Source organism: Carassius carassius, chromosome 18 (genome assembly GCF_963082965.1).
Source record: "Carassius carassius chromosome 18, fCarCar2.1, whole genome shotgun sequence".
In the NCBI taxonomy this organism is placed as follows: Eukaryota; Metazoa; Chordata; class Actinopteri; order Cypriniformes; family Cyprinidae; genus Carassius; species Carassius carassius.
In genome coordinates, this window is record NC_081772.1 from 482785 (window position 1) to 553369 (window position 70585).

Genomic DNA, 70585 nt, shown 5'->3' on the forward strand with positions numbered 1-70585 from the left:
GAAAGATCCTCAGTTCCTCTAGTCAAGAGCAAGAACTCACTCGTCCTGCCGCAGCTTTGCTCACAGGAGCCAGAAGACGGATGGCACACCGCTGTACTACAGTGGATGAAGATCTGACAGGGAGGAAGGAGGGTCAAGCCAGAATCTATAAAAGAGTGAAGTTAAAGGTTCTAGTAAAAGAGGCATACAGTTTCCTGCAGAGGAGCCAGTGATGTGGGATCCACAAACGTGAACATCTTCACAATAAAGCGCTTGTAGTGGGTTGGGAACTGAAGACCAGAAGATCCAGTCACTGGAACCAATGTGGTCAGGTAACGGTCATCCTGATAAGGGCATCTGAAAGGGAAAGAGGTTAGAAAAGCCCCAGACTAACTGGATAAACATTGTCATTACTCACCCATCAACCAGAAGGTCCCACTGGGGTAGACTGAGTGGATTGGGGGTGGAAGTTGCCCAGCAGTGTCCCAGCATCAGGACAATGTTGGGGTCCGTCCTCTCCATAATGTGCACCTCAACATACACAGGCTCCCGCAGGACTTTTGTGACGGGATAATCAGCGTCACTGTAGTAGGACGTGTAGGCCTCATCCCCTGAGGAACACCAGGGGTTAAACACTGCTGCAACCTGGAGTCTAAAGATACTAGGAACACATGGGACAAGACCATACCTTCTGCACACCCTTTGGTGACACACTGGCCATTGGCCAGTCTAAGCTCCACCCTGAGGGGTCCAGGGGCAGCTACTGGTGGAGGTGGAGGAACAGTGTTCACCTCCACAACCAGAGCTTCCACAGAAGTGCCGGAGTACCTACACTGGAAGAGAAGCCTGGACAGACAGTGAGCTTGTAGCATTTGTTGGAGACTACCAAATAAGAACAGCATAGATCACCTACTCAAAGTGGCTGTCCCTTGTGATAGAACCAAGTGGTCCAGTCCCCACTTCATACGAGGAGGTCATTCGGTTCTCATACACCACATAACCACTGTCCTCCTGCAAATAGCAACACTGTTGGCATCCAGTCCATCATAGGCCATGCAGAATAAAACCATAAGCATCTACTCACCATCACTCTTGTGCCACATGCAGTCACAGGGAACTGGTATACAGCAAAGGAAGGTGTGGACCCCACAGGACTGCAAGCTGGGTCATATCCTCCCAGTAAACTGACTGAATCCAGACTCAGTCGAGGCAGTGTAACATCTCTAGCCACCACCACCACAAACTGACCATCTCTTATACACTGGACAGTCACTGGAACAAGGTACAAGGGCAGGTTAATGTTGAGGATCAGTTTAACTGAGAGCAGAACCCTGACTCACTCTTACCTGCCTTCCCATAGTAACACTGCTGTCCACTAAAGCAGCAGTTGATAGCTTCACATTCAGCACTACTGATACCAGGTTGCCCACATTGGATCTGCTCAGAATCAGCTACAGCACATCTGTCCAAAGGCTCAGCCTTCGCTACTGGCTTCTGAAACTGAATCTTCTGAGGAAGCTGCTGATTAGTCTGTTGAACTGGCTGCTGAAGCCGCTGGTCAGTTTGCTGGAGCATCAGAACTTGAGGATTCTGGGGCAGTTTACTCCACTTACCCTTCTTTGGAAGAGCATGACAGAGAGCACACAGTGCTAATACCTGAACCAAACACCAACTTCCAGCCATTGTTCAACAACTAATCACACTACTGAGAAACTGCACATTGGTCTTTTTGTACTCTACAGATTTCAGCTAATTAGCTATAGTCCCTCCCTCTTCATTAACAATCATGATTCTCCAGACTTGCGCAACTGATGGGTGATGGTCATTGGATCTTAAAATTAAATTATTATCTTTTCCATTTTGGACCTTGCTGAATTCAAAATATCCTACTAATCTGGGGTGCTAACCTGTTAGCAACTTAGTTGGTTGGCAATGAGAAATTGCATTGCAACCAACAAAGTTACTAACTTAGTTAGCAACTACGGTTTTGGGAAACGCACCGATTGAAAAAAAAGACTGACTTTATTCTACAAGTTTCATTGCTTGGGGGAAATAAGCTTCCATTGAAGTATGTAAGTGAAGTTTATTGAAACCACTGGAGAATACAGAGTTAAAGAGAAACAGTCCTGACAGCTGTTTATTCAAGATCAGACCTCAGACTTTCTCTAGTAAAACATGACTGCTAAAGATAAACAGCAATCGGAGTTAACATTACTAATTCAGTTGACACTTAATGGACAAGACCCCAGCTGCAAACACCAAATTTTTTATGTTTATTTTTTCACAAAACTCATAAATACACCAACTTTTTTAACATATTCAGCAGTTGAAACTCATTATTAAACACAATTGAAATATTATGTAGATTCTTAGCACTATGGTCAAGATGCCTTGCATGATCTGTCTGTGATGGTGCAAGATCAAGCTAATTAAGCTATTATAGATCAGGACAGATGTAAACATAAATGCATATCAGATTAAGCTAGATTTGAAGTGTCCAGTTCATTTCTCGGTGGAGAAGGCCCTCTTCATGAGAGGCGGCTGGTTCTTTCCCGCCTCATAGACTGAATCCGGAAGCGGGGTGCTGAGACAACACCAGTCTGGGATGCGGCCCATCTGGTTGTAGTAATCTCTGGACACCGAGCGACTCCCTAAAATGTCCTGCAATGCTCCAAATATAGCACCTACATGGGAAGAAGAAACAAAACAACCTTGAGTGAATGGTTCAAGGTTCACTGGCAGAAAATTGTGATTGTTAAAGGAATTGTTCTCCCTAAATTGCTTTAACAAAATGTGAATGAGAGGTCAGGAATCTCAAGGCCTCACCTCCTAACCAGGCGGTGCAGTTGGGTTTGGCAGGTGGGCTGTGGATTCGGAAGCTCTTGGTAGCCAGAGCATCACGGTACTTGGGTTTCTCCACCAGCGAGCGGATCTCAGACAGGAGTCGGTGCAGGAACCCGGGCAGCATGGACGTACCTCCGATTATCACCAGGTTCTCCGACAGAACCTTACGAGTGTCGATGGGACACTGGTGAGGGACAAACACAGAAGGAACAAGGTGAATACACAAACTGTCTTAGGTGCAATTTAGATTTTTTAATGTTTGAATGAATCTAAAACAAGTGTTTATCACAGCTACTGTTTACATCTTTAGATTTCAAAATGTATTTATTTTCAAAAGTACTTGTCACTAAAAATACTTTCAGAATTTATCCTCACATCCAATAAAAAAAACGAAATCAGCTGATCTTTTGTACCTTCACCAGAGTGTCCAGCAGCAGCGTGGCGATGGATTTCTCCTCATTGTCCTGCTCGAACAACATCTCAGCCACAGAGTCTCTGGAAAACAGCAGAACATGTGGGTCAGATTAATAAACAATCCCATTCTGTAAGAGAACCGAATCTCAGTGCAAACATCTGACCTTGAGCTATTCCAGTTAGAAAAAAGCAGATCATCACGTCTGGTTTGAAGGATTTTACCTGATGGATCCTTTAACATGCAGAATCTTCTGTCCATCTAATGGATACTCCACATCTGGGGGAGGAGCCGGTCTCTGAAGGACCAATCAGAATCAAGAGTAAATACAAACTAATTCCAAATCCGATTTTACAGAGTTAAACTTAAGCGGGACTGCCAATGTTAATGTATTAAATATGTTATTGGTAAACGATCTTTACCAATAAAGAGGGGACATTTAACAAAAATCATCTGCAATCTTCAACAAGTATAAAATATCACAGATGAGCAGAACACACCATCGTTTGTGCAAAGTGTTACACACTGAACCGGAATCTGTTTATTTTAATCCTTCACAGTCGAACAGTTAACAACAACAAAAAAAAAAATATTATTTTTTTAAATGTTTTTGCTCACCAAGCCTGCATTTATTGGATGAAAAATACAAGAAAAATTATATTATATTTGAAAAAATATTACAATTCAAGATAACTGTTTTCCCTGTGAATATACATTAAAGTGTAATGTATTTCTGTGATGCTCCGCTGTATTTTCAGCATCATTCCTCCAGTCTTCAGTGTCACATGATCTTCAGAAATCATGAAAATATGATGATTTACTGCTCAATTATCAATGAATGTTGTGAATGTGTGTTTTTTCCCCCTAATATTTATAGCAGTGAAATATCCGAGTTGATGAGCCGCTTCAAGCGTGTTCTCTGACCTCAGCAGATCCGTCCAGGTTAAATCTGGCCTCCTGGATCTTCATGCCCCTCTGCAGGTCACTGACGAAACACGTCCGCACTAAACACAGACACAGTTAGTTGTCCAAGTCAACATGTCCCATTTTTCATTTTACAGACGAGTCAAGATATTTTCTGTCTTTATGACGTACCTTTGATATCCTCCACAACATCCTCTGCAATGGAGCCTGTGCCACAGACCAACAGATAATCAAACACTAAGCAGTGCATATGAGCCATAAAAGCCTGATGCATCAAGTATGATGTGATGGATGTGTGTAGTCTTACTGATGACGGTGGGCAGACTGAGTCCGGTGCCAGAGTCGGTGTCCAGTGTGCACTGCTCACTCAGCAGACTGTGAAGCTCCCTACAGAGGAACGAGAGCACTGAGAACACAAGTGCATGATCCTACACACTCGTTTCATGCAGTCCTCCACACACACTCACCTATGAATGGCTTTTCCTCCCATCGGTAGAGCTTCCCACGCAGACAGGATCGGAATGCCTTCATAGATCTAGTGCACTGTTAAAGTCACCTAACACTTCAAACCACAGATAATAGTGTGTGTACACACAACAAGTGCAGACAGGCACGCTTTATAATAATTCAGACCAGGAGTAGGAATTAAAGGAATAGGTCACCCAAAAATGAACATGTCCTCACACCCTCAGTTCATCTGAGATCAGGATGAGTTTGTTTCTTCATCAGGTTTGGAGAAATGTAGTATTGCATCACTTGCTCACTGCGAGTGAATGGGTGCCGTCAGAATGAGAGTCCAAACAGTCCATAATAACACTTCCTCCAATGAAAAAGTGCATCTGCTGTTGTCTCTCACAGATTAGTTTAAACGCTGCTTGATCTGTGCAGATTTCTCTCCTGATTCAGACCAGAACACTTTTTCACTGGAGGAAGTGTTATTATGGATTATAGACTCTATGTATTTGAGTTAAAATCATCTTAATGCTGGATGTGTTTCAGGTTTTGTCTTCTCCAGATGTTCACTGATGGACTGTGGATCATTGTGGTGTTTTTATCAGCACATTTACAGCAAATAGTCACGTCTGGGTGAACTATTCAATAGTTTAAGAGCTTATTTGCGGTCAAAGGATTCTGGTAACACCAGGGTCTCTGTATATCCACAGTCCATGACGAGAGCAGACTGGATGCCCAGAGTCATGACGGACATCAGATGACTCGGAGCAAACAGGACCGACGGCACCTGCAACACAAACGACGTTTAACACTGCGAGAGATTTATAAGTGTCTTTCAGCAGACACGACTGTTTGAGCGTTTATCTATTCACTGGAAGCATATCTAAATATCTGTCAGTCATTTTCAGTTAGGACTCGTTCATCTTCTTTATTATTTGCTTTAGATGAGCACTGAAAGCATGACTTCACCTCGTAGTGCTTAAAGAAGACTCTGGAGAGCGTCTCTCTGAAGTGTGAAGGACAGAGGATGGACTCAACGACCACCACGCGCCGGTCCCGAGGATTCACCAGCAGATGCCTGAAGGGAGGAAGAGCGTCATGAGTTCAGCTGCGGAGAGCAAACACAAACAGAAGAGAACAGCGTGTGTGTTACCGGAAGTACAGCAGGTGAACGAACTCCTTCAGGATGCTGTAGAGCTCCTCAGTGTTGATGTTGTACTGGACGACTCGAACCGCCTGAGACACACGCATTCAATAATGATTCTCACATTATATTCAGGTCGAGATTATTCAGTCAAAAGGGTTGCTGTGATAATATTATACTGCTGTTTAAACCATTTGTAAAACACAGATGCAGCAAATGATCATGTTAATTGTTTAACGTGATGATGATTCCCTCAGGAGTGTGAGAATGCTCCCAGACTGACCTCCGGAGATCCGGAGCGTTTGATCTCACTGGGAATGATGAATCTCGGCCCCGTCTCACCGGCAAAACCACATCTACACAAGAAACCAGAGCATCCTCCGTCAGCACAAACACAGCAATACTTCTGCTTCACATTATCATATAGAAGGGTTATATGTATAAAATAAATAATAATAATAATAATAATAATAAAAAAAAGTTTACATTCATCACATCTGAGCACTTAATACTGTAATATTACAATAATACGCCTACTTTTTATTTGTAAAACAAATCCTTTTGAGGACCATTTATATATATATATATATATATATATATATATATATATATTAAGAGAGATAGATAGATAGATAGATAGATAGATAGATAAAAATGTAACAATAAACAAATTTGTTTGATAAAATTTGAAACCAAAATTTGGTTTTAAGTCAAATAAATGTTATTAAAAAACATCTAAAAATATTTGACGGATAACATTAGTCAATAAAAATAATAGCTACAATGATAATAATAATAAGAATACCTTTTAAGGGACATTTAATAACTTTTTTATATTCCATCCTAGATTATGGAGTGAAATATGAAACATGGATCCGTGAGATTCAACACATTTTATAGAATTACTACCATGCTAGGAATCAATGGTGTCGGTAACGTTAAATGTTCAAATAACGGTATTTACACGCCACTGTGCTCCTAAACCCACGGTAACATGATGTTATTTTGTTCGTGTCATCGATTTAAAGACGAACTGATGAACGAGGATGATTAAATCGTGTATTTCTGAATAAATCTTCTTCATAACACGACTGTATTTATATTTAAGCTCACTCACTTTGTGTAGGCCGCTCCTAAATCAATCACCACGGCTGTCTTCTCGCCTCCGCTGCCCAGGCCTTCGAACAACGGCATTATATCGATAGAAATGACTAGAATTGTCAGAAAACAGAATTATTATTATTAATGTGTAAACACCGCGTCAGACGGAAGGGCGGCCGGGGTCCTTCGCGATGGGTGCCCCGCATCTGCCTGACTGAAACGGCTCCTCTGATCTGAGATCAGCTCCTCACGGTCTGTGAGAAAGCGCGGGGTTTGTGTAAAGCTGAACTCAGATCAGCGCCTGACTGAGACTCATCTAGACATCCTAATTTAATTCATATCATCTCATTTTCGTTATTTCTTTATTTCTTATTTTCCTGTTTTATTGATAAAGAGTTTTATCATTATAAGTGCATGTGTACTTCAAAATATAATAATAATAATAATTGGAAACCAAAGTTTGGTTTTGAGTCAAATAATTTTTAAATAATTTTATCATTAAAAAAGTTCTTCGTAGTCTTTAAATGATAATAACAATTATTAATAATACAATTATTAGTATTAATAATAATTACAATTAATAATAATAATAATAATAATAACAATTTGAAACCAAAATAAGTTTTTCCATTCAAATAATTTTTTCAAGAGTATTACATTAAAGCGACTTAATAAACAATAAAATCAATCCAAAACAACAAAAGAGCAATGATATATAAGTGCTATAACAAGTCTCAGTTAGCTTAAACGCAGTACACATAGCAAAGACTTTTTAAATAATATAATAAAAAATAAATAAATAAATAAATAGAAAAAGATTAGAGCAAGCTAGTGTTAGAGGTCTTTTTAAATAAAAAGAAAACAAATTTATATTCAAATTCTTATATTCTCATAAAAAATATATAAACATTAAAAATAACAATAGTCAATAATGATAACGACAAAACAACAATAATAATGATAATAACTTGAGACCAAAATTAGTTTTTAAGTCAAATAGTTATTAAGGAGTATTGTCATTTAAAATATATAAATCTACAAAAGAAAAACAATAGTCGTCAACAATAATAATAATAATTTGTAACCAAAATTTGGTTTTAAGAAATTTTTTAAGAGTGTATATATATATTTTTTTTAAGAGTGTGTATATATAACAATAGTCAATATTATTCATAACTATAATAATACTAATAATAATTATTTTTAAACAAAAATAAGGTTTTAAGTCAAATATTTTTAAAAGTATTATCATTAAAAAAAAAAAAAAAAAAAAAAAAAAAATATATATATATATATATATATATATATATATATATATATAAATAGCAATAGTGGTCAATAATAATAATAATAATAGTAATTTGAAGCCAAAGTTTGGTTATGAGTGTAAACAATTTGTAAATGTATTTGTAAATTAATTCAGAAAGTTTAATAATAATAAAAATATAATTACAAAACATAATTAATAAATAATCATAACAATAGTTCGTGCAGTGTATGCGGGGCGTGGCGCGCGGCTGGATCTGATCTGACGCAGACAGAGCTCAGAGCTGCTGCTGATGTTCACGCGCAGGTGAGGAGAGCCTCGTTTCTGTCCTTCTGTGTGTTTACCTCGTTATGAAGTGGAGCAGTCAGTTTCTGCATGCGGTCACGCGCAGGACTCGAGGGAATCTGCCCCACACACACGCACGCACACACACACACACACACACGCACGCACGCACGCACGCACACACACATTCTGACAGTGACGGTCCAGAAATCACGCGCGCGTCTGCAAGAATGTTGGTATGAAAGGATGCAAACAGAGCAATAATGCATGAACATGTCTGCATGAAAGAGTCGCGCGCATTTTCTCTGAGACGAGCTTAGTGCTATTTTTAGACACTGTGTGTGTGTGTGTGTGTGTGTGTGTGGCAAGTTACTGCTGCAGAACTGAAAGAGCAAGAAAATGCAGACTTTTACAGAATGATGGATAAACTAGCAGCACATAACATTCAAATATAGGCAAATCTAAGATATATTATTATTGTGCTCAAGGGTTTGACTGAGGCTACTTTTTACTGTTTTTAATGTTGTTATTGTTGTTAACAAGGAAAAACATCCCTTTTGACCCAAACCCCATTGGTTACTGTATAGTTAAATCATAGTAACCACAAATCAGCCTAACCATGCTTTAAACATGTTTTATAGTATTTGTAGTAAAACTGTGGTTATATAAAAATGGTAACACTTTACAATAATGTTCATTAGTTTCCATGAACTAAGCATGAACAACACTTCCACAGCATTTATTAATCTTAGTTCATTTGAACATTTACCAATGCATTATTAAAATCAACAGTTGTACTTGTTAACATTAGTTAATGCGCTGTGAAATAACATGAACAACTGTATTTTCATTAACTAACATTAACAAAGATTCATAAATACTGTGTTGTTTATTGTTTGAACTAACATTAAATAATGGAACCTTAAAGTGTTACCAACAAACATTACTGTAATAAAACCACAGTTAATTTTCTCTAGTTATGTATATTTGGGTACTTTCTTTCTTTAATTATTTTGCTTTTATAACTGTATACTACTGCTTTTAATGGACTGATATTTCCTAAAAAAAGAAGTCATTAAAAAACGATTGGCGATCCAATTGGAGTGAATCATTTTGTGAAGCGACGACTGACTCAGAGTTTTAGGATTCAAACCTACACCCTTGGTGTTAAAGTTGAATGTCCAAAAGCAATGCATGCCCCTCATGTCCATAATATAAAAATATAAACAATCTTTTATTTATATAAAGAGCAACATCTTGAGTTCATAGCACAGCGCTTGGGATTTTCTCTTCTTCAGGAAGTGTGCATTGGTGTTTCAGATCTGGTTTCAGCTGGACGGATCCACAATGTTCACCGCTGCAACTCTCCAAAGTCTCCTGTTGGTGGCGCTGTGTCTCGTAAGCTGGGCCGTCCCTCACGGGAGACACCCAGGAGACCTCCATGGAGAAGAGAAAGAGTCATCGTCATCTCTGATGGACAGATCACGGGCTTCAGACTCCTCCAGTCTCACGCTCCCCATCACTTCCTCACAAACATCTGCAGCGGACGGAAACGAGGACAGGACTGACGAGAGACAGAACACAGCTGGAGACGCTCATGTCCCTGTGTCTCTTCGGTCAGACTCAGACTTCAGCTCCAGACTGCTGGACGCTCCGGACACCTGGACAGAAGCCGATCATCTGCAGACAGGTGAGGGAACCATGTCCATCTTCACTCGGAGTCACTGAAGGTGTGTCCAAACTTTTGGATTTGTGTTCGACTGGATGAAGTCGAGTTAGTTTGTTTCAAAGCAGCTTCACAGAAGTAAACAGGAAAGTGTTCATGTTCCAAAATGCATCATGAAGCTGTGAAGCAGAAAACAACAGAGTCATTATCAGATCCGTTGTGTTCAGTAACAGTGTGGTAGAGTCTCTAAATCACAGTGAATGAAGCTGATGAGTCTGAGAGCGTCCCGCTCCACTTCGAGCCCTCAGCGGACGCCGCCGACAGCCTAATTACTTTCTATTCTGAGAGCTGGCTGCTAAAAGAGGCGACACACATTATTCATGCTCACACGTCCTGATGGTTTTGATCTTCTTGGCTCACGATGTCTGACATTAAGTCAACATGTGTCAAATATCAGTCGAGTCATTGTTTCAGACGCAGCGTTTAGAAAACATTCATGCATCAATAATACATCATGGATGATAAAAAGAAAATGCAGACGACTTCTCAAAGCTTTACTAGATCATTTATTTCTCTTCGCAAAATGAGCAGCAACCATTTTTGACTGAACTGCGTATTATAGTTCTTACAAATCAGTTCATTTCCCTATAAAAAAAAATATATATATATAAAATATATGAGAAAAACACACAGAAAAATTACTAAATCTTTACCTGTTACTGGGAATAAAAAAACATTTTATTTCAGTTACTGTTTATTCAGAATCAGCTTTTCATATTTTGATTTAGTTTAACTTGATGCACTAAAATAACTAAAACTGAAATAAAAACTTCTACAGACATATTTTTGTAAAAATGACAAAAACACAAAAAACGACTAAAACTTGGACAAAATAAATATAAAAGTTACATTTAATTCTAAATATTAACAAAAACGATATTTTTTATTTTTACACCTTCAGCAAATCTGAGCCCAGTCTGAGGTTTTTGTGACGTGTGTGAGATGACTGGGGTTTTCTGAGAACATGAGAAGTGATTCAGGTATTTTGACGGCTTGTGTCTGTCCTCTACTTCCTTCTCCAGAGGAAGTGAGCGTCTCGTCTCAGGCCACCATGTCCTCCGAAGACCTTCCTTTGATCTTTGAGCCGTTTGAAGACATCACAGCACCAAGAGCATCATCTGGACCGTCTGTCACCATGACGCCAGCGCCCGTAACCGTGGAGCGGATGGTGTCCATGGATACGGATCACACTTCCTCTGATGTCCGTCTCTCAGGAACGACAGAGCCAATCACAGAACCCCATCCGGAAGCAGAGCATCATGGGACGACACAACGTGAGAATATATAACAGAGCAGCAGTGATGACATACTTCTGGAGCTTCACTGATTCCCTCAAATAAAGCCCAATATGATTTTTCTATTGGCTTTTGTATTATTGCAGAAAGAAAGCTCAGTGACCAGTAAGAGTTTGAGTCATCCTAACAGTCTTCACAAATTAAAGAAACAGTTAATCTGAAAATTACAATCTGCTGTAAATGTGTTCACCCTCAGTTTGTTTCTTCATCAGGTTTGTAGAAATGTAGCACTGCATCAGTGTCTCATCAATGGATGCTCAGCAGTGAATGGGTGCCGTCAGAATGAGAGTCTGATAAAAACATCACAATAATCCACAGCACAGCATCCATAATAACACTTCCTCCAGTGAAAAAGTGCATCTGCTGTTGTTGTTTAGAGCTGTTTAAACGCTGCTTGATCTGTGCAGATTTCTCTCCTGATTCAGACCAGAACACTTTTTCACTGGAGGAAGTGTTATTATGGATTATAGACTCTATGTATTTGAGTTAAAATCATCTTAATGCTGGATGTGTTTCAGGTTTTGTCTTCTCCAGATGTTCACTGATGGACTGGAGTGCTGTGGATTATTGTGATGTTTTTATCAGACTCTCATTCTGACGGCACCCATTCACTGACACTTGTTAGCAACCATCTTTTCAAGACTTTGGTTTAAAGAAATACGTCATCGCTCTATACAAACAACATCTGCTGTCTAACTTCTGATGTAGATTGTTGATATATTAAGTTATAAAGCTGATATAAGTGGTTCTGATTGGTCCAGCGGGTGATGATGTCACGCAGCACTCTGTTACCCATCAGCCTCTGATGGTTGATCCCGAATCGAAAGGTTTGTCGTGTGTTCAGATCAGCAGCGCTTGTGTCCGAACGCTGAGAGCTGAACATCTCTGTGTTACAGAGGAGCCTGATGAAGATGAAGAGGATGAGGAGGTGGACTCTGATGAGGAGGACAGCGAAGAGGACCTGACAGAGAGCACCATGGCCCCGCCGTACAGCCTGATTCCTCCTCCTCCCGTCTGGGTGCAGCGGAACCAGGGCCTGGGTGAGAGTCGAGCGCCGGATCACATCCATCTCCTCGGTTCTTCATCATTATAAAGAGACTTCTCTCTCTCTCTCTCTCTCTCTCTGTGTGTTTGCAGTGCGGAGCTGGGTGGAGCTTATCAGAGAGAAGGTACTGATGCTCTGGAAAACTGCACTTCCAGATTATTCTTAAAGAAGTCTGTTCTGCTCATCAAGGTCTTTAAAAATTGTGAAATATTATTCTAATGTAAATCATCTGTTTTCTGTGTGAATCTGTGTTAAAGTGTAATTTATTTCTGTGATGCTCCGCTGTATTTTCAGCATCATTCCTCCAGTCTTCAGTGTCACATGATCTTCAGAAATCATGAAAATATGATGATTTACTGCTCAAGAAACATTTCTGATTATTATCAATGTTGAACACAGTTGTGCTGCTCAATATTTCTTTGGAAACTGTGATGCATTATCATTAAAGTACTTTTATTCATCTGTGATGAATTTAATTGATCAAAAGTGACGGTAAAGACATTTATAATGTTACAATAATGTTCCTTAACGTTCTATTTATCTGTGAATCATGAAAAATAAAACGTAGCACAATTTCTGCAAACATTTTAATATTTTCAAAAATAATAATAATCAGAAATGTTTCTTGAGCAGTAAATCATCATATTTTCATGATTTCTGAAGATCATGTGACACTGAAGACTGGAGGAATGATGCTGAAAATACAGCGGAGCATCACAGAAATACATTACACTTTAACACAGATTCACACAGAAAACAGATGATTTAAACAGTAAAATATTTCCCAAGCTTCTGATCAAATAAATGCAGCGTCAGTGAGCAGAAGAGTCTCTCAGAAGCTCTAAAGCGCTCGCTGGTGTCTGTAGGCTGGTTATGTGTCAGGGATGTTGGCTCCGGTGGGGATTGGGATCGCTGGAGCTCTTCTTCTGGTCGGAGCTCTCTACAGCATCAGAGCGATCCATCGCAGGAGGAACAGCTTCAAACACCAGAGGAGGAAGGTACCATCATCACAGTCTTCAGTAGATTCATCTTCCATCCTTTACCTTTCAATCGGAGTGATTTCCCTTCAATGTGGATGATTTTCAGCCCCCCAGAGCAGTGCGCAGCGGACCAGACAACGCCATGCTGCTGGCCGACAGCTCAGAAGACGAGTTCTGACCAGAACCACCTGTGCTTCACACAAACACTGAGGATATACACTCAGATCATTTAGACCCAGAATCGTCTTTCAGAATCACAATAAGAACCTTTTCTTTCTCAAGCATTTACACTCTTTTGAGAAACATCATTGAGATGCTATTATACGTTTTAATAATATATTTTGGCACTTTTTATTTATATATTTTATGTTTTCATTTATATATGTATGAATGTGTGTGTGTGTGTATGTGTGTGTGTGTTTGAACATTGAATATTAAATTTAAATGAGAAATTAAATCTTGCAAACTAAAAAATATTTTATTTTTAATTGTATTTCAAGTAACAAAATGTTTTTGTTTTTTTTTAAATAAAGTGTCTTGGGTGAATGTTCATTTTTAGTAACTCAAAACAGTATAACCACACGTATGTGTGTTTATTTCTTGCTATTTTTCAGGTTTTAGTCCATAAAATATAAAGAATAACATTATTATTTTATTAAAATGCCATCATCAGTTCAGAAACATTAATATCACCTGAAACGTCTGTCAAATATGATCGTTCTGATGTTGTTTTCATGTCGTCATGACAATATGATCTCATCATGTGACGTGTTTGTGTTTCATCTGATTCACTGCAGGGTGTTTTTATCAAAGTTGTGAAATATCTTTACAGTAAGAGTGTGTTCAGTGTCCTACAAATGTGAACACTTCACTGTAAATACACTAAAATAAAAGATCTAATCACGTATTTTTGTAGTGCTTTCTTTTACTGTTACAAATTTATTTATTTTAATTTTTAAGGATAAAAAAATGCTGGTGCTCCTCATCAAAACAGACTGGCCTTCAAATAATTGCTTATAAATCTCTGGTTATGCTGTATATAATGACCAAATTGAGATTTCCATCTTGTTGTCAGCTTGTTTTCTTTCAGTTAACACAAGTTTTGTTTCTCTTTCTGGAACTGATTAATTACACGCCTCGTTGTTTTGAGCTCACACTTCTTCCTATAATATGCAGCAGATCTTCATTCATCACTAATAAGGGTAAAGCAATCTTACCAACAAGCAAAGGTTTAAGAACAATCAAATATGCCCTAATCTTTAAGAAAATGTGTGTCAATTACTTGTCAAGCATACACACATACATGCACTTCTAACCAATCCACTGAAAAGCACACCTGTGCAACATGATCAGTTCATTTTTAAAGCTGTTTATACTGTGAAATTAATATCTTACGTTTCGTACACACATCTGCACTTTGTTTATGGTGAGAGCATTCAGGCAGATTCATCTGAATGCCTCTGATTGGCCAATGCATTCATGAGCTCAACAGAATCCCGTGTGATTGGTTACCAGTGTTGTGCTACTTACTAAGAACTAGTTACAGTTACTAGTAACTTAATTCAAAAAGTAACTCAATTACTTTGTTGATTACTTACACCAAAAAGTAATGCATTAATGTACTGCATAAAAGCACATTAATGGGAACATTAAAGAAAGTTCTTTAAAAAGGTAACTAAAAAGTTACTTTTAACTAGGACTGCTCCGATCACGATTGGCCGATCGTTATGCACATCCGCGTTATGGTCTATACAAACACAAAGTAAAACAGAAAGTAATTTTTAAACACTATTTTGATTAAGTCAGACCAGCACAAACTGAATATTGTATATAACAAGGGTTTCTGAAATAAATAACAAAACACCTGAATAATATATTCAGAATCAAAAACTAAAGTGGCTTCTACTTGAATAAATGGAAACACGCCCACAGTGCGTCTTCATGTTTACAGTGGTTGGCGTCCACCAATCCTACAATGCGTCGCTGCTGCAAACAGGTTCGGCTGCACTTCAGTCAAAATGTATTAATTTTTTAAAAAGTAACGGACAATGCACCATATGGTAACGGTAACAGAGTTAATTAATTTAAAAAGTAATGCGTTACAGTATTAGTTATTGTCAAAAGTAACTAATAACCCGTTACTAGCCAACACTGGACAACACTCTTAAAAAAAAAGGGTTCATTGGGGTTTTGGCACAAAGGTTCTTTAGGCTATTATTCATTCATATATGACATTATTCTGCAACATTTTGTATTTGTAATTAAATTATTGTTTGTAGTAACTTAATATCACATTTTAATCGTGCTGATTTTTGGAGAAAAACTGAAATGGCACTCTTCGTGTGATATTGATAAACTACATAAAATGATATAAATATATACATTTTCTAACCCCCATATCTTGAATTTTGTGATCATACACATGCATCCATAAATGCATTTGAATACACCGAATAATGCAGTGAAAGAACGCACTCAAAATGCACACGCGCACTAGTATGACTTCATCATGTAACTTTACATTAGTCTAGATGCGTGCACTTTTTAGGCACGATTTGTTTACTTTTTGAATATACTTGATACTGTTAAAAGGCACATCATTAAAACAAAAAATACGAGTTCACATATCACACCTAAACACGCGTGGAAAACGTAATTAGAACTAGCTACTAAATTAGTTAAAAATGCCTATCCATATACAGCTTAGAGCTGTAATCAGGCCATAAAAGTTAGGCCCGACAGGACCCGAGCCCGACAGGTACATTTTGATTGACAGCTTTTTAACAGCTTTCTGTATCAAATAAATCCAGCACAATATGTACAAATTGAACATGGTTTATTTTTACCTCACGTGAACATTCTTAAAAATGCGTTCAGTAGCTTTTATTTGCCTTAAACAGGTGAAGACCAAAATATTATGACATCAATTTAACAATGTGAAAAGCACCATTGAAAATGTTTGTATTATAGAACAATTTTTAATTTAAACAGCAGCATGCAGAAAAAAGAAATCATGAACAGGTACCTGTACAATATTGGTGTTGCACCAAATTGTGGTCACAAAGAATACATTTTCAAATACATGGGGTAAAAATTAATACAAAGACAGGGCTGTCATTATTAACAACTGCTACAGACTTATAGTCAATAGTCAAGTAAAATGACACCATTTCCCCATAGAACACAACATTATTTAAAAAGCACAAAATGTGAATTTTGTCATCAGTTACTCTCCCTCATACCATTTCAAATCCATACGATTTCCATTCATCTTTGAAACACAAATGAAGAGTATTTTTAATGAAATATCTGTGCTTTCTGTCCCTCCATTGACAGCCTATGCAACTACCATTTCAACGTCCAATACAGTACAGCTGTCAGATTTCATTAAAAAGGATCTTCATTAGTGTTCAAAAAATTAACAAAGGTCTAACAGGATTGGAATGGGATTATATATATATATAATATAGCCGAACGATTGAAAAGCCAGGGGCGTGCTGCATTTTCAAACGCATTTCAAATCCACATTGACTTTTTATTCATCACGAGGTATTAAGTGAAAATGCAATTGAAACATCTTGTATTTTAAGTGTCAATCCACTTCTTCATTGCACTAAGAATAATAGAAATTTAAAACACCACTTTGCAGCACCTTTGGCTCAGAATGCATTCTGAAACTCTCACTGTATTTTGCTACAATTATCACGCTGTATTATGATGAAAATGCAATCCCACGTGTCCTACCCCCAAGTCAAAATTTATTTAGGAAAAACTGCATTTAAATGATAATTTTACTACAGTTTTTGCTTGGACATATTAAACACATCTAATCAATTTGTGTAATATATGTTCATTTGAATTTTGCAACTTATAAAGCATTAAAATATGTTTTTATTTTGCATATTAAAACTAGTGTAGGAAATGGCAAATGTAAACTATATAATAGATGTTTCATTTTGCACTAAATATTAAACATTTGTTTGGGAAAATGTACATTAAAATACAGAAACACATTGCCATTTTGCTTATTTCATTTCTAATTTAATTTTGCTACCCATATGTTTTCATAAATAAAAACTTAATAAATAAAACAGAATACAAACCCATGATAAGAATGCAACGGGTGCTTGGGATGCAAAGTATACGAGAGATACTATATTACACGAGAACTCTTTGACCACAGCTGCTGTGCTTCAAAAGCTCTTGGAGCAGCTCAACACTGGTTTTCTCTGAGGTGGTCGGATCGCATCAGATTGTGGTTAATCTTGCAGATCATGACTTATATCTACTCTTCCTCTCCCTGCAGTTTGGTAATATAAAGATTCCTCCTTTGAACTCCCACCTCTTCTGTGGGTTTTATTGTTCTGGGTCTGAATTTGGGCTCCTGGGGTCTCAAAAAAGAAACGTTTTCAATCTCCAAGGTGAACGTTATGACAACACAGTCTTAGAAAAAAGGGTTCATTGGGGTTCTATATAGAACCATAGGGTTCTTTTCTCAACTCAAAAGAACCTTTTATGCTAAAAAGGTTCTATAATGACAAGAAAAAAAACCCTTTTGGCAAAAAGGTTCTTTAGGCTATTATTACTTCGATCATGATTGGTCAATCTGGCTGTCATTCAGGAAACTGGACAATGAATCGGTTCGCGCCTTTCTACATTTAAAAATATGACCGTTATTGTCGTCTTTCTGTGAGTGAGGCGGCTGACTGTGAGCTGCTGCTCGTTATAACTGACCGCTCGGTCGGTCCCAAATTATTTAATATTTGCCTGTTAATTTTTCTTTATTTTGAGCGAATTTGAGTCGTGACATGTCAATGGAGAACAAAAACTGTGAACACAAGAAGGGTCAGATGTGTTCTGCGAGGTCCTGCAAACATACTGGCAAAATGAGGTAAGAAAATCGCTATCTTTATTATCTTTTGAAAATAGTAAAGTATAACCAGAGTTTACAAATGGGTAGCTTAAAGGACATGTAACCTGCAGAAGATAAATAAATACCCGTGTGTGTATTTTTGCATTGCTTTATCACAGATGATCAAGTTAGATGCTCACCTACTGTGTTAAGTTATGTGTAAATATCTGTCTTTTAGAGATTTTTCCACATTTTCCTGATATGAATTCCATGCATTAGGTGCATTATATATGTTTTTTATTCTTATAATAGTTTCAAAGTGTTTTCTGAAACATATAAGTGCAAATGTCGGTGCAATTTTAATGAATTAATGAAAATGAATAGGATTGTTTAAAGCCATGGTTCTGAAAGTGTCAGACCCTCTCTAGTGGTTACGCAGGTGAATCAATAAATTAAACGAATTAATGTTAATACATTTTAATTTAATCTTTGATTAAGTTTTTTTTTCACATTTAAGTATGTTACAGTCAATGTACAGTACAGTTTTGTAACTTTTGTTACATAATTACATTTAAAATTACATTTTAATTTAAACTTTATTTTCATTTCCCTGTACGTAAGCACAGTGTAGTGTTAATGTTCAAACTGTATTTCCCATTGTAAAGTGGCTGACAACAATTAATATTCTTATTAGAATAAAACTGCCTCATTTTTTAACTGTAGAGCTGTAGCTGAATAGTTTGGTCTACTACGCTGCTGAAATATAATGTTGGTCATTATGGTGGAACTTAATATTTAATAACAAATATTTTCTGAAGTGGTACTTGGTATAAAAAGTTTGAGAACCAATGGTTTAAAGAAATGGTATAAAATGAAATCCTGCTTTTTAAGAACTTTTCAGTAAACCATTTCTTCTTTCCTCTTGTAGAGTCATCAAGGATCAGCTTGTTCTTGAAACATTGGTAAGAAATTGTTCATCTGCTCCATTGCACTGTCACTTCTGCTAGAGATGCTTTGAGCTTTTGTGATTGTGATTTGATTGTACTTAGTTTAATACAAATGTACTGAATTAGATTTGACTTGTTTTCCTACACTGTAATGCTAGTGTTCTGATTAAAACAGTGTAACTGGGGGCTCTGAAAACACTGCTTGTGAATAATTTGTTAATATTGTACATTTTCATCTGAATACATTAAATAAGTGTTTAATGAATAGTGTTGTCCACTTTGTTTCCAACCTCACTGTTGCTGAACTGTAAAGTGAAAATATTCTGTGATTTATTTTGTATTCAGTTTTCAGTCAAATATATTTCACAATATCAAAGTTATTGTGAAACATTGTGAACATACCTAAACTCACTGGTTAAATCTTATGTGCCCTCCAGAAGTTTGTGTTCTGCAAGTGAACGACGCCTTGTGGTGCCATCCCAAAGAAGTTCACAATCACTCTCGCGATCTTTTCTTCTTCTTCTTCTGCTGGAATGACCTCCCAATCTCAATTCGTACAGCTTTGAGTCTTTACTTATTTTCAAGAAACATCTAAAGACCCATCTTTTTTGCCAGCACTTAATCAACTAACACGAGCACTTTTCCTTCTTTTCTTGTCTTTCATATTAAATAAAAAAACACCTGGCTATGTGTTCTGTACTAGACTAACTGAGACTTGTCATGGCACTTGTGTACTGTTGTTTTTCTCTTGTTGACCTGACTGCTTCTATTGTTCTCATTTGTAAGTCGCTTTGGATAAAATCGTCTGTTAAATGATTAAATGTAAATGTTTATACAGGACGGTACAGAAAGTGCACAAGTGGGAGAGAGTGGAGGGGACGGCGTCAGAATGGACCTAGTGCTGGGACTCTTTCAAGGATCACCCGAAGCACAACCACACTATATGCACGAGGCTGTTGGGTCTAACATTTTAGAGTCCCCTTTGGTAGAAATCTCATTCTGCATTCCCCACGGTAAAGAAGACACAGTCCGGGGGGGGGGGGGGGGGGGTTCCCGTTAGAAATCAACTGGTTGAAGGTTCCTTTCTCGAACTGTGCAACACATTTTCACTGCACAAATGTACACATCTCTTGTAATGAGACACATTACTAAAACATGTTTTTAACAGAAACTGTGGTTTTCCCACCAAAATAAAAGATCCACTGGTTTTAGTCATAAAGGTACAAGGGTTTGTCTTGCAAGTGCTGCAAAAAATATGCATTTATATGCAAAAACATTTGACAAAAACCCTTAAATATTATTGTATTTGGATTGTTCTACATGTTTTTAACAATACATCCATGCATACTCTGCAAAAATAAAGTTTGCCATTATTTTCATCTGTTTTATACAGTATATTTCCAAAATAAAACTGCTGTTTTACAATTTTGAGCATGTGGTAGTTTTTTTGAAGTTGATTGTAAAGTCATTGCTGCCAGTCATTTGAATGTTATACTTTATCATGTACTGTTGATCTAAATGCAAACTAGTTTCTAATTGAACATACAAGTGTGTATTTATACATGGTGCCAGGTACGACGGTGAAACAACATCGTGTTATCAACGTTGATTAACATTTCAAAATCAACACCTCATTCAGCGTTAATCCAAGGTCTGCAAAATGACCCTAATTCACCCGCGATGAAGGTAAAACGGTGAATCAATGTCGTGATGTCAACGTTGATCCAATTTGCAAAATCGAAAGGTAATTCAACGTTGATTCAACCATGGTACCTAACGTAAATGCCAGCTGGGAAATGATTCGCGAACCCGCTCCGAACTCTCGAACTGATTCAAATGATCCGCGATCCCGCTCCGAACTCCCAATCTGACTCAAATGATTCGCGAACCCGATACGAACTCCCAATCTGACTCAAATGATTTGCGAACCCGATACGAACTCCCAAACTGACTCAAATGATTCGCGAACCCGCTACGAACTCCTGAACTGGTTCAAATGATTTGCGATCCCACTCCGAACTCCCGAACTGATTCAAATGATACGCGATCCCGCTCCGAACTCCCAAACTGACTCAAATGATTCGCAAACCCGATACGAACTCCCAATCTGACTCAAATGATTTGCGAACCCGCTACGAACTCCTGAACTGGTTCAAATGATACGCGATCCCGCTCCGAACTCCCAAACTGACTCAAATGATTCGCGAACCCGCTACGAACTCCTGAACTGGTTCAAATGATTTGCGATCCCACTCCGAACTCCCGAACTGATTCAAATGATACGCGATCCCGCTCCGAACTCCCAAACTGACTCAAATGATTCGCGAACCCGATACGAACTCCCAATCTGACTCAAATGATTTGCGAACCCGCTACGAACTCCTGAACTGGTTCAAATGATTTGCGATCCCACTCCGAACTCCCGAACTGATTCAAATGATACGCGATCCCGCTCCGAACTCCCAAACTGACTCAAATGATTCGCGAACCCGCTACGAACTCCTGAACTGGTTCAAATGATTCGCGATCCCACTCCGAACTCCCGAACTGATTCAAATGATACGCGATCCCGCTCCGAACACCCAATCTGACTCAAATGATTCGCGAACCCGCTACGAACTCCTGAACTGGTTCAAATGATTCGCGATCCCACTCCGAACTCCCGAACTGACTCAAATGATTCGCGAACCCGCTACGAACTCCTGAACTGGTTCAAATGATTCGCGATCCCACTCCGAACTCCCGAACTGGTTCAAATGATTCGCGATCCCGCTCCGAACTCCCAATCTGACTCAAATGATTCGCGAACCCGCTACGAACTCCTGAACTGGTTCAAATGATTCGCGATCCCACTCCGAACTCCCGAACTGACTCAAATGATTCGCGAACCCGCTCCGAGCTCTCGAACTGACTCAAATGATACGCGATCCCGCTTCGAACTCCCGAACTGACTCAAATGATTCGCGAACCCGCTTCGAACTCCCAAACTGACTCAAATGATTCGCGATCCCCAAACTGACTCAAATGATTCGCGAACCTGCTCCGAACTCCCAAACTGACTCAAATTAATCACTATCTCAACTGTTATTTGTACCCAAAAATACACATGAATTAGACGAAATTACTGACAACATGGGCACTATTTTCTCTAATACATTAGAAGCTGTTGCCCCCATCAAATTGAAAAAGGTTAGAGAAAAACGTACTGTGCCATGGTATAACAGTAATACTCACTCTCTCAAGAAAGTAACTCGTAGTCTTGAACGCAAATGGAGAAAAACTAACTTGGAAGTTTTTAGAATTGCATGGAAAAACAGTATGTCCAGGTATAGACAGGCTCTAAAAACTGCTAGGGCAGAGCATATCCACAAACTCATAGAAAATAACCAAAACAATCCAAGGTTTTTATTTAGCACAGTGGCTAAATTAACAAATTACCAGACGCCACCTGATTCAAATATTCCACCAACGTTAAATAGTAATGACTTTATGAATTTCTTCACTGATAAAATAGATAACATTAGAAATACAATAGCGAATGTAGATTCTACAGCGTCTAACACTTCAGTTTCATCCATCGCACCCAAAGATAAACTGCAGTGCTTTACAAAAAAAAGGACAGGAAGAGCTAAATAAACTTATCACTGTATCTAAACCAACAACATGTTGTCTAGTCTTACTTGATCTTAGTGCTGCGTTCGACACCATAGATCATGACATACTCATAGATCGATTACAAAACTATACAGGTATTCAAGGCCAGGCTCTAAGATGGTTTAGATCCTACCTGTCTGATCACTACCATTTTGTTTACTTAAAAGGGGAGTCATCTAATTTATCATCAGTAAAATATGGAGTGCCACAAGGATCCGTCCTAGGTCCCCTTCTATTTTCAATATACATGTTGCCCCTTGGTAATATTATTAGAAAATACGGAATTAGCTTCCACTGTTATGCTGATGATACTCAGCTATATATCTCAACGAGACCAGATGAAACTTCCTAATTATCTAAGCTAACAGAGTGTGTTAAAAATGTAAAAGATTGGATGACCAATAATTTTCCCCAATTAAATTCGGATAAGACAGAGATATTAATTATTGGACCAAAAAACACTACACAGAATCTTGTAGATTACAATCTGCAACTAGACGGATGCACTGCTACTTCCTGTACAGTCAGAAATCTGGGTGTTATATTAGACAGCAACTTGTCTTTTGAAAACCATATTTCCCATGTTACAAAAACTGCATTCTTCCATCTTAGAAACAACATCTTGGGGATTTCATAATTATATAAGGTTTGATTTATTGTTGAAATATGATACACAATTCAAAATGGCAAAAAGTGTAACTGTGTAAGTGTAATTAACATATTAAATCTTATTTTAGTTAATATTTCAAAACTAGCTAATTTAACCAGTAGTAATGATGACAATGTCGTGTAAACATGACTGAAGACGAGAAAAGAGGAAGAGATCCGCTCTGATTGATTCAAACTCGTGACTTCGATCATTCAGTTCAAGCGATTCACTATCAAAAATCAGATCAAAAGTGTCATTCATTTTTGAATTTCTACATCACTTGCAATGATTTTAAGAAGCACGTACAGTGTTGGTGATACAGAGCTTTTCGAAACTCTGAATTAGTGAAAAGCATTGCGTCGCAAAACGATTCAGTTTGGAAGCGTTCTAATCGGATCGCGAATCATTTGATTCAGATCGGGACTTCGGAAAGGGTTCACGAATCATCTCTTCTGATTTCTTTTTTTTTAAATGAAACTTTAAGGAAGTACAGTTATAAAAACAAAACGAAAAAAGTGGTTCACAATAACTATAATTTTAATAGTCAAACATCACTTAAATAATGATTTTCAAGGGTTAGTAGAAATACCATCTCATGTTCCTAGATGACTAAATTGTCCCCCATTACTCCATTACAATTCATTTTGCAAAAAACAAAAAAAAAACAAGACTGAATTGAATTGACTGAATATGTGTGCTTTCAAACATTAATATGAATAACTTTTACTGTACCTTGATCACCCTGCATAAAAAGTGATTTCAGTCTTGTTCAGAAAACAAGACTTTTGCATCTCCAGTAAAATGCGTCTTGATTTGCGGATGGCATTTTAAAGACTTGACATAAATATATCTGACTGTAAATGTAAAGAACGAAACCGAAACAGTCTGAAGGTAGGCAAAGATCACTTTTATTCACGCTATGATTTGTGATTGTCAGTGCACCTTGGGTTTAAGCATCATTTGGGATCCGTCTGCTGTGAGAAACACGGGTGTGAGTGCATCGTGGCAGTGGTCAGGTCAAAGGTCAAAGGTCAGGACTCTTGTAAAAATACGGGCTTAAACTGAGGTCTGTTCTACAGCTTGTGAGGTAGAGTAGAGTTATTCTGTCTCTAAACCCTGCGATACAAAGCTTGGTCAAGTGCGTAGCTTATAATGCTCAGAGACGCACAGTGCAAGGTGTGTAGGCAAACGTGTAACCATTATTCATCCAGTCATTGTTCTGCTGACGCTTTATACTAAATAACTTCCATCAACAGTTTTACACGAGACTTATTTACAGCAGCTCACCCAAAAATGACATTTTGCTAAATGTTTACCATTCCAGATGTAGATTTGATTGTAGAGTTATGAGTTATAGTTGGTCTCTTCATCAGGTTTGGAGAAATGTAGCATTGCATCAATGGATGCTCTGCAGTGAATGGGTGCCGTCAGAATGAGAGTCCAAACAGTCCATAATAACACTTCCTCCAGTGAAAAAGTGCATCTGCTGTTGTCTCTCACAGATTAGTTTAAACGCTGCTTGATCTGTGCAGATTTCTCTCCTGATTCAGACCAGAACACTTTTTCACTGGAGGAAGTGTTATTATGGATTATAGACTCTATGTGTTTGAGTTAAAATCATCTTAATGCTGGATGTGTTTCATCTTTTGTCTTCTCCAGATGTTCACTGATGGACTGGAGTGCTGTGGATTATTGTGATGTTTTTATCAGACTCTCATTCTGACGGCACCCATTCACTTGCAGTGAGCAAGTGATGCAATTTCTCCAAATCTGATGAAGAAACAAACTCATCCTGATCTCAGATGATCGAAGTATGGCCACATTTACAACTCAAGCTCATTTTAGGGTGAACTATTCCTTTAAAATGTTAAGTTATTTGTACTAACATAATCATTAGTAACCCTGATTTACTGTCAAGTGTTTGTTCGTGATGAAAGTTACCATAAAGCTCCAGCAGTGTTTCAGAAGCGAAACGATCAGAGGTTTTCTAGAGATCCTGGACAGCTCCGAGACCGGAGACATTCATCATACGGATGGGATTCTGTCTTCAAGCACTCCTGGACTCAAACCAGATCACGCACAGACAAATAATATATATATTTATATATAATCTATATGTGAAACCTCAGGTCAAAAGTTTAGTAACACAGTCTTGTAGAAAAATATGACTTTAAAACGACTATGGCATACACGTCATCGAACGCTAAACCAATCAGAAGAATCTAAAACTAAAGGAAAAGAGCTAGAGCCCTTCTCAAAGGGAAGTACACGGCTGATCTTCTACCTGGTTTATTGCTGAAAACAAGCGCTTTAATAAAGGACTCTGTACTTTCTAGTGTGTGGAGCCAGGAATCTCACATTGACTTCACTTTGGTCCAGTGTTTCTTCTAAACACATCTGTGATCAGGACTGACAGAAATCATGACTCTACTGCATCACTCCTGATAAACACAGAGCTTTCAGCATCAGTGCAACACAACCAAGAGAAACTGATGGAGAAATTAACACTAGACTTTTTAGAAAGTCTCTTCTGCTCACCAAGGATGCATTTATTTGATAAAAAATGCAGTAAAAATTCTGATATATTATTAGAATATAAAACATCTGTTTTCTGTGTGAATCTGTGTTAAAGTGTAATTTATTTCTGTGATGCTCCGCTGTATTTTCAGCATCATTCCTCCAGTCTTCAGTGTCACATGATCTTCAGAAATCATGAATAATATGATGATTTATTATCAGAATTAACAATGTTGTGTTTTTGGAAACTGTGTTGCTTTTTTCAGGATTCTTTGACACATAAAAGTTAAAAAGAACAGGATTTACTTTTTATTTATTCTCATTATTATCATAAAAATAAAAACTATATTTACTATAATACTAAATGCAAAAAATATTTTTCAAAGTATTGTATTAAAATACTTAATTTTACGTTTTATTCAAGATTACCTGCCATTTCTTTGTAATTATGTGTGAAATTTAGCATTTTTTTTACTAGCAAATTGAATAATGCACAAAAATTTTAAAATAAATAAAAAAGCAAAAAATATTTATACATCTTGGGAACATTTGTTGCACTGCATTTAATTTTTAAATAAATTAATAATTTATATTTTAGCATTAATATGTTTTAATTACTGTGGGTGAAATTATTTAATTTTGAAAATAATATCACAGTACAAAATATTTATGCTAATTAGCTTAATTTACATTAAGTGTAATATGACTTATTTTAAGCGATTAAATGTGAGCGGAGCATGTTTTCTTGAGATTCATTAGTCACAGCATTAAACATTCAGAAATGAGGTCAAAGTTGTTGACGTGTGACATAAAGATGTTTGTTTTTCATCTGTGTCCCAGTGTCACAGAAGCAGTCATCAGTAACACAGGTGTATTTGTAGCAATAGACAACAATACATTGTATGGGTCAAAATGTTAGATTTTTCTTTTATGCCAATAATAATTAGGATATTAAGTAAAGATCATGTTCCATGAAGAGATTTAGTAAATCTCCTACTGTAAATGTATCAAAACTTTATTTTTGATAAGTAATATGCATTGCTAAGAACTTTATTTGAACAACTTTAAAGATGATTTTCTCAATATTTAGATTTTTTTGCTCCCTCAGATTCCAGATTTTCAAATAGTTGTATCTCAGACAAATATTGTCCTCCGAACAAACCACACATCAATGGAGAGACGATCCTGCGGGAAACATTAGGTCATTCGACCCTGAAACCAAAGACGTCATCACTAATTCAGATACATGTGAAAACAGAGCAAAAACACAAAATCCATCACATTCTGCACGTGCTTGGAGTTTCTCAGACTGTTTTAAACCAAGTAAAGAAAAATTAAGAAACAGAATGAAGAAATACGTTACAGCAAAACAGTGCTGGTCTTCCTCAGTGTTTCTGTCTTTTTCCAGTCCAAATATGAGTCATAAATCAGCATACATTTACTGGAGAATCAAGTGACATAAAATAAGTCTCGTTTTCTGAGAGTTTATGATTAAAACAAGAACAAATATCTGTCAATGGGCTCAGAAAATCATATAATTGAAAGGAAAACGAATTTCTCAGTTTCTCAGAAAACGAGACTCAAGGTGTTCCCAGTAAACGTGTCATGATTTACAGATGTTTAGAGATTAGTTCTGGAGAAACACTGAAGATGAAGAGATCGGGTTTGTTTTACAGTGCTTAAATAAAACCTGAACCTTCCTCCACATCAAGAAGATATAATCATACTGGATATATACATATATATAGATTTTATTATTTCTTCAGCATAACAAATATGTCAAAATAATAAAACAAAGCATTAATTTAGTATACGAGAAAAAGAGGTTTGGTGTGATTTGTGCGGTTATGGTTGGAGGAGATAGAAACCGGTTTAAGTCGTCTGGATTGGATTAGAAACACTCGAGATGAGGCTCAGATCACTGGTTCCTGGCTTCTCCACGTCTTTGGAAGAGCACCTCCAGAAAACACCCAGATATTGAATCCAAAGCTCCTTCAAGGACAGTTTCTTCAACAGAACACAGTCAGATCTTTCTGCTTTAGTTCAGAGCTCTGCTCGTCTTACATTGGTGATACGCGATGGCACAGAAGTCAACAAACAAGCTGCCATTTTTGGACTGACAAACCAAACACAAACACCCAATTTCCTCCAGGATTCAGGAAAAACGAGCCCACAGACATTCAACAGGAGTGTACGAAAGAAAAATCGGGTTACATGTCAACGAAATCAAAGAATGAGAGTAAAACCGAAGAAGTTTACAGACAGAAGTTGATTGCTTCTAGTTGGGCGCGTTAGGATTTGTAGTTGGACGTGAGCCACGTGAGCCCTTCGTAGAGTCCGTCGCCCGCCGAGGCGCAGGAGGGCTGGACGTACCAGTTGCGATCTCTGATCCGAGTCAAGCCCAGCTTCTCCTGGATCTCGTGCGGCTTCATGGCATCCGGGAGGTCTTGCTTGTTGGCGAAGATCAAGATGATGGCGTCGCGCATCTCGCGGTCGTTAATGATGCGATGCAGCTCCTGTCGAGCCTCGTCGATGCGGTCGCGATCCGCACAGTCCACCACGAAGATCAAGCCTTGGGTGCCGGTGTAATAGTGTCGCCACAGCGGCCGGATCTTATCCTGACCGCCCACGTCCCACACGTTGAACTTGACGTTCTTGTACGTGACGGTCTCCACGTTGAAGCCCACCGTCGGGATGGTGGTGACCGACTGTCCCAGCTTCAGCTTGTAAAGGATCGTGGTCTTCCCCGCCGCGTCAAGTCCAAGCATCAATATCCTCATCTCCTTGTTGCCAAAGATCTTCGAAAGCATCTTCCCCATCTTCTTGGCGGTGCATATATAAGGTTTGTTGCTGGAGGAAAGCGAGTTTTTGGTCAATTAGAAAAGCACATATATTGGTTGGCTTTCAAAACTCACACAGCACTGTAATCAAGCGTCACGACTCAGAGACTGAAGTCGGTATATATGTGCGGATTTGTGACGCGTCTCTCTAGTCTTTATTAAAGTGAACCCGGTATCGGGTCGCGGTGGTTTAGCGCTCATTCCCTTCCGACGCGCGTCAGATCGTCAGTCGTTCGTCCCGAGTTCCCTCTCTTCCGTCCCTGAAACACGAGAGAAAGCGGATGAGAGAAGGGAGGGGTGTCAAACACAACTTTGTTCTTGTAGTTTCGATGAGCCCACTAAATTTACCTCTTATAACAGCCCCCCTCTCGCGTGCCCCGGCTCGGTTCTCTCCGGTCGCTCTCTCGGTGCGGGTCGTTCAGTCGGTGTTACCGGAAAAGGTGCGGAGCTGCTTCAGCCGCCACTTCCTCTGTTTTTCGCTCAGGCGCACTGCGCTGTTTGGCGTTCTGACGCTCGGTTCTACTACGGCGAAGGTTCTGCTCATTAATATTCATGACGCGTGTATTTGCCATTGGAGAGACGGCGGCCACGTCACGAATACGTAGTTAATATTAAACAGACTGGACTTTGATACATTGGGATTACCAAACAACGCAGTCTGATTTAATGGTTTTCAGATACTCTAGATTAACCTGATAATGGTAAAAAAAAAAAAAAAAAAAAAAAAACACGGAGGCGTGAGCTAATTCATATTCATAACATGAGCGTATGGACCTTCGCCGTAGTAGATTCGTCAAACGAGTCAAGCCCGATCTAAATGAAGAGGACGCCATTGAGACTCGGGAGAATATAATTGTAGTGTTTTTTTCAGAGGTTATTCTATTTAAAATACCGCTCTGATGTTATTTTTACAGTTTGATGAAGCGCTTTTAATGTTCGCCCATATCCTCTAAAGACGTTTAAGGGGCGTAGCTCATGACGTCACAGCGAGTTCAAAAAATGCCTTGTTGAAATAAAACACCTATAAATACATGCACATTTGCATTTTCCTCAGACTTGTAAATACATGCATATTTGCACCCACCCCCAGAGGAAGTGACTTTCATGTGTAGGAAATAAATCGACCACGCATTGAGGTGACTGATGTTTGTTTTATTTTATTTTGATTATAAGACTTCAAGTCAAAGAGAACTCTTTATTATATAAAACCCGTATTTTTAAAACGAAGCGTTTTTGATAAGTTATTTGAAAACCCCCAAATCCATTTCCAAACACCCTCTTGAAAATACACCTACATTATATTTAATTACTGAATTAAATTATATTCAGTTCAACATATTTTACATATATTTTGTTTAATAATTTAAGGAATCGTGTGTTTGAGGTAGGCCTAATTTTTAAGCCTTTATTCATTCAGATTTCATGTAGGCTAATCAAAAAACACCAACAACACTTGTGTAGGAATAACAAACATAGATTAATCTGTGTTTTTCGTTTAGATGCAGTCAACTAACAAGCCAGAAAAGTTCTAAATGTGCACAAAAAGTACATGTAAAGTACAAGTTAAAAGTTATTTTTAGGGTCAATAACTTGAATTTGAGTCATTCAATGTGAGTTGAATATAATGTTTCATAATTAGTTCACACAGTGATACCTATACTGGGAATATTATTTTATAGTGGGCCTAATTAAGTACTGTAGTTTATGGAAGCCCTTCCATGAAACCTAGCTATGAGAATAATAATAAAAAAGTATATATATATATATATATATATATATATATATATATATATATATATATATATATATATATATATATATATATATATATTAATTGCGACGCTTTACCTCACAATTTAGACTTTTAATCTCACAATTCTGAGTTCACATTTTTTTCTCCAACAAACTAAAAAAATAGAGATTAAGAATAGTGACGTTCTCATCGTACAATTCAGTTTTTTTTCTAGCCAATGCGAGTTTATGTCGCAATTAAAATTTTCTTCTCAGAATTATAACTCGTAATTGTGAGTGTATATCTTGTCATTCTTATTTCATATCTGGCTATTCAGAATTGTGAGAAGAAAATAAATAAATTGCGTGAAAAGTCAGAATTTTAAGATGATAAAAAAGTCGCAATTATTATTATTATTATTATTATTATTATTATTATTTTTTTATTTTTTATTTTTTTTTTTGCGTGGCCTCCATGGTATCCACACTTCGCCGTCAGATATTTTGAATCAATTTTATATTATTATATTCTGGTCCGCGTTACGCCTCCTAGCTGTAACCAGGAATGACGTCACGGGTGTTTTGAGTTTCGTAGCGCGGTGCGCGTGCGCAGACACTCGTGTCCTTCTCTCGGCGCTCGACGCATCGGGTGTTGAATGCGACAGAACGCGGCCATTGGACCACATGTTATCAACCGCATTAAACTTCGAATAAGTTGTGAAAATATCTGCCGTTTGAACCCAGTTTCATGGAAGATTCTGGTAAGTATCATTCCCGCCGTAGTTTTCCCGCGTTTGCGTGCGTTTGTTTCTGAGGTAAATGAGCGGCGTCGGTTAGTTAGCATCTTAGCTAACGCGTGAAGAGACCAGGCCGAGACCAGACCGTGTTCATACTGTAATAAAACGTTGTGCTGGTTTTGAAACGAATTCGCCTTTGACATGGCACTGAGAGCGTGTTTTGATGAGTTACTCGCGTACGTTCACAAACTAATGTTAATTCGACGAATCGTCGAGTGTCGTTTGAGCAGGAAACACGACACAAACGTAATATACAACCATTATTCCTCCTCTTGTGTGTGTTCTGAAGCGTGTTTACACAGATCCAAACACATGATTATCTTTAGCAGGGCGAAGTCTAACAAATATATGCAGTTTAGGCGGAATGATGAGCACGACTGGTTGTAAACGACTGGAGTATTTTTGAAGCGTCTATATCACAACTTTGTGTTTGTCAGATCGACTTTATTTGTAAATCCTCTTATGTAATACTGCTTGTGTCAAAGCAGCTTTACAGTGTTTTTAAATTATATTATTTAAAATCCCATGCTACGTGTACTGTTAACCTAACTGAGACTTGTTATAGCACTTATATATCATTGCTCTTTTTGTTGTTTTTGATTGTTTCCACTGTCCTCATCTGTAAGTCGCTTTGGATAAAAGCGTCTGCTAAATGAATAAATGTAGCTTGAACTGCAGAAAAGGCATATTTCTCAGTATTTTTTTTATGTTTGCCAGAACAAATATCTGAACATCCTGAAATTAAGAGACACTGCTGTTCACAAGTTTGTGATCAGTAAATGTATTTTTCTGCTCATCAAGGCTGCATTTATTTAATCAAAAATACTCTCAAAATTTGTGAAATAGTTTTGTAATGTAAAACATCTGTTTTCTGTGTGAATCTGTGTTAAAGTGTAATTTATTTCTGTGATGCTCCGCTGTATTTTCAGCATCATTCCTCCAGTCTTCAGTGTCACATGATCTTCAGAAATCAGAATAACATACTGATTTACTGCTCAAGAAACATTTCTGATTATTTCTTTTAAAAATCCCAAACTAGAACAGCAGTGTACATTTACTGGAGATGCTTTTTCTCCTTGTTTTCTGACAGACTGAACAAAATGAAGTGAGCTTATGATCAAAACGAAAACCAATGTCAAATCTGTGTTCCCTTTGAATTTAGACAAACAGCCTAGTTTTGATCTCTTCATTTTTAATGAGCTTCTCAGGAGACAGAACTTGTCTTTGGCTGTTTTGCTCTTTTAACTAAATGCATCTGTATTTTTGCACAATAAATTAAAAAGTGATGGAGGTTGTATTGTCGTGCTTTGAAGTGTTTCTAACATCTGATGAACATGTTCGCTGTAGTCTGATGTTGCTTGGTTTTATATTGCCAGCAGAGCTGTGAGATGATTATGTTGACATGTGATTGTTTCAGGTGAGCTCATGACCGAGATGTTGGACAAGAATGCCCCTGATAACGGGGACGCTCCTGCTATGGAGGTCGCGGGGGTCAATTACGTCACAGAGCCGACGGTGAACCCAGAACCCCACGAGTATGATCCGATCCAGCAGACGTCTGCTTCAGAACCGCTTCAGCTGTACTCGACAGAGCAGAACGACGAACACACGGCCAGTGCTTCAGATCCCGGTGTGGAGATCTCCAACGGACAGCACATGGAGCCGGACGCTGTGAAACAGCCCGAAGCGGGCGACTCGGAGAGCCCTTCCAACATGGAGCTGGAGGACGCCCCTAAAGAAACCTCAGAAGCGGTGGAACCAGCGACAGATGCAGCTGCCGCTCAAGATCCCGGACTTCCTGCGGAATATGAGCGGCTCTTTAAGGTTGTGGAGGACAACCCTGAAGACTTCAATGGCTGGGTCTACCTTCTGCAGTATGTTGAGCAGGAGGTGAGTGTCTTTAAAGGGATCTCCGGTTAGTTTGACAACTTAGCCTTATTGGGTTAGCGATACCATTTGCGCCACAAACGTGATATAATAACACACCCGATGTTTACGTTGTAGCGAGATATTTTTAAATAAAGTTTTTACCTGTAAGCCGCCATTGTTGTTTTTACCCATTGCATTCTGGGCCGTGACGTAGAATGGTCCCAGGCCCAGCGCGCTACAAACACAAGGCGCGTAAGCGAAATGTCTGCCGTTCACCCTTTTCAGTTTGAGCCTGAACGTGTCGCAAATACGGAGGAAGGTTCACAGGATGATAATAATCTCGTAGCCGTAGGTGAGGATGAGCAGGAAGAGAGAGTAGGGCACACGCATTGGTGTGGTTGTGGCAATTGTTTACCGATGCTTACTGAGAGGGAGAGTGTTTGCTGTAAGGAACTCCACTTCATATCAGCAGCAGTCCAGGGTAAGGTAGCAGCTAGCTAGCTAGGGAAGCTATATTGGCCTGAAGAATTTTGAAGTAATCTACCACAGTAAATGCATATTATAGCCTAAAAACAGGATACTTGTTTGCAGATTTACCATGCATCATTGCCCATCCTAATTTTGAGGCAGTTTGTCTCAATCCAGATGTACTGTGGGCTGCCCTCGTCAGTCTCCATGACAGATGGAGCGCTGGTTTACCCAGCCGCGATGCAGTTACTAACAGGCAGGTCTAACATGAACATATTTGTTTAGAATTATATAACATGTTATTTCTTGATAACAGACCGCTGCGAAGTATAACACACCATTGCCATGAAAACAGCGCGTTGCTATGGACGCGGAACGGACTATTTTCTTTTGCGGAAGCAATGCAATCGTTTTAAATCAATAAACTCCCGTTTAAATTTATAATTTGTGTCAAATTATTTATTTATTTTGTAGGTAGCCATGTAATAAGCGGGATTATGTATAGCGAGGCGGTTGTTATAATTTGCGAATAACAACCCCTTCAGGCTGATTCAAGCTCCGCTTCGCGTCGGGGTTGTTATTCGCTATAAACCGCCTCGCTATACAAACCGCTCTCGTTTGTCTTCGAATGGGCATCACAACCAACAGCAACACAGTGTGGCATTTTATCTCTCTAGGTGTGTCCAACGGAACTGTAGAAGAAGAGTGTGTCGAACTGCCCGCGTTTTAGTTTGGCGCTCTGCCGCGCTCAGGACCGTCGTGCGTCATCAACAATCGACGGCCCATAGTACAGAAAAGCTGAAAAAAGTAGTGATCGCGCTTTTTTATTTTTCTTAATCATGAACGCGTTTCATGTATTTTTAACTAAGCGCCTTACTTAGAAGGGGTATTGACATCATATCTAGACCAGTTTGGCAAACTAACCGGAGATCCTTTTAATGCTGAAGGGTCACATGCAGACGTTCATCGGTGGCTCATGAGCTTTTCTCTGGTTTCAGAACCACCTGGAGGCTTCTAGGAAGGCGTTTGATGCCTTTTTCCTGCACTACCCCTACTGTTACGGCTACTGGAAGAAGTATGCAGATATCGAGAAGAAGCACGGATACATACACATGGCTGATGAGGTGAGTCTCAGTGACTTTCAGGACTGAGCAAGGTGCAGAATTTGTCATAAAGTCACCAGAACACGCATTAAAAGAAGCACACGTTTTTTTAAGCATCACACACGTGAATCGATTTGAGTCTATTTTCCTGACACAGGTTTACCGCCGAGGTCTGCAGGCCATTCCTCTCAGCGTGGACCTGTGGCTTCATTATATCACCTTCCTGCGAGAGAACCAAGACACCAGTGATGGCGAGGCGGAGAACCGCATCAGAGCGTGAGTGCTGCGCTTAACAAACACAACAATACGATGATTAAATGACCGAATCTACTGGCTTACAATCAATGTGTTCTTTCAGGTCCTATGAGCACGCCGTTCTGGCCTGTGGCACTGATTTCCGCTCCGACCGTCTGTGGGAGGCTTTCATCGCTTGGGAGACGGAGCAGGGCAAGCTGGCCAACGTCACAGCCGTCTACGACCGCATCCTGTGTATTCCCACGCAGCTGTACTCCCAGCACTTCCAGAAGTGAGCGTCGCTTCAGATATCTGCTCAGATACGCCTTCAGGGGTTCCCACTGATTAAACATCCTCGCTCTCTCTGTTCAGGTTCAAAGAGCACGTCCAGAGCAACAACCCCAAGCACTTCCTGTCTGAGGAGGAGTTCGTGCAGCTGCGGGTGGAGCTGGCTAACGCTAACAAGCCCAACGGAGACGACGCTCCGGGAGAAGAGCTTCCTCCGGGAACAGAGGACCTGCCGGATCCCGCCAAGGTAAGAACGCCGTCTTTCATCCGCGGGCTTCAAAACATGGCAGAGGTAGGGTACGGCGTCTGATCCTGGACACGTGTGCAGGTTTGAAGAGGTGTCTTTCCGTTAGCAGCCAATGAAAACCTGAGGTTGGCATCCAATCAGGGACTTGGGCTAAAAGTGTGACGGGCTCGTGACGGAATACCACCGTCCCATCACCGGCCAGAGCTGATTCACTGGGTGTGCAAACCGTACTGTTTCTGTCAAACTCATGGTGATGTACCTTTTGCGTAGCTGGTCATCAGACGAGATAAAGTGTTTGCTCCTTCGATGCGATGCTCAGGACGCTGTGTTCTGCTCTCCAGAGAGTGACGGAGATCGAGAACATGAGGCATAAGGTGATCGAGACCCGCCAGGAAGTGTTCAACCACAACGAGCACGAAGTCAGCAAGCGCTGGGCCTTCGAGGAAGGGGTGAGTGTTTCTGATTACAAGCATCACTATGAGCGGCTCACAAAAGGTCTTAAATACAGTTCGATTAAATTTGGAACTCTTTATTATACTTTAAGAGGTCTTGAATTTAAGGAGGTCTTAAATGGGAGTCAGTTATGAAGGTTCAAAAGGTGATGATTAAATGAAAACAAGCACTCTAAATAAATATGCATTATGCATAAAAATCAAAAATGTTTTGGTATTTTGGTTACACAGTGAACTGTACCTGGTATTTATTTTGATGTAAACTCTTGGATTTTCTCTCTCTGAGCCACCTATCACAGGAAGAATTCAGAGTTTTAATATTTTAGTATATGTAGTGTTAACACACGTTTTAATATATAGGATTTACTAACCGTAGCACAAAACATTATCATTTGAATGTGTTGATATATTGGCGCACAAATCAGTTTCAGTTGGTTTATACTGAATATTATAATTAAAAAAAAAATAGTGTTTTAGTCTTGGCTTATATTTTAACAATTGTTTATACTATATTTCATATTATATGCAGTTCAATGTATACCATAGTCTGCAAAAACAATGCATGTTTTGACCTGTATGTAGTATATATATTTTTTTGTACAGGTCTTTGAATTAAAATACAGTTTACACGTCCTGAACATGTTTGAGATCTAAAAATCTAGGTTTTTAATTTTTTTTGCTACAAATGAACAATTGTAGGTAAACCAGGATTCGACAGCACAAGCGTTTCACATTAACGACTAAAAATAGATGCGTGCGAAGTGTTAAATGCATTTATAGGATAATCTGTGCGAGCAAAAATGAAGCCTGAACTGTGTTGTGGTCTGCTGCATGCCGCAGATCAAGCGTCCGTACTTCCACGTCAAAGCCTTGGAGAAGACGCAGCTGAACAACTGGAGGGAGTACCTGGACTTCGAGCTGGAGAACGGGACGCCGGAGCGTGTGGTGGTTCTGTTCGAGCGCTGTCTGATCGCCTGCGCGCTCTACGAGGAGTTCTGGATCAAGGTAGTTACACGCTGCAGCCGCTCGCGCTCACTCCCTCTCTCCAACCTTTGACCTCCCTCATCACTTCCACAGTAACACTTGCTGCACTCTTTGTGTGTAACGTTGATATTTGACTGTATCTGTTATATTAGGGGATGGCCTGCTTGCCACACAAGATTTGACTGCAGCATTTGCCAACTACGTTGCACCTCTCCGTCTCCTTCTACCTTACAGAAACTTATCTTATTGGTTCCATGAAGGTGCTGATGGGTTTAAAACAGAAATTCTCAAAACGATCTTGTCAATGGAAATTCAGCAGTTGCGGGGATGTGAAGCGAAAGCTCAATTTTTATGTGCTCTCTTCCCTCTCTCTCTCTGTCTCTCTCTTGTTCTGTGAAGTACGCCAAGTATCTGGAGAGCTACAGCGTGGAAGGCGTCCGACACATCTTCAAGAAGGCCTGCACCATCCACCTGCCCAAGAAACCCACCGTGCACCTGCTCTGGGCTGCGTTTGAGGAGCAGCAAGGTGAAATATCAGACGTGCTGTCCAACTGGTTACAGTAAAGAAGCGTATTTTCCATCTGATCTGTGTTGATGTGGTTCAGGCAGCGTGGAGGAGGCGCGGCGGATCCTGAGGGAGATGGAGGAGGCTGTTCCTGGTCTGGCCATGGTGAGGATGAGGAGGGTGAGTCTGGAGCGCCGGCACGGACACATGGAGGAAGCAGAAGCCCTGCTGAGGGATGCCATCACCAATGGGAAGAACAGCAGCGAGGCGTCCTTCTACGCTGTGAAACTGGCCCGACAGCTGCTCAAAGTGCAGAAGAGCATCGGGAAGGCCAAGAAAGTGCTGCTGGACGCCGTCGAGAAGGATGAGGTGCCGATTCACTTCCAACGTGAAACACACATTTATATTCATAACTGTAGTATCATTATTTTACATATTTAATTATGCATTTTTTATTATTATTAAATATATACATTTTGTTTTATAAAAGATTACAATTTTTTTATTATAAAGATATTGTTTTACTTTCAGTAAATGAACAAAAAATATTAAATTTGTTTTAATCTTAATCTTAAATAATATTTATTTTTTATTTATGTTTTAATAAAAAAAAGAAATATATATATATATATATATATATATAATATAGTAATTTATTTTATATAATACATTTTTAAACAATATTTTTATTTTAAATTAAATAGATTTTTTACTTTCAGTAAATTAACACAAATTGTTTAAATTGATAGTTACATTGTTAGAAAAGATTTCTATTTTGAATAAATTCTACTCATTTTAAGTAGAAACACTGATAATAAATCAGCATCAGAATGATTTCTAAAGGATCATAAAACACACTGCAGTAATTATGCTGAAAATTCACAGAAATAAATTATATTTTAAAGTACAATAAGATCAGAAACCAATATTAGAAATTGCAATAATATTTCATAATATTACTGTAGTTTTAATCAAATAAATACAGCACTGATGAACAGAAGATACTCCATTAAAGACATTAGAAATCTAAAATATATATTCCTATTAGTTTCAGCCCTAGATTAGTTAAAATGTTTCAAAATACAACTTCATTGTTTTGATTTGTGTGATGGAAAGACAAATGGTGTTTCATGTAAAAATAAAAATAGTATTAAAATATTGTCTCATTCTAGTGAACCAAGTGTTGAAATAGCTCATAATTTCCCAAGTGTATGAAACTGTTTTTATTCTTCAGCTCAATCATATTTTTAAAAGAAATATATCAGTTTAAATATGGAAAGCGATAACATTGTCATAATATTGTTTCAGATATTAAAGCTGCCGCAGTTATTGCATGCTTTTGTCCTTCTCTTTATTTGTGCCATTTAGTTTTATTAGTTTATTAAAATTGGAAAGAAAATAACAAAATAGTTTGTGACATCTCTGATTTTAGTCCTTAAAGACCAAGAAAGTAGTGCTTGAAGAGTTTAATTTAGCAGTTTCTGTACGCATAATTACGCTGTTCGATGGTTTTGACCTGAAACCCAAGAGTGTCAAAGAAAAACAGAAAATCGTCTGAATGAAACAAGGTTTTAATGTGATGTGAATGATGTTTAATCCCAGAAGTGAACTGAACTCTAGCAGCTGTGAGAGTGGTTTCGGTTGTTTGTGTTTCTCAGACGAACCCGAAGCTGTACCTGAACCTGCTGGAGATGGAGTACAGCGGAGACGTGCAGCAGAACGAGGCGGAGATCCTGGCCTGCTTCGACCGAGCTCTGAACAGCCCCATGTCTCTGGAGCAGCGCCTCACCTTCTCTCAGCGCAGGGTTGAGTTCCTGGAGGACTTCGGCAGCGACATCAACGTGTGAGTGCATGGTCCGAGTCTGTCAGACGGCTGTGCTTCTGACAGCAGAGCTGCTTTGACACGTTTTGTTGTCTTCTCTCAGGCTGGTGTCAGCGTATGAACAGCATCAGAGACTCGAGACGGAGCAGGAGTCACTGAAGAGGAAAGCAGAGAACGGGTGAGTGACACACATCCACCGTTTCTGCCGTCTGAGCTCACCTTTGCTCCTCACTATTTCTGTCGTGTTTTCTAGTATAAATATCTTCATCTACTTTAATCAAGACACATTATGTTGAATTAAATTTTACAGTTTGTTTTCACAGAAACCCTGAGGTTTTTCACCTTAAGATCTCAATATAACTATTTTGCAATATTTTGCATTGTCAAGGGTAAAAAATATAGTAATGAGTGTTTTATTATTATTTTTTATACACCGTAGGGAAAAAGAATTAACCTTTGAGTTAAATGTTAAATGTATAATTCTGAAATGAAACAAACTCAAATAATATTTTCTTGTTAAATGCATCCCAATAATTTTTCAGTGTAGTTTATCGAAATATCATAACTTTTTTTTTTTATAAATGTTTTTTAATAAATGTGGTGCATTTACTGTAACTTACTCCAAATGTTACATTGTGTAGGTTTTTCTTTAACATTGCTGGACAGTTTCCTGTAAATCTTTTGTGAAATGACTTTAGACTTAGTCTTGTCTTGTAACACGTTTATAATCTTATTTATTATAATAATAATAATAACTTTTGCAGTTTAGTGTTTTACCAAAATATAAAAAGTAATCGTAAAGGTGAAATTGTACATTTTATTCTTCATAATCCCATAGATCTTCAACATCACGGTCCAGTTTACTCTCAATCTTTTGTAAAATCACGTTTGATCTTTAAACGTCTTGTTTTACTTTTATTCTGAAACCGCTAGTGAATTTCTCCGTTAGAAACATAACATTTTTGAAGTGTTAAATTAAGCTGGAAAGCCTGAAATACTTGTCTGTTGTAATGTTTCATTTACAGCTTTGAAAAATCATTTTTAATAGTGTAGAGATTTGGCTCGGTGTAGTTATGACTGGATTGCCTTGCGCTGGTTAGAGGATGTGAATCATTGAGACGGATGTGTGTCGTCTGTAGATCAGAGGAGTCGGACTCAAAGAGACAGCGGACAGACGACCAATCAGGAGCCTCGGGTCAGATGATGCAGGACATGCAGGACAATCAAGCCGGATACAACTACAACAACTGGTACCAGGTCAGTCCTGCTGTGTGTGTGTGTGTGTGTGTGTGTGTGTGTGTGTGTGTGTGTGTGTGTGTGTGTGTGTGTGTCTCTCTCTCTGTGTGTGCTCAGCGTGACCGTGTGTGTGTGTGCTCTCTCTCCAGCAGTATAACTCGTGGGGCGGTCAGAACTCCTGGGGTCCGTACGGTCAGTACGGTCAGTATAACCAGTACTATCCTCCTCCTCCAACATAACGGAGCCGTCCGTCTGCTTCAGCTTCTACATTCAGCGTCTCCAGCCACACACTGTGTGTTCCTTTGGTTTGTTAATGAGCTTCATCTCCTCTCTGTGTGATCCTGTTTTCAGAGAAACGTGACATGAAGATGTTTTTTATTTTGCCTTGGTTTCATAATAAAGAGATTGACTTCCTTCCTGTCTGAACGAGTGATTTTTATTGTGTGCTGTTCAATAGTCTGCTGTTTTGAAAACAGTTTTGAATTAATATCATTAATCATGAAGATCCTGTAGATGGTCCTTTTTTTTTCTTTGCCGAGATTATGCACTGAATTAAGTTATTAAATGTTTATTTGTAAACTTGCACTAAAAGAAATATACTATGCATTTAATTGTCAATGCATTTGAGATTAAAGTGATATGTGCTTAAAGTTCCTACGTGAACTGCAGTAATTTTTTACAGATTATATATTTACATAATGGCAGTGAATTATGCATAATGTAATTTTTTTTTTTTTTTAAATGTTGCTTTCGGAAAAAGAAATCCTACGTATGTGTACATATATAGTCTTATGTGTATTTATTTATATTTAACTTTTTAAATATAATTTATCATGCAGCTGCTGAAAGACAGAATTACACATCGTACCATATCCAAACCCTCGCTCACTCTGCTGTTATTAAATAGATTAGATGCACCAGAATGCTATTGAATAGTACGTGGAGATACGTTTGTAATTAAAATATTCATATTAATCAAAGATTTACTGACTTTTCATGCACCTTATTTTGAAATGTACAGAAATGCGTGCTTTTATGTGTCCTTTAGTTATGATTATTTCATTTATTCAATAGACTATTTATTACTAGTGTCTCATTTCAGTTTTGTATTTTATTCCGGTTTATATGAGAACGTTGATGTAGCGTGTATATTTCACGAACTATAGTTGAACACAGAGTTTATTCTTGCGATAATCCAGAAGTTTATGGAAAAACCCCATGGTTTTTTGGCGAGATCTCGATTGACGTCATGGTCACGTGGCCAGACTCGTCCCAGAGTTCCTCGCTCCGCGCATGCGCGCTGTCCTTTCCTCATCCGGTTGTGGATCGACTAGCATCATCTGAAGTAAGGCCTTCTGATCAAATCACTTCTCGGTCGCGTTTAACGGCTTTAATGTGCGTTAATGCTGCATGAACCGCTGCGAGAACCGTTACCGTGTTTGTCGATCAGATCCCGAGCAGAAATCCGTGAGAACGAGCCGCTTCTGTGTGTTTCTGTCTCGCGCCGCGTGCTTCCCTCGCGCCGCCTCTGACCACACATCACTGAGCTATTATAATAATATAATATAATATAATATAATATAATATAGATCAGTGGAATACACTCATGAACTCTGATTAAACACCGTTCAACAAGCAGCGGAAGACTCGGTTAATCATTCCTGTGCATTAACCTTAGTGTGTTGATTCTTAATACTGTAATGGTACACGTAACATTTAAAAAAGCGTTACATTTTAAGTTTAAAATTGTAGCGTTTAGCATTATAAAATTGTTTCGTATAAAACGTAAAACAAAAGTTGGGTTTAACTTAAAAAATGTTTAAAAGTTGTGTTTTTTAACTTTTAGCTATTTTAAATGGCTGTTAAACATTTAAAATTTGTAGTTTTTAACACTTGCACCTTTTTTTGGTTAAACTTTAAGTTGCTTTTAACTTAAAATAGTATTTAGCTTTGAAAAATTTTAGCATTCAACTTAAAGGTAACTTTTACCTTTAAAATGTTTTTGATTATTAAAAGTTTTTACCTTTTTAAATGTGTAACATTTATTTTCAAAAGTTTTTGCGTGAAAGTTCAGAATTGTTTGCTTTTAACTTAAAATTGTTTAACATTTGAAAATGCTACAAATAACTTAAAATGGTTACAAATAATGTTTAAAATTGTTGCGGTTAGCATTAAAAAAATTAACTAAAAATGACTTTTAAGAAAATTGTTGGGTATAAAATGTAAAACAAATGTTGCTTTGAACTTTTAAAAATTGTTTAAAATTTAAAAGCGTTTGCTTTTAACTTTAACACAATTTAAAATGTTAAACATAATTATTTTTAGTTTTTAACACAAGTACTTTTACCTTTTTATTTGTTTAAACTCAAAGTTGCTTTTAACTTAGAATTGTATTTAGCTTTAAAATGTTGCATTCAACATTTAAAAACAGTTGTTTTTACCTTTTTAAATTTTTATTTTTAAATGTTTTTACCTTTTAATTGTTTAACATTTAATTAAAAAAATTGTTTCCTGAATGTTCAGAAATGTTTGCTTTTAACTTAAAATTGTTTAACATTTGTTACAAATAATGTTTAAAATTGTTACAACGAACATTGAAGAGTCTTTCCTATTGTAAGATGTACAGATTGTTGCAGCCAGAATGCAGCTGATATGTTGTGTGTGTGTGTGTGTGTGTGTGTGTGTGTGTGTGTAGCTCATCATGCAGCTGTTTCTGCGCGCTCAGACTCTTCACACACTCGATGTGTCTGGACTCCAGACCGTCCGTGAGCTCAAGGTGAGCCGCTCCGCTCTCGCAGCTGTGAGCTGAGTCTGCTGATGATGTGTGTGTGTGTGTGATGATGATGTGTGTGTGTGTGTGCAGGCTCATGTGCAGGCTCTGGAGGGTGTGTCTGTGGACGAGCAGGTTCTTCTGTTGGCCGGAGCTCCTCTGGAGGACGATGTCTCTCTTCTGGACTGTGGTGTGTCCGAGCACTGCACTATCGAGCTGACCGCCAGACTCCTGGGAGGTAATCACAATTCTACACTTTTGTAAATAATATAAAATATTATAATAAAAATATAAAAAAAGGTCAATGGTTTAAAATGTAAAATTTACTTTTTATACTATTTTTGTACATATGTAAAATCAATATATTAAACTTTTATATATGTATATATATATATATATATGTAGAACCATCTCAAGGATGGTCAGAAGAAATGGACAGCACCTGAGTTAAATATATGAGTGTCACAGCAAAGGGTCTGAATACTTATGACCATGTGATATTTCAGTGTTCCTTTTTTAATAAATCTGCAAAAATGTCAACAATTCTGTGTTTTTCTGTCAATATGCAGTGCTGTGTGCTAATAAAACTGATTTGATGGGGCTCTACTCATTCATGTCTGTGTTTGTGTTGATCAGGTAAAGTCCACGGATCTCTGGCTCGCGCCGGTAAAGTCAGAGGACAGACTCCCAAAGTAAGTCAGTGGTTCATTAAAGAGTGTTTGCTGTAGTGTGGGACAGAAGGGTGTCTGACTGTGGTTCTGTCCGTCTGCAGGTGGACAAACAGGAGAAGAAGAAGAAGAAGACGGGCCGGGCCAAGCGTCGCATCCAGTACAACCGCCGCTTCGTCAACGTGGTCCCCACCTTCGGGAAGAAGAAGGGCCCCAACGCTAACTCCTAAACCAGCCGACTCGCTCGGAGAAACTGATCATAATAAAGATTCTCTCTGAACTCTGAGCCACAGACTCCTGCTTTACATGAATGAATGATGCTCCTCTGCTACAGACACCAGGACAAGTGCCTTTACGTCTGCTAAAAATAGAAAACTTTGACTTTTGCAAATTACTCTCATCTGGATGAGGTTACAAACAACTCACATGCATGTTAAATATGATCTATTAGTATATGTAAAACAAACGGCTTTAAATCGAATCATTTGATAGGTTTAAAGTTATATAAAATATTTTGTAAATATGCAATTAATTTTACTCACAAAAAAAAAAAATCTCGCTCTTTATATACTATCTATGAAAACAATGTAGTTTCATAAGTGTGCTTTTATGTTTTATTTTAAATTTAATATATTCCATTTATACATGAAACGGCAAATGCCTTGAAAAATTTATTTTTTCAGATTAATATTTAATTTTTTATTTTATCTCTATCTACTAGTTTATATCTATAGACAGAGACATAATATTAATTTAAAATAAATAGTTATATATACATACTACTGATCAAGAGTTTGGGATCAGAATGATTTATGTTTTTAAAGAAATGTCTTCTGCTCAACACTGCATTTATTGCATCCAAAATACAGAAAGACTAATCTTTAAAATATTACAAAATAAAATAATGGTCTGTGTGAATGTGTGTTAAAGTGTAATGTATTTCTGTGATGCTCCGCTGTATTTTCAGCATCATTCCTCCAGTCTTCAGTGTCACATGATCTTCAGAAATCAGAATAATATGATTTATACTAATATTATATAATCCCAAATTTTGACCGGTAGTGTGTGTGTGTATATTTATATATATATATATATTTTTTTTTATGAACACACACACAGCTGGGTTTGTTCAGGGTTTGTCTTTTATTGGAACTTTACAATCATGCAAAAATAGTCAGAAAAGTTTTCCTGTCAGACTGAAGAATCTATCATGATGTAATGAACAGCTTCATCCATCAATCAATGGAGACGAGCTCCACCTCAAAGATCAGCTTGGCGTTGGGAGGGATTCTGGAGAAGAAGGTTAAGGCAGGAGAACGTCTCAGACACAACATGCATCACACACACACACACACACACACACACACACACACACACACACACACACACTGATAGCGAAGGATACTTGGAGTCAGGAAGGCCTTTCCTCCCATAAGCCCATTCAGCCTCGATCTCCAGCCGCGCCGTCTCGCCTTTACTCATCACCAGCAGCCCTTCATCCCACTGCACACACACACACACACACACACACACACACACACGCTTCAACATCTACAACACACAACCATCACACCCCTCTAAACTACTAAAAACGACAAATGATAATAAAAAATATAATTCAAAACCTACAGACGTTAAAAAAAATTATATAAATGACAAAACTTAACAAATAAAAAAAAAATCTAACTTCAAATTCATAAAAAAACTATACAGACATATACAAAAAAATAAAAAGGATCAAAACTGCTAAATTACTAAAACTTTAAAATGAAAATAGAACATAAAAAAATCTAGTAAAAAAACGACTAAATTACTAAAAATGGAAATAAAATTTAAATAAAAATAGGAAATATAAAACTTAATTATTATATTATATAACTACAGACTTATACTAAAATATACTACATACGTTTAACTAAAATTTTAATTAAAACAATATATATATATAAATCATTTAAATTAAATTATGGCTAAATTACTAAACTTTAAAATGAAAATAGAATACAAAAAATATATTTAGAAAAAATAAAAACTATTTATATTCATAGTTAAAATTACAAAAAACTAAATTACTAAAACCTTAATTAAAATGAAAACTATAAAAAGTATATTAACTAATAACTAAATGACAATTTCCTTATTAAATTAATAACAGACTTTTAAAATAAAATAAATTATAAAACTTACTACAAAGCTGTATAGACTTTAAAAAGGCAAATACTAAAGATAAAATGTTTTTAATAAACTAGTAAATGATGAGAGAGTGTGAAGTGCTGTACCCCTCGGATCACTCGACCCATCCCGACCTTGAAGCTCAGAGGTTTGGTCTGCTTCTTCTTCTTTGCAGCTGAAAAACAAAAAATCAAATAAAAGAGCATTTATACCAACTATCATCTGATAATCTGAAAACCTGAGTGATGGATAAATATAGTTATCAAACATTTTTATCACTCAAAATACATTAACAAAAAAAAACTGATTTTGCTTATGGTGGATTATATATTTAATATTAAACATAATTGTTAATATTTTTTAAAGGAGTCCCATTTTCCACAAGTTTTTCGTTTCTTCAGGGTCTTCATGAAATGTCTGTAACATACTGCGTAAAATTCCTCAATAATCGTGTAAAACTACACCCTTTTCCCTCGTCAAAAACAGCTCTGCTAATTTCGGTGCATGTCTCTTTAAATGATAATGAGCTCTGCTGACCCCGCCCCTCTCCTATAGGGATTTCAAATAATCATGAGAAATATAAAGTGTGGGACATCCTTCTTCTAAAGGTGCAGCCGTCCCTCATTCAGAAAGCAATCAACTGGCTGGGGGCGGAGCTATGCTAATACGGGACCATCTGTCAGCTGCTGTGGACGGGACCTGAATAATATGATGTCATACAGCTCCGAAAATTAAAACGGCTTGATAATTGAGACTTTCCAAGAGTGAATGGATATTTGTCATTGTACACACTGCTGAGACTAGGGCTGCACGATATTGGGAAAAAATGACATTGCGATATTTTATTTTTCTGCGATATATATTGCGATATGAAATCTAATTTTTTCTTACAAACAAAAATGGGGTGAGCACACTTGCATTCTCATTTTAAATGATTTAAACATCGACACCATCGTGTCAATTGATTAATATGCGCGAGGGAGAGAGAGCAAGACAGTGCTCCTGTTGTTTGAAGACGGTGATTATGCGGCTGGGACTCGCTCGCTCTCTCTCTTTCTCTCGCGCGCTCTCTCTCTCTCTCTCTCGCGCGCGCTCTCTCTCTCTCTCTGAATAACGGATCAACTACGACAGCTTACATCGCACATCCTGCGATGTGACTATCATGGATTCGTACATCGCGATATCGATGCTTAAACGACACATCGTGCAGCCCTAGCTGAGACTCATTACACAAACTCTATCGTGTGTGTGTTGAGGTTAGCGTGCCGTGTGTGTGTTGAGGTTAGCGTGCCGTGTGTGTGTTGAGGTTAGCGTGCCGTGTGTGTGTTGAGGTTACCGTGTCGTGTGTGTGTTATGGTTAGCGTGTCGTGTGTGTGTTGAGGTTAGTGTGCCGTGTGTGTGTTGAGGTTAGCGTGCCGTGTGTGTGTTGAGGTTAGCGTGCCGTGTGTGTGTTGAGGTTAGCGTGCCGTGTGTGTGTTGAGGTTAGCGTGCCGTGTGTGTGTTGAGGTTAGCGTGCCGTGTGTGTGTTGAGGTTAGCGTGTCGTGTGTGTGTTGAGGTTAGCGTGCCTTGTGTGTGTTGAGGTTAGCGTGCCGTGTGTGTTGTGGTTAACGTGTCGTGTGTGTTGTGGTTAACGTGTCGTGTGTGTGTTGAGGTTAGCGTGCAGTGTTTGTGTTGTGGTTAGCATGCCATGTGTGTTGTGGTTAGCATGCCATGTGTGTTGTGGTTAGCATGCCATGTGTGTTGTGGTTAGCGTGCCATGTGTGTGTTGTGGTTAGCGTGCCGTGTGTGTTTTGAGGTTAGCGTGCCGTGTGTGTTTTGAGGTTAGCGTGCCGTGTGTTGTGGTTAGCGTGCCGTGTGTGTGTTGTGGTTAGCGTGCCGTGTGTGTGTTGTGGTTAGCGTGCCGTGTGTGTGTTGTGGTTAGCGTGCCGTGTGTGTGTTGTGGTTAGCGTGCCGTGTGTGTGTTGTGGTTAGCGTGCCGTGTGTGTGTTGAGGTTAGCGTGCCGTGTGTGTGTTGAGGTTAGCGTGTCGTGTGTTTTGTTGAGGTTGGCGTGTCGCGTGTGTTGAGGTTAGCGTGTCGTGTGTGTTGAGGTTAGCGTGCCGTGTGTGTGTTGAGGTAGCGTGTCGTGTGTGTGTTGAGGTTAATGTGCTGTGTGTGTGTTGAGGTTAGTGTGTCGTGCCGTGTGTGTGTTGAGGTTAGCGTGTCGTGCCGTGTGTGTGTTGAGGTTAGCGTGTCGTGTGTGTGTTGAGGTTAGCGTGCCGTGTGTGTGTTGAGGTTAGTGTGTCGTGCCGTGTGTGTGTTGAGGTTAGCGTGTCGTGTGTGTGTTGAGGTTGGCATGCCGCGTGTGTGTTCAGGTTAGCGTGTTGTGTGTTTTGTTGAGGTTGGCGTGTCGCGTGTGTTGAGGTTAACGTGTCGTGTGTGTGTTGAGGTTAGCGTGCCGTGTGTGTGTTGAGGTTAATGTGCTGTGTGTGTGTTGAGGTTAGTGTGTCGTGCCGTGTGTGTGTTGAGGTTAGCGTGCCGTGTGTGTGTTGAGGTTAGCGTGTCGTGTGTGTGTTGAGGTTAACGTGTCGTGTGTGTGTTGAGGTTAGCGTGCCGTGTGTGTGTTGAGGTTAATGTGCTGTGTGTGTGTTGAGGTTAGTGTGTCGTGCCGTGTGTGTGTTGAGGTTAGCGTGCCGTGTGTGTGTTGAGGTTAGCGTGCCGTGTGTGTGTTGAGGTTAGTGTGTCGTGCCGTGTGTGTGTTGAGGTTAGCGTGTCGTGTGTGTGTTGAGGTTAGCGTGTCGTGTGTGTGTTGAGGTTAGCGTGTCGTGTGTGTGTTGAGGTTAGCGTGCCGTGTGTGTGTTGAGGTTAGCGTGCCGTGTGTGTGTTGAGGTTAGCGTGCCGTGTGTGTGTTGAGGTTAGCGTGCCGTGTGTGTGTTGAGGTTACCGTGTCGTGTGTGTGTTATGGTTAGCGTGTCGTGTGTGTGTTGAGGTTAGCGTGCCGTGTGTGTGTTGAGGTTAGCGTGCCGTGTGTGTGTTGAGGTTAGCGTGCCGTGTGTGTGTTGAGGTTAGCGTGCCGTGTGTGTGTTGAGGTTAGCGTGCCGTGTGTGTGTTGAGGTTAGCGTGTCGTGTGTGTGTTGAGGTTAGCGTGCCTTGTGTGTGTTGAGGTTAGCGTGCCTTGTGTGTGTTGAGGTTAGCGTGCCGTGTGTGTTGTGGTTAACGTGCCGTGTGTGTGTTGAGGTTAGCGTGCAGTGTTTGTGTTGAGGTTAGCATGCCATGTGTGTTGTGGTTAGCATGCCATGTGTGTTGTGGTTAGCATGCCATGTGTGTTGTGGTTAGCGTGCCGTGTGTGTGTTGTGGTTAGCGTGCCGTGTGTGTTTTGAGGTTAGCGTGCCGTGTGTGTTGTGGTTAGCGTGCCGTGTGTGTGTTGTGGTTAGCGTGCCGTGTGTGTGTTGTGGTTAGCGTGCCGTGTGTGTGTTGTGGTTAGCGTGCCGTGTGTGTGTTGTGGTTAGCGTGCCGTGTGTGTGTTGTGGTTAGCGTGCCGTGTGTGTGTTGTGGTTAGCGTGCCGTGTGTGTGTTGAGGTTAGCGTGCCGTGTGTGTGTTGAGGTTAGCGTGTCGTGTGTTTTGTTGAGGTTGGCGTGTCGCGTGTGTTGAGGTTAGCGTGTCGTGTGTGTTGAGGTTAGCGTGCCGTGTGTGTGTTGAGGTAGCGTGTCGTGTGTGTGTTGAGGTTAATGTGCTGTGTGTGTGTTGAGGTTAGTGTGTCGTGCCGTGTGTGTGTTGAGGTTAGCGTGTCGTGTGTGTGTTGAGGTTAGCGTGCCGTGTGTGTGTTGAGGTTAGTGTGTCGTGCCGTGTGTGTGTTGAGGTTAGCGTGTCGTGTGTGTGTTGAGGTTGGCATGCCGCGTGTGTGTTCAGGTTAGCGTGTTGTGTGTTTTGTTGAGGTTGGCGTGTCGCGTGTGTTGAGGTTAACGTGTCGTGTGTGTGTTGAGGTTAGCGTGCCGTGTGTGTGTTGAGGTTAATGTGCTGTGTGTGTGTTGAGGTTAGTGTGTCGTGCCGTGTGTGTGTTGAGGTTAGCGTGCCGTGTGTGTGTTGAGGTTAGCGTGTCGTGTGTGTGTTGAGGTTAACGTGTCGTGTGTGTGTTGAGGTTAGCGTGCCGTGTGTGTGTTGAGGTTAATGTGCTGTGTGTGTGTTGAGGTTAGTGTGTCGTGCCGTGTGTGTGTTGAGGTTAGCGTGTCGTGTGTGTGTTGAGGTTAGCGTGCCGTGTGTGTGTTGAGGTTAGTGTGTCGTGCCGTGTGTGTGTTGAGGTTAGCGTGTCGTGTGTGTGTTGAGGTTAGCGTGTCGTGTGTGTGTTGAGGTTAGCGTGCCGTGTGTGTGTTGAGGTTAGTGTGTCGTGTGTGTGTTGAGGTTAGCGTGTCGTGTGTGTGTTGAGGTTAGCGTGCCGTGTGTGTGTTGAGGTTAGCGTGTCGTGTGTGTGTTGAGGTTAGCGTGCCGTGTGTGTGTTGAGGTTAGCGTGTCGTGTGTGTGTTGAGGTTGGCATGCCGCGTGTGTGTTCAGGTTAGCGTGTTGTGTGTTTTGTTGAGGTTGGCGTGTCGCGTGTGTTGAGGTTGGCGTGTCGCGTGTGTTGAGGTTAACGTGTCGTGTGTGTTGTTGAGGTTAGCGTGTTGTGTGTTGTTGAGGTTAGCGTGGCATATGTGTGTTGCACGTGTGTCTCACTAGCAGGGATGTTGCTGTCGAACACAGTCCCGTCCTCCAGCGTCCCCGTGTACCAGCAGCTCACAGTGTCTCCTTTCTTGGGGAAGTTAGTCTTGTCTCCTTTCTTCAGGATGGTCTTTGTGAACTTCGGAGGCCCCTGAAGATCAACCAACCAACAATCAATTATTGACATGTGACGAGTGAACAGGAGAATGGTTCTAATGTTGCTTGTCGTACCTCATCCACCGGCTCCATCTTGATCTCTTTGGGAATATCGCTGATTTTAGCAGCTTGTACCTTTTCAGTCACGGCATCCACGTCTGTGCCCTTAAACCTCTGAGAAAAACACAGCAATCATGGAATTATAATTCACATGCACAATGCTGAGTGTGTTTGTTACCTTGCTCTCAAACAGCTGGTTATACGCCTCGATGAGCTGCTCTTTCTTGGCTGTTTTTGCCACATTCTTGATGTTTCCAAGAAGTTTGTGTTCAGATAGAAACTGGAGATAAAGAAAAAAAGAAATTTGATATAAATGATGATTGATGAAATGAAGATTTAAACGTGAGTTTTGAGCAGTGTAGAGTAGCGCTTGTTGTTTGTTGTTTCTCGATCCACAAATGCAGATCTTATGTTTACGCAGGGCGATATGCAAAGCAACAGGTAAAAAGACAGTATAAGTAATCAATAATCAGTAATTATGTCCCCACTGGATCCAACAACTGCCTCATTTACACTGGGTTTACACAGCATCACAGTATGTTAAGGGGCGTAACATTTCCGTCACACACTTGAGGTATTCAGCCAATCACTGGCACTGGATAGCTGGCCAATCAGAGCACACCTAGCTTTTCCGAACGATGAGCTTTGTAAAAATCCACGTGTTTCAGAAGGCGGGGCTTAGAGGAGAAACAACAATTTACCGCATGTGGAAAATAATGTTTTGTTTTAACCTTAAACCGCATAAACACATTGCATTACAGCAAAAACGCAAAGTAATGTTATTTTTAGCAGCGTCACACGACCACTTTAATTCAAACGACATAAACGCATGAGTATATTCACAGATGTGACGCATGCGCTTTCGCGGCGTGACTCCGTGACTCTTAGCGTCACACCGGGAGCTTTTAGCGGTGAAGGCGGTAGAAGTGTAACGCTACCGAGTGCGCTGCGTTCTCCTGGATAAATGTGATCAGCTCTCTTTTCGGTATTTCTTCACTCTTGAGCTGCTCGTCGCTCCACGCTCGTTCTGGATCCGCCGCCATCATGAACAGCACGTGCCTGTGAACAGCCAATCAGCGCTCAGCGCGTCTTAAAGGAACAGCGGCAGTCAGAGCTGCATATATATATATATATATATATATATATATATATATATATATATATATATATATATATATATATATATATATATATATATATATAGCGGTATATATATGATTAAATAAAGTATATTATTTAATGTATAGCATATCAATTAATTGATTTAAATTGAATTTGTTATTAATATTATATATAATATGTATTAATATATAAAATAATAATGTAATAACATACACATTTAATTTAAATACATACAATACATAAATTAAATTATATATCAATTTATGCATTATATGTATTAAATTGCATATAATTTGTTCCCTATTTAATACTGAACTGGGAACAGGTGCATGATTATTTAGTGTAGTATTTCAACAAGAGACTCACTGATTAGACAGTGTTAATAATGCGTATTAAAATCTTCATATTTGTGGTGACAGATGAAGCTCTCGTGTCTTGATTTTGTAAAGTTTCTTCACATCTGTTTGATGTTTTATATGAAAATCACCTGTCTGGGACATTAATGTGTCATTTATTTCACAGCCTGTGTGTAAAATCTCTTCATAAAGTGTGTTCAGATCAGAAGAATGAGAGTTAGTGTCTGGTTATGTAATCCTGACTTGTTTGAAGAATAGCAAATAAAAACCATATAAAAGATTTAAATGATTATACATTTAATTCAATTGAGTCTATACAAATATTGACATTTTAGTAATTTAAACAATACTCGTATGTTTTTAATCCAACATTATAAATGTCATTGGCATGAAGAGACACACGAGGGCAGTAGATTCACACTCATATGAAGGCTTTTATTCAACAAGGAATTGATCAGAAGTTATAATAAAGCCTAATATTGAATGTTTATGGAATGTTTTTATAACTTTATTAATATTTGATATACGTATCATTGAGAGAAAACCTTTTTATGATGTTGTACTTGACTGAACGTTGTAAGAAACATTTTTTTGCAACCTTTAAATAATGCTGAAATTGCAACAAGACATTTTAACGTTAAAATAATGTTTCATTTCGTATGGAAACATATGCTTCTGTAATCAGCTCTGATCTGATCAGTTTGATCCTCATTTAAAGCTGCTGTCTGTTTCCAGAAGAACGACGCAGGGTTAAAAGAATCTCCTCAGATCTTCAGAATCCATCATGTTGGGTCTGAATTGAATCAGTCTGCTCTGATATGGGACTCATGTGTCAGAATAATATAAGAAAACAATCTCTGGATGGGGAGGAATTATATTTCATATCAGAAATTGCAGAACTGTGTGTTCCCTGAAATAGGCCTCTGTTCAAGCTTTTTCATTGTCAGGGTTAAACAGCTATCAGAGATTACAGAGTCAGAGTTTGGCTTCGAGGAAACCAACTTTCATATGCTGCTTATATGATCAAAAATACAGTAAAAAACATCTGTTTTCTGTGTGAATCTCTGTTAAAGTGTAATGTATTTCTGTGATGCTCCGCTGTATTTTCAGCATCATTCCTCCAGTCTTCAGTGTCACATGATCTTCAGAAATCATGATAATATGATGATTTGATCTGATCAAGAAACATTTCTGATTATTATCAGTGTTAAACACAGTTGTGCTGCTCAATATTTTTGTGAATGATTTTCGTAGTATTTTTGTGTTGTGTTTCGGTACAAATATCTAATATAAGTGACTGTTAGGTCTATAGATATTAAATCTTATTTTCTGAAAAACAACCAAAAGTAAGAGTGTTTATGCCTGAAAACAAGAACAAATATCTGCCAGTGTGGAAAGAAAATGTAATTTGTAACATTATAGATGTCTTGTTACATTATTAATGTCAGAATTTATGTAACGTCATTTGTAACATTATAAATGTCTTATGTTACGTTAATTATGTCAGAATTTTCGTAACATATGTCTTTTGTAACATCATGAATGTCTTTTGTTACATTATTAATGTTTTGTAACATTATAAATGTCGTTTCTTACATTATTAATGTCAGAAGTTTTATAACATATGTCTTTTGTAACATTATAAATGTTTTTTAATACGTTCTAAATGTCAGAATTTTTCTAACATTATAAATATCCGATTCTTTTAACATTATAATTGTCTTTATTGAACGGCAGATGTAATGTAGAACGCTATGTCATTTTACGTCACAAATGTCACAGTAGATTTAATTCTAAATGAATCAGTTCATTTGTTACTGTATTTTCTCTTAAGGAGCATGAAGTGTTTTGAGAAACAGAAGTGTTCAGCTGGGATGTTTTGAGATCAGGGTTATATTCTACACACAGAAAATAACTGCAGTAAACACAGACTGAAATCTCTGCCGAGGTGTACTTCGGTTAGACTTTAGAACAATGTTGCTAAGAGCGTTTGACCTTTGACCCCTCACTGATGCTGCATTCAGTCAGACTGGCCTCTGGAGCGCCGTTAATTATTTCTCACTGATGGCGCGATCCATCAAGTGGGATGGGATGGGAAATAAACGAGGAGAAGTGAAGAGAGCCGGCCTCCGTTAAGTGTCTGTGTGGTTATCTCCCATGATCCTCTCCTGCTCAAGAACGGACTCGTGTTCTCTCTGAGAACTGCATTGAAAGAATGAACTCGGAGAATGAACTGTGATCTTGCTGCTCAGCTGTCAGTTCAGTGCTGTCTAGTTAGGGAGCTCCCTATGTAGACAGCTGATTGGACGTTGGAAGAGATCGAGAGATGCATGATTTAGGGACAGGGCCTCAAGAAGACTAAAACATTTCTAAATTAATACATTATAATTACAAATGATAAGTAATAATCTAAAATAAAATGCTAAAACTCCCACATGAAATCAAGATATGAATTGAAATCATATTTATTTCCCCTTCTGGAATCATGGAGTTTCAAGGAATTGTGAGAAACTAATTTGATATATCAACACTCCTATTTTTATATACTGTATATATAAACAATAGGGTAACAAGCAGTGTTTTCATAAATACAGCACAAATACCTGAAAATTAATAGCATAATTATATATTTATTTTCCAGTATTTCTGCTGTATTTATGAACAGAAAAAGATACATACATACATATATATATATATATATATATATATTCTTTTTTTATTAAACTGTAATTAAAATAATAATAAAAAAGACAGAAAATGACGTGAAAATTTTTTTAATTTTAATTAAACTGTGGTTAAAATCATAATTAAAAAATACAGAAAATGAAGGTTTCTTTTAATAAAAACAATTAGAAAAAAATAATTGTTTCCATAAACTATATATTATGATTGTTAAATGTCATTTCAAATATAAAACATATTATATATATTTGCATATATGATATTTTTGTATTATAAAAGAATTGTGATTAATTAATTTAATGTCTCAACACTCATCCATTGCATGTCTTTCTTGACTTTTAGTCTTTTAGATCTTTTTACACACAAAATTTAATGTTCATCACTACATACTGCAAAACCAAACAAGTAAACGAAACAGTTTAACAATATTCCACACAAAGGTTGATTTATTCTGAATAAAGTGAAAGGCGTCAGCCGCGACTAACACAAGTGAGTTCAGACGATTGTCTTGTTGATTCGTTGTCTGTAGTTAAACTGGGAGATTTTCTGTAGTTCTGCTACATGACTGAATGCTGTGTTTATATCATCAGAAATAAGGACAGCTGCTGAAATCAATCCCGGGAAAGTTGAAGTTTAGTATTTAACTGAGCATCATTGACATTCATCAGGCAGCATTAGTAACGAGCGCTAGTCGTTAGCATTCGCTCGGTCACTGGAGCATCATGGGAAATGATTTATTTAGGAGCGCCGCGCTCTCTATACCGACACGTACCGCTCTTCATCTCTTATGAAAGTTCTTCTGAAAACTCCGCAGCTGATCTTTAGCCGTGTGACCGGAGGAGATCATCGTTATCCTGTGGATCACACGTCAGGTCATCAGCCGGAGACTTAACGAGTTTTTTTCACAGAATGAACTGAAGCAGGGCCAGAAAACAGCCCTGACTATGAAATATCACTTTAATTTGAGTGCAATAATAAAAACAAAAGACAACATTAGTCCTGAGCGAGTGTCTCCCAACGGGATTCTGCTCATTCTGCTCTAAAATCGAGCCAGAAATTAGAGGAGCATGTCTTTACGAGTCAAACACATGCAGTCATTACACTCACTCAGGAATCACTCGGGCAGTATTTTTAGAAGACGTTTGCAGTTTGTCTGCCTTTTACCTTCACCAAGTTAAAGGAGTACTAGTCAGTCATCATTTACAAGCTTCTGTTTAACATGATGCAGTGAACATGCAGAGAGATATATAACTCAAAGCTCTTCACCACGACCTGTCAAAATAAAAGTCCGGTTTAACTTGAAGAAATTGTGACATAAATATATTACTATTGTACAGTAGAGTGTAATATAGTACTAATAATTAAATATTTATTTTAAGGAATAATCACAATAATAAATTATATGTTGTTTTTATTAATTTTATCAGTTTTGATTAGACATGCTTTTTAATTATTAATATGTAATGAAAAATGTAAAATGGAATGCAGAACAAAAATAAATAAATAAAATAAAACATATTTTGAGTATTAATTATAATAAATTGTTGTTAAATTCAATAAGTTAATTAAGTTAATTAGATATGCTTTTTTTTTGGCTAAAATTTAACAAAATAAATAAATAATAAAAACAGAATCCAGAAAAATAAAAATGGAAATGGGAAAAAAAAATGGAATTTGGAAAAGAATAAGACATATTTCTTATGACCTTAAAAACCAAATTTTTAAAATACTTTTTTGTTATGTTTCAATGTTCAGAATTTAATTGGGGGCGGGGATAAAACATATTTAACATAAAAAAACTGCTAAATTGCATAATGGAAATAAGTGAAAAAAAGTGTGGAAAAAAAAGAAAAAAAAGCACATTTTGAGCAGTCAAGAGACATTGTTTTTATAAGTTCACGTAAACAAAGGTATTTTTGTCAGACTGACATCAAACGTCCTCAAACACCGTATTTCACACATGTTTCTGTAAAAGAGATGTCAGAGCTTTGACATATCATCTTATTTCTAAACGAGCAATTGCTTTAAACGCAGCTCTGTTGTTATCTGCACTTGTTACAGAAAAATTTGAACAAAATGTTTTTATAAAGTTCTTACCATTCTAATAACTTTAAAAGGTAGTAGAACGTTGTGAGAAATGTTTTTGTAACCTTTGATATTATAATCATAACAAGAAAACATTTTGGACATTTGTACATTTTAGGAATATAAAAAATGTACTAACTAATAAAATAACTTGTGATATCGTTAATAAGACACATTATTTTTTACCTTTACTAACATTTTAATTATGATAAAAGTGGAGATTTCAACGTTCTTAAACTTTTCTAAATAATATTCAAATAACGTTATATTTTAGGTGTGAATAAACTTAGAAGAACGTTGTAAGAAACCTTTTAGTACCTTTAAATAATATTTTAATTATGATAGAAAATATGGACATTTTGACATTTTAAAATAAACAAAAATGTTCTGAGATCAACATTTTTATGAATAATAATAATAATTATTATTATTATTATTTAATTAATAATAATAATAATAATAATAATAATAATAATAAAATATATTTTAAATATTTTTGTTACGGAAATAAAAGTAAATTTAAAATAAAACTTATTTAACCAAAAACTATAAAAAAGACAAAACACAGAATAGTATTACTAAAACTTTAACTAAAACTAAAATTAAAATGAAATAATAATAGTAATATTAAAATATCAGTAAAATTAAAATAGTATAGTACTGATATCAAAATAACTGGTTCTGAATTTTATTTATGCATATCTAAGTCATAAACCACTGTATTAAAATATTAACAGGGGAAAAAGGAAATAATATTGTCCTATTATCTTGGATAAAAGTGTGTGATTAAAGCATAAATGTAAGCATAAAATAAATAAAAATAAATAAATAATGTGATGGGAATATTGAGAAAATGTATTTACTGCTCATGAAATCATTTCTTAATAAGTGCTTCATTTTGTTTATATATATAAAAAAATTATTTGCTTTGATTTTGGGGTGAAATTATTATTATTTTTTTTACATGCTTCAATTTCTTCCCATATAATACATATTTTTCTGCTTTTGATTTGGGATGAAAAGTGTAAAGTGTCTTTTCTAACTTTCAAACTCTGGATCCTCTTCGCATACGCTGGCATCTGGAGAGCTAAAGGTGTGTTTACGGGAGCAGAAAAGAGATTCACCCAAATAAATGTTTCATCCACACCTTCCCCGTCCATCTCCAAACTGAATTATGCATCACAACCTTGAAAAGCCAAAGCGAATGTGTTTGTGACGCTCCTTCAGAACACACACGAGTCTCCCACAGCAAAACAGGATTCAGATTTCTGTCTTGTCTTCCAGTATAAATATCTAAACATTCATAAATCGAGACTTGTGTCTTAATGTAAGGATGTTTAGATGTGTGTAATGAAAAAACAAGACAATAAGATCATATTCAGTCAGATGAAGTCAGAGCGTTCATAATCACGATGGCAGATTGTATTGTGCTTAAGTAATTGTGACAGGACACTATGAATGTATTTTAAATTGCGTGATCCATTAAGAACCGGACTGTTTTAATTATGCATGTCTAACCCACCAGCCAAATGAAGAACATCTGAGTTAATGCCATTTAATTATTGTAAAATTAATTGTTCTAAAAATTAATCCGTTTATATTTCTACCTTCTACTGGATTTACAAAAATATGAAAAGACTTCTGTGATAGGACACGGTTTAAAATTCATCAAGGGGCAGATCCGTTTGGGGAAATGTAGCATTGCATCACTTGTTCACTGCAAGTGAATGGGTGCCGTCAGAATGAGAGTCTGATAAAAACATCAGAATAATCCACAGTCCATCAGTGAACATCTGGAGAAGCCAAAACCTGAAACACATCCAGCATTAAGATGATTTTAACTCAAATACATAGAGTCTATAATCCATAATAACACTTCCTCCAGTGAAAAAGTGTTCTGGTCTGAATCAGGAGAGAAATCTGCACAGATCAAGCAGCGTTTAAACTAATCTGTGAGAGACAACAGCAGATGCACTTTTTCACTGGAGGAAGTGTTATTATGGATTATAGACTCAGCTGTTTGGACTTTCATTCTGACGGCACCCATTCACTTGCAGTGAGCAAGTGATGCAATGCTACATTTCTCCAAATCTGATGAAGAAACAAACTCATGAGCTCATTTCTGGTTGAACTGTTCCTCTAAATCCATCTGAAGTCAAACAGATCCTTGAGTTTAATGAAAACTGAATTGTTCATAGTGAGTAAAACTCCATCTGAAGGTCATCCTACTCACATGGAAATCTGAGACCCTAGTTCTTGACTTGCATGAGCGTCACATACGTGTCAGAGACGGTCGTCCTGTGTCTGGATCTGTTCGGATGAAGCCCGGCTCTTTTCTAAATCAGGAGATATGGCGCTTTTATAATTAGATTTGCTTTGGTGCGCCGTGGCCACATTCACTCTAATCTATTTATGCATTCCCTTTTTCAAGCCTCATTGAGATTCTATCGCCTCATATTTGCACGTCGGCTGTCAAAAACGGCCTTCCTTTTCCTCACAATTTAAAGCTCATTTCCTGAGCGGAGATGGACAACGAATGATTCAGCCTTCCGGAACTTTTCATTTCTCGATTAATTTCTATGTGGATAAAAACACGCGAACTCAAACGCAGGCGGTTTATTCTGTGAGTTTCAGGCATGTGGAAGCACTTTAAAGGAATGTTCTGGGTTTAAAATAAATAAAATGTATACCAAAATATATGTTAAATATGCATTGTAAACAATGAGATATATTTTTTAAAAATTTAATATATTTATTTCCACCAAAATATCTTTCAAAATGAATAGAATAGCCTGCTAGAAATCTAAACTAATAATGATTTAATAATGTTTAATTATTTAAACAGAACATTTCAAATCTGTTATTTGTTCGTGTTATAGACAACAAAGTTTGTCTTCAAAAGTAGCATTTGAATTTATTATCATGGATTAAAAAAGATATTTGAAGGGCAAAATACATTTTTAAAAGCTTTTTAAAAATGTATTTTAAAATATGTATTCTGAAAGATATGAAAATAAAGGGCCAAAAATATATTGGTAGAAAAATATGTTTACAGTAATATATTTCGAAACAAATTTTTGGAAACATATATTTTTTTAAACTTTGAAAAATATAAGAAAATATATTTGAAACACACACACACACACACACACACACACACACACACACACACACACGCACACGCACGCACACACACACACACACACACACACACACACACAGACACACACACACACACACACACACACACACGCACGCACGCACGCACTCACGCACTCACGCACACACGCACACACAGACACACACACACATACACACACGCACGCACGCACGCACTCACGCACTCACGCACACACACACACACACACACACAGACACACACACACACACACACACGCACGCACACGCACGCACGCACGCACTCACGCACTCACGCACACACGCACACACAGACACACACACACACACACGCACACACGCACGCACGCACGCACGCACTCACGCACTCACGCACACACACACACACAGACACACACACACACACACACACACACGCACACACGCACGCACGCACGCACGCACGCACGCACACACGCACTCACGCACTCACGCACACACACACACAGACACACACACACACACACACACACACACACACACACACACACACACACACGCACGCACGCACGCACTCACGCACACACGCACACACGCACACGCACACACACACGTTATTTTATTTTTATTCTGGGAAGTTTCTCTTCAAATATCACACATCTGTTCTTCTGAAGGTAATGTGCTTTATTATCCAGAGGCTTTAACTTCTATTGAACAATTTGTTCCTTTAACATCTGACGATCAGTCTCTCATCTGTTATTCCGTTCATTAAGAGAAATCATATTTCTGGAGGACTGATTATAATGGAGAAAAGCCTGAACACATCCTAAAGTCTCCTTGCATTAAATTTTCCCAGCAGATCTTCTGAACTCGACAACAATTTAAACTCTCTTCGTTATGTTTCATTTCATTTGCAAAAGACAAATCAAGAATAATTGAGCATCAGGATGTGACTGACTACAGTATCCTGATTCACGTAAAATCTGACAAATATCAATAAAACAGTGATAAACAGAAAAACGTGACTCTCAGAGACGAAACCTTCAAAGGCTAATTGTAACTTTTTATCTCAATTTCACAATTCTGACAAAGGAATTTTTTACTTTTTTTGTGGCGGAAACAAAGAAGTCAAACTTGTGAGATATAAACTCATATTATTTTTTGTTTTTCTATACTTAAATAATCAGGCAAAATATTTATGAAAGAGTCTCTTCTGCTCACCAGGGCTATTTCTTTTATTTCTTTTACTTCCTGTTTCTCCATCACTTCCTGTCCTCTTCCTACGCTCCTAATGAAAAAAATGTAGCAAACAGAAGGATTAAAACACAAAGTCGTCTCATTTCACAAGGTTTGAGCGTCTGTCATAGAAATGCAGGAGATTTGAAGTTTGATCATTTAGAGCATTAGTCTGTGTATCAAATATGACACAGTGGCATTTAAATGGTTAATAACCATGTTCTAGACTAGAGAGTTTATTTGGTTTAAAATTCTTTAGCTTTATACATAGAGGAAGTAAGTCAGAGCAGCGTGTGATGCAGACGGATGATGAGGAGAGAGAGACACGAGCACTAATGAGGAGCTGAGCTCAGGGTCACGGCACCACCATCACGATTCTCTCCGCAGGGAACGGAGGGCACAGCCCTTCACCTGACGTGACTTTACCACATTATTTGCGCTTTACTAACCACATGAACATCTGGCTCTCGTCTCGTTCTGACTCAATATGACACTTTCAATTTCCAGAGATGTTGTCTAGAGAACGGAAACAAAATATTTCATACTAATGCAGTATGCAAAGCTACATATATATGCAAACACATACACTCACACATACACATTATATCCAATATATATCACAGTCTCTGGTGGGACATGTAACGTGCCGTCTGTATTTTGGCAGTTCATAGGAAAGATTTGCTTTGTTAAAATCTCTGAGAATGATTTAAAGAGAGTCCGGGTACGGCCAGCTGGTGCAAAGACAACGTAAGCATAAATCAATGTTTGTGGCTTTCAGAGGAGCTGTATGAGATAATGGAGTAATACGTGCACTGAATATAATGACGCTGAGAGCCTTTCACTAGTGAGATTAATATGCTGCTCTCAGATATTTATAATTCATAAATGTCTCTAGTGAAGCTTTGAGCTCTGTGTGTGTTCTTGTGTGTCATTATGAGCAACAGAGATATTAGTCACATGACATTTAGGGCTCAGGTGATTGGTCCAAACCTCCGTCACTGAGATGTGAACACAAATGTAAAAATTAAATTAAATTAAATTAAATTAAATTAAATTAAATTAAATTAAATTAAATTAAATTAAATTAAATTAAATTAAATTAAATTAAATTAAATTAAATATTTTTATTTAATCTTTTCTATTACCTAAGCTGAAACTAAAATATATTTACATATAATTTTAATTATGAATAAAATGCATACTATTATTACAAATGTATTACCCACACATTCTGTTTTAAAGTTTCTGTTTTAAAGGCTGCCTTTACTTGGTCAAAAGTACAGTAAAACTGTGAAATGATGAAATATTATTCCTATTTAAATGAGCTGTTCTATGTGAATATATTACAAAATTAAATTTTAATAGATAATTCATTTTAAACAGATAAAATAAAGATAAATTAATACGTTTAATTCATCAAGGATGCATTAAATTGATCAAAGGTGTCAGTACAGATATTTATAATGTTACAGTAGATTTCTATTTCAAATAAATGCTGTTCTTTTGAACTTTCTGTTCATCTGTGAATCCTGAAAAATAAAATGTATCACAGTTTCCACAAAGATATTGTGCAGCACGACTGTAACAATAACTGTAACCAACATTCCATTTAAGCGAATTATTTAATGTTTACTAAAATGTAAATAATTATAATAAAAAAAGCGAAACCGTAATAATGTTGCATAATAATGATGTGCATAAGTGAATTGCTTTAGTCAAACACATTTAAAAGCGGTTTGATCTGAGAAATAATCACACTATTAATCTGAGTACAGCATGTGATCTCCATTAGTCTTCTGAGAAACTGCAGATCCGTCTCACTGCTGTAATTGTTTGTTTTAAAGTACGATTTTAGTCTAATTGAAAATGTCAGGATACATATATAATGTTTCCTCCAAACAAAGCATGGCTAATAGTCGTCCCACAATGCATTTGGAGTTATGCGAAAGGCATTAGGCATGGATGAACTGCTTAGCGGCATTACAGACACACAGAGCTGAGTCTTTTAGCGCTCTTGTTATTTGCTCTCTAGCTGTGGAAAGATAATATGAATATGAATATGAGTGTAAGAGCCACTGCAGCTGTTTCAATCAGCGCTTAGACAATTGTGTAAAAACTGCAGATCACAAGAAACCGGCTCACACATGTTCTATTACCAGCAACTGAAACTAAATCTATTGACTACAGTTTTGTTAATTAAAATTAAAACTGATTTTTTTTTTTTTTTTACACAAATTTGCTACAAATATCATAATAATACAAATTTTAAATGTTGTCTTGACAACTTACTGCAACAATGTACAGTAGAACTGTGAATAAAAAAATATAAATAGTGAAATAGAAATAAATATATATATTCTTTTTGTTTTTTTTTGGAAATGTCTTGACGTATAACTGAAATAATTTAAGTAGAAGCACTAAATTCACTAACTGGGAATAAATATAAACTAAAAATGAAATAGAAACACTTTAAATCTAAATAGTAATATTTACAAAGAACCAAAACTTATACAAATATAAAAAGCAGATAACAAAAAATAAAAAATAAATAAATAAATAAATAAATGAAAACTGAAAATATAAAAACAAAAGCTAATTCAAAACATCAGCATAAACTATAATGCTTATAACTATAATAGTTATAAGTAATACTAAAATAACACCAGTTCCATCGTTGCATCAGTGTTATTCTAAAGCAATGCCAATGTTTGTCTTCATGTTTCATCAAAATGACTCATTTAAGGGAACAGTTCACCCAAAAGTGAAGATATGTTGAAAACATGCTCATCCTCAAGTCATCCAAATTTAGGATCAGTGTGTTTCTTCATCAGGTTTGTAGAAATGTTGCACTGCATCAGTGTCTCATCAATGGATGCTCTGCAGTGAATGGGTGCCGTCAGAACGAGAGTCTGATAAAAACATCACAATAATCCACAGCACTCCAGTCCATCAGTGAACATCTGGAGAAGACAAAAGATGAAACACATCCAGCATTAAGATGATTTTAACTCAAACACATAGAGACTATAATCCATAATAACACTTCCTCCAGTGAAAAAGTGTTCTGCTCTGAATCAGGAGAGAAATCTGCACAGATCAAGCAGCATTCACAATATGATGTGATGTTTTTATCAGCTTTTGTGACAGCGGCTATTCATTTGAAAGAAATACACTTTTATTTTGAAGCAGAATCATCAAATATACAAACTAACTCATGTTACCCTGTTCTCTTTTAAAAGAAAAATATACTCATGTGCTATGATCTAGATAAAACTATCTCCTGCAGTGAGATGTTTTTTTGGTAGCTTGGATTTTTATCAAAATAATAACTTTATTAGTTCAGCCTGCCGTTTCAAGAGCTTCTTCATCTTGCAGAAGGACTTGGTGAGACTCGCTCCGATCCTCTGGGATTATTAGACATTATTTGAGGCTCAGTGCAGATGAAACTCCCTGTGAGAGCTTGGCTATCACATCGGATGTGTTTCCCTCATGCGACGCAGATGTTGATCTGCATTTACACGACTCTCCTTCTCTCACAGCTGATGTGAATAAAGGCACATCTGGGCCGATCGTGGTGCGCTGCTCTCTCAGGAGACCAACACGGACGTCTGCGGCAAACGCCAGGAGAAAAACCCTCAGTGTGAGAGAATATTCAGCTCTTACTACAGTAAAAAACTACCTCTGTACAAACAATGTTCACTCAGAAATGTATAGTTATTTTCACAAATATTAGAATAGAAATGTATGAAAGCTTGTTTCTGCCACAGGATGCAACTTTTTTTCTCACAGCTTCTCACAACAGACCTTTTCTCTTGCAATATTTAAGATTTAAACTCAGAATAATGAAATAAAATCAGAATTGTAAGATTTAAACTCAGAATAAACTCAGGATTGTGACATTTATACTCCGAATCACAATATAAACTCAGGATTGTGAGATATGAAATCAGAATGGTAATGTTCAGAATTATGAAATAAACTCAGGGTACTTAGATTTAAACTAAGGATTGCTAGATTTAAACTCAGGATTGTTAGATTTAAACTCAGGATAGCTAGATTTAAACTCAGGATAGTTAGATTTAAACTCAGGATTGTTAGATTTCAACTCAGGATAGCTAGATTTAAACTCAGGATAGCTAGATTTAAACTAAGGATTGCGAGATTTAAACTCATGATTGTTAGATTTCAACTCAGGATAGCTAGATTTAAACTCAGGATAGCTAGATTTAAACTAAGGATTGCGAGATTTAAACTCATGATTGTTAGATTTCAACTCAGGATAGCTAGATTTAAACTCAGGATAGCTAGATTTAAAATAAGGATTGCGAGATTTAAACTCATGATTGTTAGATTTCAACTCAGGATAGCTAGATTTAAACTCAGGATTGCAAGATTTCAACTCAGGATAGCTAGATTTAAACTCAGGATTGCAAGATTTAAACTCAGGATTGCGAGATTTAAACTCAGGATTGTGAGATTTAAACTCAGGATTGTGAGATATAATCTCAGGATTGTGAGATTTAAACTCAGGATTGTGAGATATAATCTCAGGATTGTGAGATTTAAACTCAGGATTGCAAGATTTAAACTCAGGATTGCGAGATTTAAACTCAGGATTGTGAGATTTAAACTCAGGATTGCAAGATTTAAACTAAGCATTGTGAGATTTAAACTCAGGATTGTGAGATATAATCTCAGGATTGTGAGATTTAAACTCAGGATTGTGAGATTTAAACTCAGGATTGTGAGATTTAATCTCAGGATTGTGAGATTTAAACTCAGGATTGTGAGATTTAAACTCAGGATTGTGAGATATAATCTCAGGATTGTGAGATTTAAACTCAGGATTGTGAGATTTAAACTCAGGATTGGTAGATTTAAACTCAGGATAGCTAGATTTAAACTAAGGATTGCTAGATTTAAACTCAGGATTGCTAGATTTAAACTAAGGATTGTGAGATATAATCTCAGGATTGTGAGATTTAAACTCAGGATTGTGAGATATAATCTCAGGATTGTGAGATTTAAACTCAGGATTGTGAGATTTAAACTCAGGATTGTGAGATATAATCTCAGGATTGTGAGATTTAAACTCAGGATTGTGAGATTTAAACTCAGGATTGGTAGATTTAAACTCAGGATAGCTAGATTTAAACTAAGGATTGCTAGATTTAAACTCAGGATAGCTAGATTTAAACTAAGGATTGTTAGATTTAAACTCAGGATTGTGAGATTTAAACTCAGGATTGTGAGATTTAAACTCAGGACTGTGAGATTTAAACTCAGGATTGTGAGATTAAACTCAGGATTGTGAGATTTAAACTCAGGATTGATAGATTCAAACTAAGGATTGCGAGATTTAAACTCAGGATAGCTAGATTTAAACTAAGGATTACTAGATTTAAACTCAGGATAGCTAGATTTAAACTCAGTATTGTGAGATTTAAACTCAGGATTGTGAGATTTAAACTCAGGATAGCTAGATTTAAACTCAGGATTGCGAGATTTAAACTCAGGATTGTGAGATATAAACTCAGGGTTGTGAGATATAAACTCAGGATTGTGAGATTTAAACTCAGGATAGCTAGATTTACACTAAGGATTGCTAGATTTAAACTCAGGATTGCGAGATTTAAACTCAGGATTGTGAGATTTAAACTCAGGATTGTGAGATTTAAACCCAGGATTGCAAGATTTAAACTCAGGATTGTGAGATTTAAACTCAGGATTGTGAGATTTAAACTCAGGATAGCTAGATTTAAACTAAGGATTGCTAGATTTAAACTCAGGATAGCTAGATTTAAACTAAGGATTGGTAGATTTAAACTCAGGATTGTGAGATTTAAACTCAGGATTGTGAGATTTAAACTCAGGATTGCAAGATTTAAACTCAGGATTGTGAGATTTAGACTCAGGATTGTGAGATTTAAACTCAGGATAGCTAGATTTAAACTAAGGATTGCTAGATTTAAACTCAGGATAGCTAGATTTAAACTAAGGATTGCTAGATTCAAACTAAGGATTGCTAGATTCAAACTAAGGATTGCTAGATTTAAACTCAGCATAGCTAGATTTAAACTCAGCATAGCTAGATTTAAACTCAGGATTGCTAGATTTAAACTCAGCATAGCTAGATTTAAACTCAGGATAGCTAGATTTAAACTCAGGGTTGCTAGATTTAAACTCAGGATTGTGAGATTTAAACTCAGGATTGTGAGATTTAAACTCAGGATTGTGAGATTTAAACTCACGATTGCAAGATTTAAACTCAGGATTGTGAGATTTAAACTCTGGATTGTGAGATATAATCTCAGGATTGTGAGATTTAAACTCAGGATAGCTAGATTTAAACTAAGGATTGCTAGATTTAAACTCAGGATAGCTAGATTTAAACTAAGGATTGTTAGATTTAAACTCAGGATTGTGAGATATAAACTCAGGATTGTGAGATCTAAACTCAGGATTGCTAGATTTAAACTCAGGATTGGGAGACTTAAACTCAGGATAGCTAGATTTAAACTAAGGATTGCTAGATTTAAACTCAGGATACCTAGATTTAAACTAAAGATTGTTAGATTTAAACTCAGGATTGCGAGATTTAAACTCAGGATTGCGAGATTTAAACTCAGGATTGCGAGATTTAAACTCAGGATTGTGAGATATAAACTCAGGATTGTGAGATCTAAACTTAGGATTGGGAGATTTAAACTCAGGATTGGTAGATTTAAACTCAGCATAGCTAGATTTAAACTTAGGATAGCTAGATTTAAACTAAGGATTACTAGATTTAAATTCGAAGATAACTAGATTTAAACTCAGTATTGTGAGATTTAAATTCAGGATTGTGAGATTTAAACTCAGGATAGCTAGATTTAAACTCAGGATTGCGAGATTTAAACTCAGGATTGTGAGATATAAACTCAGGGTTGTGAGATATAAACTCAGGATTGTGAGATTTAAACTCAGGATAGCTAGATTTACACTAAGGATTGCTAGATTTAAACTCAGGATAGCTAGATTTAAACTAAGGATTGCTAGATTTAAACTCAGGATTGCGAGATTTAAACTCAGGATTGCAAGATTTAAACTAAGGATTGCTAGATTTAATCTCAGGATAGCTAGATTTAAACTAAGGATTGCTAGATTTAAACTCAGGATTGCGAGATTTAAACTCAGGATTGCAAGATTTAAACTAAGGATTGCTAGATTTAATCTCAGGATAGCTAGATTTAAACTAAGGATTGCTAGATTTAAACTCAGGATTGCGAGATTTAAACTCAGGATTGCAAGATTTAAACTCAGGATTGTGAGATTTAAACTCATGATTGTGAGATATAATCTCAGGATTGTGAGATTTAAACTCAGGATAGATAGATTTAAACTAAGGATTGCTAGATTTAAACTCAGGATTGCGAGATTTAAACTCAGGATTGCAAGATTTAAACTAAGGATTGCTAGATTTAATCTCAGGATAGCTAGATTTAAACTAAGGATTGCTAGATTTAAACTCAGGATTGCGAGATTTAAACTCAGGATTGCAAGATTTAAACTAAGGATTGCTAGATTTAATCTCAGGATAGCTAGATTTAAACTCAGGATTGCGAGATTTAAACTCAGGATTGTGAGATTTAAACTCAGGATTGCGAGATTTAAACTCAGGATTGTGAGATTTAAACTCATGATTGTGAGATATAATCTCAGGATTGTGAGATTTAAACTCAGGATAGCTAGATTTAAACTAAGGATTGCTAGATTTAAACTCAGGATTGCGAGATTTAAACTCAGGATTGCAAGATTTAAACTAAGGATTGCTAGATTTAATCTCAGGAAAGCTAGATTTAAACTAAGGATTGCTAGATTTAAACTCAGGATTGCGAGATTTAAACTCAGGATTGTGAGATTTAAACTCAGGATTGCAAGATTTAAACTCAGGATTGTGAGATTTAAACTCATGATTGTGAGATATAATCTCAGGATTGTGAGATTTAAACTCAGGATAGCTAGATTTAAACTAAGGATTGCTAGATTTAAACTCAGGATAGCTAGATTTAAACTAAGGATTGCGAGATTTAAACACAGGATTGTGAGATATAAACTCAGGATTTTGAGATTTAAACTTAGGATAGCTAGATTTAAACTCAGGATTGTGAGATTTAAACTCAGGATAGCTAGATTTAAACCCAGGATTGTGAGATTTAAACTCAGGATTGTGAGATTTAAACTCAGGATTGTGAGATATAAATTCAGGATTGCTAGATTTAAACTCAGGATTGTGAGATTTAAACTCAGGATTGTAAGATTTAAACTCAGGATTACGAGATTTAAAATCAGAATCGCAATATAAAGTCAGAATCATGATATATACTCAGAATTTATTAAGTCTGAATTGTTATTAGAGCTGCACTAGAAACCGATTTGCTCATCTTTCAGTCATTTGTGTTTCTGATGTGATTAAAATGACTTTATGAAAATGAATCGTGTTTGTGACTGTTGCATGTTGATTGGCACTTCAGTCTTAATGATGGCAGTATAAAAAAACAAAACATTAATTTTTGTGGCTCATTTTGAGGTTTCACTGTAGAGTCGTACCTTCAACTGATTTTGCAGATTCACTTTTATTTAACTTTGAACAAAAACATCAATTTCAGTAACTCTATTCCAGGTTTATTTAAACATCATAGTGGGAATTTACCACAAAAACTGTTGCCTGATGTAGCATTGATCTGAAATCAGTCTATGTTCCTGCACATCACTGTAATTAGTCTAAGGACAATTTACTGAAATTAAGGCCTTGTTTTACAGACAATAGCCTCTTTTGTGACTATTTTAAGTTGAGATTC

General features: G+C 37.4%; 7 protein-coding genes across 12 annotated transcripts in view; 3 read left to right on the forward strand and 4 right to left on the reverse strand.

Annotated features, from left to right (window-relative positions):
* Positions 1–1687, reverse strand: part of LOC132092035 (zona pellucida sperm-binding protein 4-like) — a 1838-nt gene extending 151 nt beyond the window's left edge. The window contains exons 1-7 of the mRNA XM_059498089.1: positions 1326–1687; positions 1064–1251; positions 893–990; positions 668–825; positions 398–590; positions 189–336; positions 41–113 (exon numbers count right to left, since the gene is read on the reverse strand). Of these exons, the coding sequence (XP_059354072.1) occupies positions 41–113; positions 189–336; positions 398–590; positions 668–825; positions 893–990; positions 1064–1251; positions 1326–1662 (1195 nt within the window). The 5' untranslated portion in view covers positions 1663–1687. The remainder of the gene's footprint in view (positions 1–40; positions 114–188; positions 337–397; positions 591–667; positions 826–892; positions 991–1063; positions 1252–1325) is intronic.
* Positions 1688–2459: 772 nt separating this feature from the next.
* Positions 2460–7066, reverse strand: actr10 (actin related protein 10). The gene is made up of 13 exons (XM_059497863.1): positions 6874–7066; positions 6040–6112; positions 5766–5848; positions 5582–5690; positions 5292–5399; positions 4627–4694; positions 4467–4546; positions 4331–4366; positions 4160–4239; positions 3460–3533; positions 3237–3318; positions 2806–3007; positions 2460–2663 (listed from the first exon to the last, which is right to left on the reverse strand). Exons 1-13 carry the CDS (start codon positions 6948–6950, stop codon positions 2482–2484), a joined length of 1254 nt encoding a protein of 417 aa, XP_059353846.1. The 5' UTR covers positions 6951–7066; the 3' UTR covers positions 2460–2481.
* Positions 7067–10032: 2966 nt separating this feature from the next.
* Positions 10033–13657, forward strand: LOC132091743 (armadillo-like helical domain-containing protein 4). Its single transcript, XM_059497864.1, has 6 exons — positions 10033–10099; positions 11158–11409; positions 12327–12470; positions 12568–12599; positions 13342–13473; positions 13562–13657. Exons 2-6 carry the CDS (start codon positions 11187–11189, stop codon positions 13631–13633), a joined length of 603 nt encoding a protein of 200 aa, XP_059353847.1. The 5' UTR covers positions 10033–10099; positions 11158–11186; the 3' UTR covers positions 13634–13657.
* A 14594-nt stretch (positions 13658–28251) lies between these two features.
* LOC132092039 (ADP-ribosylation factor 6-like) lies at positions 28252–29418 on the reverse strand. Its single transcript, XM_059498099.1, has 2 exons — positions 29263–29418; positions 28252–29174 (listed from the first exon to the last, which is right to left on the reverse strand). The coding sequence occupies exon 2, from the start codon at positions 28891–28893 to the stop codon at positions 28366–28368; it is 528 nt and encodes a 175-aa protein (XP_059354082.1). The 5' UTR covers positions 28894–29174; positions 29263–29418; the 3' UTR covers positions 28252–28365.
* A 1832-nt stretch (positions 29419–31250) lies between these two features.
* Positions 31251–41064, forward strand: LOC132092037 (pre-mRNA-processing factor 39-like). 5 transcript variants are annotated; one of them, XM_059498094.1, is made up of 14 exons: positions 31251–31406; positions 32860–33332; positions 34778–34903; positions 35040–35158; positions 35241–35408; positions 35489–35651; positions 35993–36100; positions 36944–37108; positions 37487–37613; positions 37693–37961; positions 39251–39435; positions 39518–39592; positions 40554–40725; positions 40768–41064. In XM_059498094.1, exons 1-14 carry the CDS (start codon positions 31394–31396, stop codon positions 40987–40989), a joined length of 2385 nt encoding a protein of 794 aa, XP_059354077.1. In that variant the 5' UTR covers positions 31251–31393; the 3' UTR covers positions 40990–41064. The 5 variants fall into 5 exon arrangements, with proteins under 5 accessions (XP_059354077.1, XP_059354078.1, XP_059354080.1 ...); XM_059498095.1 differs by having other exon boundaries at positions 40554–40671; positions 40800–41064; XM_059498097.1 differs by having other exon boundaries at positions 40554–40671; positions 40803–41064.
* An 820-nt stretch (positions 41065–41884) lies between these two features.
* LOC132091744 (ubiquitin-like FUBI-ribosomal protein eS30 fusion protein) lies at positions 41885–44374 on the forward strand. 2 transcript variants are annotated; one of them, XM_059497865.1, is made up of 5 exons: positions 41885–41995; positions 43346–43426; positions 43514–43658; positions 44057–44112; positions 44193–44374. In XM_059497865.1, exons 1-5 carry the CDS (start codon positions 41900–41902, stop codon positions 44316–44318), a joined length of 504 nt encoding a protein of 167 aa, XP_059353848.1. In that variant the 5' UTR covers positions 41885–41899; the 3' UTR covers positions 44319–44374. The 2 variants fall into 2 exon arrangements, with proteins under 2 accessions (XP_059353848.1, XP_059353849.1); XM_059497866.1 differs by lacking the exon at positions 41885–41995 and adding an exon at positions 42046–42117.
* Positions 44375–45212: 838 nt separating this feature from the next.
* On the reverse strand, positions 45213–52243 carry fkbp3 (FKBP prolyl isomerase 3). The gene is made up of 7 exons (XM_059497867.1): positions 52086–52243; positions 51326–51427; positions 51163–51261; positions 50947–51082; positions 46368–46435; positions 45494–45591; positions 45213–45378 (listed from the first exon to the last, which is right to left on the reverse strand). The coding sequence occupies exons 1-7, from the start codon at positions 52191–52193 to the stop codon at positions 45324–45326; spliced, it is 666 nt and encodes a 221-aa protein (XP_059353850.1). The 5' UTR covers positions 52194–52243; the 3' UTR covers positions 45213–45323.
* Positions 52244–70585: the final 18342 nt, after the last annotated feature.

Excerpts from the sequence above, each read along its gene's own strand:
- LOC132092037 (XM_059498094.1), top strand. Across the intron at positions 33,333-34,777 it reads TGCAGTATGTTGAGCAGGAG|AACCACCTGGAGGCTTCTAG; the intron begins GTGAGTGTCTTT and ends CTCTGGTTTCAG. Across the intron at positions 35,409-35,488 it reads TACTCCCAGCACTTCCAGAA|GTTCAAAGAGCACGTCCAGA; the intron begins GTGAGCGTCGCT and ends CTCTCTGTTCAG.
- LOC132091744 (XM_059497865.1), top strand. The coding sequence starts at position 41,900 with ATGGTCACGTGGCCAGACTCGTCCCAGAGTTCCTCGCTCCGCGCATGC. Across the intron at positions 43,427-43,513 it reads AGACCGTCCGTGAGCTCAAG|GCTCATGTGCAGGCTCTGGA; the intron begins GTGAGCCGCTCC and ends GTGTGTGTGCAG. Across the intron at positions 44,113-44,192 it reads TCAGAGGACAGACTCCCAAA|GTGGACAAACAGGAGAAGAA; the intron begins GTAAGTCAGTGG and ends GTCCGTCTGCAG.
- LOC132091743 (XM_059497864.1), top strand. The coding sequence starts at position 11,187 with ATGTCCTCCGAAGACCTTCCTTTGATCTTTGAGCCGTTTGAAGACATC. Across the intron at positions 11,410-12,326 it reads GCATCATGGGACGACACAAC|AGGAGCCTGATGAAGATGAA; the intron begins GTGAGAATATAT and ends TCTGTGTTACAG. Across the intron at positions 12,600-13,341 it reads TGGAGCTTATCAGAGAGAAG|GCTGGTTATGTGTCAGGGAT; the intron begins GTACTGATGCTC and ends TGGTGTCTGTAG.
- LOC132092039 (XM_059498099.1), bottom strand. The coding sequence starts at position 28,893 with ATGGGGAAGATGCTTTCGAAGATCTTTGGCAACAAGGAGATGAGGATA.
- actr10 (XM_059497863.1), bottom strand. The coding sequence starts at position 6,950 with ATGCCGTTGTTCGAAGGCCTGGGCAGCGGAGGCGAGAAGACAGCCGTG. Across the intron at positions 6,113-6,873 it reads TTAGGAGCGGCCTACACAAA|ATGTGGTTTTGCCGGTGAGA; the intron begins GTGAGTGAGCTT and ends TTTCTTGTGTAG. Across the intron at positions 3,008-3,236 it reads TGCTGGACACTCTGGTGAAG|TGTCCCATCGACACTCGTAA; the intron begins GTACAAAAGATC and ends GTCCCTCACCAG.
- fkbp3 (XM_059497867.1), bottom strand. The coding sequence starts at position 52,193 with ATGATGGCGGCGGATCCAGAACGAGCGTGGAGCGACGAGCAGCTCAAG. Across the intron at positions 51,428-52,085 it reads AGGAGAACGCAGCGCACTCG|TTTCTATCTGAACACAAACT; the intron begins GTAGCGTTACAC and ends CTTTATCTCCAG. Across the intron at positions 45,592-46,367 it reads TGGGTCGAGTGATCCGAGGG|TGGGATGAAGGGCTGCTGGT; the intron begins GTACAGCACTTC and ends GTGTGTGTGCAG.